General features: G+C 55.8%; 1 protein-coding gene across 6 annotated transcripts; it reads right to left on the bottom strand.

Moving 5' to 3' along the window:
- Positions 1 to 10,123: 10,123 nt before the first annotated feature.
- Positions 10,124 to 47,877, bottom strand: PDGFRB (platelet derived growth factor receptor beta). Of its 6 annotated transcripts, none has more exons than XM_025435346.3 (24): positions 47,391 to 47,877; positions 32,086 to 32,179; positions 31,330 to 31,375; positions 29,849 to 30,172; positions 29,060 to 29,326; positions 28,196 to 28,323; positions 27,906 to 28,080; positions 27,114 to 27,306; positions 26,411 to 26,526; positions 24,998 to 25,121; positions 24,436 to 24,647; positions 22,448 to 22,542; positions 21,174 to 21,306; positions 20,534 to 20,638; positions 20,079 to 20,189; positions 18,895 to 19,054; positions 17,706 to 17,866; positions 17,058 to 17,176; positions 16,760 to 16,882; positions 15,854 to 15,965; positions 15,293 to 15,392; positions 14,456 to 14,561; positions 13,379 to 13,611; positions 10,124 to 12,096 (listed from the first exon to the last, which is right to left on the bottom strand). In XM_025435346.3, the coding sequence occupies exons 3-24, from the start codon at positions 31,367 to 31,369 to the stop codon at positions 11,919 to 11,921; spliced, it is 3,315 nt and encodes a 1,104-aa protein (XP_025291131.1). In that variant the 5' UTR covers positions 31,370 to 31,375; positions 32,086 to 32,179; positions 47,391 to 47,877; the 3' UTR covers positions 10,124 to 11,918. The 6 variants fall into 6 exon arrangements, with proteins under 6 accessions (XP_025291131.1, XP_035571493.1, XP_025291130.1 ...); XM_035715600.2 differs by lacking the exon at positions 47,391 to 47,877 and adding an exon at positions 37,464 to 37,630; XM_025435345.3 differs by lacking the exon at positions 32,086 to 32,179.
- Between the last annotated feature and the right edge of the window lie 2,865 nt (positions 47,878 to 50,742).

Here is a 50,742-nt window from a genome sequence, read left to right as displayed (position 1 = left end):
TTTGTGCAACAAAGTAAACCATCAACAAAACGAAAAGGCAACCTACTGCATGGGAGAAGATCTTCGCAAATGATCCATCCGATGAGGGGTGATGGAACTATATCTTACTTGTGGTAGTGATAACATGACTATATACCTTTGTCAAAAGTAGCACCATAGGGGTGTCCTCAGGCCAAAGAGCATGCACCTCTTGAGCTCCAGGTGTTGAGTCCGAGACCTAAGCTGGGTGCAGAGATTACACAAAACAAAACAGAAGCAGCACTATAGACTACTATAAAGAACTGTAGATTAATAGGGCGAGTTTTCCTCTGTATTATTTAACTCTTAACAAAGAAAACGAGAACTAAAAGCATAGGGCTAGGAATAGCCAAGACAGTTCTAAAGAAGATGAAAGAAATGGAAGGTCTTGTTCTACTAGATATGAAGAAATACTGTGATAAAGTGTGGTTGAGTTTGCTCTTGACCCACAGGCAGACAAATGGTACAGAATAAAGATCCTAGAAACAGATCTCTACATGCAGGCATTTGATAAATGATGGACGTGGCACTGCAAGGTTGCAGGGTGGGGAAGGACATTGGACGGATCATTGGCTATCTACACGTTTTTTAAAGTGTATTTCTTCTAGATCTCCTTTGTCCATGTTTCTATTTGCTTTTGTCTTTTGCTGATTTGTTGGGACTATTTGTATTCTGCATTATGTCTATCAACCCTACCATCACATATGTTGAGGTATTTTCCACTAGTCTACCGTTTTAACTCTCTTTGTTGATGTCTTTAGGTACACAGAAGTTTTTACTCTATATGTAGTCAAATCTGTTGGGCTTTTCATTTCTGGCTTCTGGGTTTCATGTCGGTCGAAGGCAGGGCGAGCCATTTATTGTTTACCAGGCACTTTCATTTCCACGTTCTCATACAGGCCTGAGCCACAGGCACGAAGCGAAGTGCACACTATCTCCACCGTAAAGATAAGAAAACAGGAAGGTCAAAGAGGGTAAGTGACTTATCTCAGGTCAGGGCTACTTTGGGGAAAACTCAGAGCCAGTTTGGGATTCTCAGCTTAAGCCAAGGTCACCACTCCCTGCTTCTGGAGGCATTGGGCCAATACCATTCCCCTCCCTGTCCCCTGGCAGGTCACCCGCGTGCCTCCTGATGTTGGAAAGCTGTAGCCCATGCTTCCCTACCAAGGAACAGACTGCCTCTCTGGGGCACCTCTTGTCGCTTCTGCTTCTGCCTTCTGGACCCCCAAACAACTGTGTTCCTTGCCTCTCGATAAGCCTCCCGTGATGTGGAGGCAGCCCTGTGTTCCCTGAAGACACCACATCTCTGGGTTGGGCACTCTGATCCCTTAATAGTCCTCCTCCGACCTGGTCTCCAAAAGCATCTGGTCATCTTCACTTTCATCAGATCTTTAACATACGTGAGGTCATCAATGTGACATTAACTTTTTCAAGTCCAACACATTTAGAGGGAGCTCCTTCATGTGGTGACAGAGGTCCAAAGGGGTGCAGATGTCATAAGGGGAAAGAGGACCGATCATCTGGGAGGCCTTTAGAGTGGGCCGTGGAGGGGTACTCCAGGCAGAGAGGTTATTTAGTAGAAGGACTAATGTAGGGGCAGAGAGGGTGAGAAATCCAGGCCAGCCAGAGGGAGGGAGCAGAGGTGGAGGTAGGAAGCAAAGAGTCCCTGACAACCCGGCCTGGAGCTCCGACTTTACCCTGTAGGCCATGGACTTTTAATGGGAGCCTCCAAGGTAGTCTGGGGACTCCAGCCTCAGACTCATAGAAGTACCTGTTAAAATGCAAAATCTAAGGCCATCCCAGGCCTGCTGAATTAGGGGTGCACAGGAAACACGCTCCCTACGGGACTCCGATGCTCACTCATGGTGGTGGCCGCTGCTCTCAAGAGCCCACAGATAGCCTCAAGGAAACCTGAGAACCCCTAACATATCAGTAAAGTTTGCATCTGAGCCCAGGATCGGATGCCCAGCTTCCATGCCATTCTCACAAAGTCCCTGACCCAGTCTGGCAGAGACCACTCCCAGGTGGAAGTTGTTGAGGTAGAGAAGGGGCGCGGCTGGCCTGGGGGTCGGAGGCCACGGTGGGTGGCCCTGAGGGGTGGCTTAGGCCACCTCAGCAGAACCTGTCTCTGTCCCCAGATCAGAAGAAGCTGCTCCCTCTGTCATTTCTGTCCACCCAGCAAACCCCTATCGCTCCTCCCACCCCCTACCTTCAGGAGGCCTTCCTAGCCCTGACAGACTGGTAAGTGTCCTTATGCATCCCAGGCCATTCCGGTACTTTCCTCACTTAGCAGATGAGGTTTAGCAAAGGTTTATCAGGTGCTTACTATGCATCAGCAGCACACCACGTGCTCTTTGAAGTTTTCTCATTGAATCCTCAACCCTAGAGGCAGGTATTGTTATTATTCCAAAGCTCAGGGAAGTTAAGTCACTTTCCCAAGATCACACAGCTAGTGAAGGTATTTCTGCCTCCTGAGCCTATGGTGTCCGTGACCATTCTGATCCACTGACTTTAGATATTTGAAGAATGAATGAGTCCCTGGATAAAGGCTGTGTTCTGAAACTCCAAGCAGGAAAGTACTCTCCCCTCCTGTGAACATGGTCTCTGGAGGCCTAACATGCTCTGATTGTCATTTATGTGGCAGGCACCACATCAGGCTCTTTGCATATTTATCTCATTTCATCCGCTCAGCCATGAGCCTGGTTCTAGTAATTATTCCCATTTTGCAGATGAGGAAACTTAGGCTCAGGGAGGTTAGGTCACTTGCCCGAGGTCCCAGAGCCAGCAGGTGACACAGCTGGGGTTGGAACGAGGCAGCCTGGCTGCAGAGCCTGTGCCAGTGACCACCACACTCACTGCACAGAGTGCTGCTGAGTCCTCCCCAGCAGCAAGCCTGCTGACCACCAGCGGCCATGGGATGGAGGTGGCCTGCAGTCCAGTGGGGTGATGCCCAGCAGAAGCCTCAATGATGCAGCCGGGAGGCTGATGAGCAGGAATTCTGGATTGACATCACTCCTTCCTGCAGCAGAGGAACTTTAGAAAGGGTTTGCATGTCAGCCCGAGGATTAGGAAATCCCAGAGTAACTGTGTGAGCCTTGTCATGCTTCTGCACATACTAAGAGCCTGAAATTCATCTCCCTGCCTGGCTCCTGGCTCTTGGCACCTCCAGACCTCATGGCAAGGACAACTTGGCCCCCACCGTGCAGATTTCTCAACCCCAGCCCCAACCCATGCCTTCGAATCTGGTAAGTTCCCCCATCTCAGAGCGGAGGAGCCTGAGCCAGGAGCCAGGGACCAGGAGAGCTGGCTACTGGTCCTGCTTTGACCCCAGGCCAGAGAGGTCCCACTGGCCCTCCCTCCAGGCTGGAGGATCAGGTAGGCGCTAGCAGCTGGTGTAGGATACCATGGGACCCTATTTCAGCCCAGTAGTGCAGCTCACATCCCTACTCAAGCAGGGCCTCTGGGAGCCCTGTGATCTCCTCCCTGCTGGTCTCTCCTCTCTCAGTCCGCCCTCTCCCTGCACTGCATGCTGGGTTTTCAGCTGCTGATCTCACTTGGCTCCTTCTTGCTGTGGATGTGCCCTGCCTCTGTCTGGTCTGAGCTCGGCCTGTCTCACCCTCTCCCTGGCCCCTGAGTTCACAGCACCCAGCACAAGTGCTGTTCCAAGGGGGTTGCTGACTGACTCCACCCCCAAAGCAAGCTCCTTGGTGGGGCCCACGTGTCTCCTCATCATTTCCTGTTCACCCAGCGCTGGGCCCACGTCTGGCAGAAGACAGTGGAGGGAATTCTGGGCTCTCAGAAGCCACTACACTGGGTACTTCATGCATCTGGCTCTGCTCTTTGCCTGGGAAGGAGAAGGCTCAGGGCTCTTCCTGCCTGCAGGGCCCTGCTCGTCTCAGTGGGAGGTAACATGAGCACTAAGCAGCCGCAGGATCTGTGCTGCCATGTCCATCATCCAAATGGGGGCCTTTGAGACCAAGAGGGTTGCTATGCATAATTTCACCAACACAGGGGCATGAGGAGGGATCATTCTCCATCACCCTGCTTGTTGGGCACTCCCCTTGTGTCAGTCTCTGCACAGACCAGCTCATCTTATCCTCACCACCACATCTGGAGACAGCTATAATTATCCCACTTCACAGATGCGGAAAGACAGGCTCAGAGGTGGCAAGCGACCTGCCCAGGGCCATATAGCTAGTAAGTAGCAGAACTGCATTTGAATCCAAGAACTTGGCTCCAGAACCCATCTGCTTAACCATCTGCCTTCAGCAATGGCAGGGGCTCTCAGAAAGGCAAGGCTAGAGGGGAATGACCTGAGCCTTAGAGCCAGAGAGACCAGGAATGCTCCACTCCTAGCTGTGTGACCCCAGCCAGGTCCCTGGCCTCCCTAGGCCTCAGTTTCCTCACTGGTGAAGTGCGGGAGGGATCATTGACTTAGATCCGGTGAGACAATAACACAGGCTAGTGTACGCCCCAAATATTTACCTAGCATTTATTCTGTCCTGGCCCTGGGAACACAGTGGTGAACATGGCTGTCATCATCCCCTGTCCCTGCTCTGGAGCTCACAGCCTGGTGGCAGAGCCAGGAGAGGAACCAGGAACTCAGGGGGTGGTAGGACTTCCTGGGAACACTGAAGAGGGGAGTCAAAAGGAGTCTGCCTAAGCTGACCAGGAGTTGGAGGGAGGTGCAGGGGAGAGTAGGGAATATCCCAGAAAAGAGAGATAGCATGGAACAGACCAAGAGATAAAGACATTCAGAGACTGAGGCTGTCAAAGGGCTGGGAAGAAAAACCACTTCCCACTGAGTGATCAGGAAGGCTTCTTGGAGGAGATTGCTTTGATCTGGGCCCATTTGCCCTTAGCCATAGTGGGCTGGGCACCCTCAGTGGCAAGGACTACACCGATAAAAGTACACAGGTCACACTTCTGCAACAGCAGAAGAAACAGTCAACAAAATGAAAAATCAACCTACTAAATGAGAAAAAAAGATCTGCAAACCATCTACCTGATAAGAGGTTGACAACCAAAATATATTAAGGAACTCATATAACTCAACAGCAAAAAACAAAAACAACAATAAACCAAAGAATCTGAGTTAAAAATGGGTGGAAGTGGAGCACCCAGCTGGTTCAGTCAGTGGAACTCAGAGTTGGAAGTTGGGATCAGAGTTGGGATCAGAGCTGGCTCTTGATCTCAGAGTTGGGAGCTCGGGCCCCACACTGAGTATAGAGATTACTTAAAAGTGAAATCTTTAAAAAAAAAAAAAGGGTGCCTAGACATTTTCTAAAGAACACATTTAAATGGCCAACAGGTACATGAAAAGATGCTCAACGTCACTCATCATCAGGGAAATGCAAATGAAAATCACATGAGATGTCACCTCACACCTGTCAGGATGGCTAGTATTCCAAAGACAAGAGGTAGCAAGTGTGGGCAAGCCTGAGGAGAAAAGAAGGCTGTTATGCACAGTTGGAGGGTTGGAAAGCTTGTGGTCCATAGGGGGGTAGACAGTCCTTGGAGGGTCAATGACGGGGGGAGACGTTGGAACCAGGTCGAGGATGGCCTTGAAGACCACTCTAGGGTGCCTAGATTTTGTTTGTTGGGCCATGGGGAGCCATTGAAGATGTCTGAGTGAAAGAGAGTCAAGATCATGGTATGCTTCAGGATCATCAATAACAAAGAAGAGAAACTCTCAGGCATGGAAGCTTCCACCTTGTGCCTTCAGAAGGGGAACAAGCACCCTTGAGAATTCAGTGATTTTCCAGAAGCTGTTACTTCCCCTGTTTATGACTTTTCTAGTTCCTTGCAGTGATTACCATGAAACCCCAAACCAGAAAGAGACTATGGAACTGCCCCCACGCCTATGAAGAGAAGAACCCTAAGGGGGTGTAAGGAGCTATTGGAGAGGGCAAGCATGGTACCACCCAGGGCCCAGAGAGAAGGGCCAGGGGCTAAGCCAGTGAGAGGAAGTCACAGGGAGACAGTCTGGTTTCTGTGGTATCCCTATGTCACTGCTGGATCCTGAGAAGAGCCAGCCCCCTGCCCAGGCTGCGATCCTCTCATCAGGCCGTTGTGGCAGCCGTGGCAGATTTTATTCTGAGCTGTGGGAGTCTGTCGTAGCTCAGAGAAGCTCCTGGATCCCACTCCAAGAAGAAACCACCCAGGGATTCCAGGAGCCCCACTGAGCGGCAGCCAGCACCCTGATGCCAGGGCTCAGTCTGCTGCTCCCTGTGAGTCCAGGAAGTGGCCTTAGAAACTCCTTGAAGAAGGCAGTAGAAAGACACCAGACTGGCAGGAAAGAGCCTTGCTGTGTGTGACCTTGGGCCGGCATTGGATGGCTCTAAGCCTCAGCTTCGTCATCTGGGACTGAGCCCTTAGCTTGTCTCACAGGCTGACTATGAGCTTCACATGTGGCCACTGTCAGGGACACACTCTCTAAACAGCAAGGGGCCCTGGGCAGGGCCCGGGTGGCCAGGGCAAGCTGGGTTTCCCAACAAGTGGGGTTCCTCTGGATGTGGGCTGACGGCCAACCTATGGGAGCACTGAATAGAGTCGCAGGCAAGTTCCTGCCTTGGCGGGTCACTCCAGGGGGAAGATCTCCACTCACTGCACTCTGTCTTGAACTCTGTTCCACCACTTGTTTGTGGCTTTTTCCAACAAATGGAAGAGGCTCCAGACTTCTCTCAGGAGGTCAGAGCACCTAGCTAGAATTAAATAATGTTGTTTTCATCACTTGCATGCTTGATCTTCTTAGCTTCTCGGAAGCTTAATGATTTTGCATATTTTAAAGGCAACTTTTAGACTCCAGTAACCTTTTAAATGCTTATTTTGTTTACTAAGCAACTCTGTGTCTAGGAATTTAACCTATGGAAACAGATACTTACCAAAGTGTGCAAATATACATATACTTTATGGGGGCACCTGGGTTACATGTCTGACTCTTGATCTCATGGGGCTCAGGTCTTGATCTCAGGGTCATGAGTTCAAGCCCCGCATTGGGCTCCACCCTGGCTGTGGGGCCTACTTTAAAAATAATAAACAAACAGGGATCCCTGGGTGGTGCAGCGGTTTGGCGCCTGCCTTTGGCCCAGGGCGCGATCCTGGAGACGGGATCGAATCCCATGTCAGGCTCCCGGTGCATGGAGCCTGCTTCTCTCTCTGCCTCTCTGCCTATGTCTCTGCCTCTCTCTCTCTCTCTCTCTCTCTCTGTGACTATCATAAATAAATAAAACAATTAAAAAAAAAGATTATCAAACATTCTAAATTTAAAAAAAAAAAAAATAATAATAATAATAAACAAACAAACTTGATGAACAATGGTCATTCCAGCATAATTTAGAACTTGGAACCACTAAATGTCCATCATCAATAGGGGACTGGTCAAATAATGAATGGCACAGGCATGCTTTAAATTATGCATGACTCTCAAAATGAACGCATTGCTATCTACATGTACCACTGACCTGGAAACACGTGTGGCCATGACATGTTCTTAAGTGAAAAACAAAAATGTTGCAAAATGGTAGCAGTCATTTTATTTAAAATTGTAATTATATATTTACACAGATAGGTACAGAAAATACAAATATTAGCATAGATGTAACGGGGCTGGGGGAGGGAAGCCCTGGAAGGATATAACTAAACTGTTAACAGTGAGAGGCAGGATTTCCATAAGATAAATTCCTATACTCAGAGCTGCTGAGAGAAGAAAAGACGCATTTACAATGTTACTGGAGTCTAAGATGCAAAATACACAAAGGAAAGACCTTCTAGATTATTTATTTTGATGACGGATTGTTTTTAATACACGTGTATGGTACATAAATACTTTTATAAAAGCAATTTTTAATCCTTATGACATCGAACAAAGAAATCAAAGAGGCTGTTAGACTGTGTGCCCTGGTGCAGAGGGGGTTGCGAGCCGTGTGTCAGCTGAGACGCAGAGCCCCTCAAGCAATAGCTCCTTCTAGTCTTTCCCTCTTTTTTCCAGGAACAAGGCTCCTTGCTGTGAATGGGGTGGTGGAAGAATTGTACAGCCCAGGTGGCTCATCCGTCTGGGAGGAAAATTCTAGCTCACCAGTTCCCTTGGGCCCGCCTGAGAGGAGAGGCAGGAGCCAGCTGCAGAGGTGACCTATGGTCCTCCCCTCCCCCGACTCCTGCACGCCCTCTGCTGGGGGTGGGGAGCGTGGGGTCCAAGCCCTCTGCTAGCCCTCAGGTTCACTTAGTCCCTCCTTGGTCTGGGCACCAGACAGGTCCAGAGTCTGGAGACAGGGGTTGGGACTCAGGCTTCCCCTGTCTCCAGCTCTGCAACCTTGGCTGAGTGCTTTCCCTCCCTGAGCACTGACTTGGGAGTCTGCTGGGCCCATGCTCCTATCCTGTCCCTGCCGCTCTGACCGGAGGGCCTTGGGAGGTCGCCTCAAAACCTTCCTGAACTGGTTTCAAATGTAATATGGGGACAGTAGTGGTACCTGGATCCTAGGGTTGGTGTGAGGGTGAAATGAGAAAACGGGACAGGACCACCATGGCCCAGAGTAACTGTTCAGTAAGTGCTCACCAGGGTTTCATCATCCTTCCTCCCTTTGTGACATCAGTAGCTCCATTTACTGCTGGGGAAATTGAGGCCTGATGTGGTGTAATCTAGTCAAGGTCCCAAAAGGAGTAGGCCTGCGATGGAGGGAGCCCAAGTCTCCTGACCTCCAGACGGAGGCTTTTCCCATGAGCAAGGATAATCCCCGTCTGGAATGTGGGTTGTTTATTCTCTTCACAGGGCAGATCCGAGTACTGGCTTATTCATCTCTACTACCAGGAAAGAGAAGGTCATAGGCTCTGGGTGTTCTCTGAAGCCAGGACCCCCAGGAGGGTGGGCTTTGTGCAGCCAGGCCATGCAGCGGGCGGGATTTCCCCTGGCATAGCTCAGCTGCCCTTGCGTTGGCGGCCGGGCCTGTGAGTCAGAGCTGCCCCACGTCTCCCCATGGGCAGCCACAGCCCCAGACCCCTGGCGGCAGTCCAGGGAGGCGTGTGCTTCCAAAGAGAGGTGCCTGCCCCCCAGAAACAAACGGAGATGCCCCCTCCCCCACATCAGAGAGAGCAAAGGATGGCCGAGATCACACAGTGAAGTGTGACAGATCTTGGGTGACCCCTGCCAAAAGGCCCAAGTGAGGAGGTCAGGAAGCCACAGCCTGGGTCTAAGACCCTTGCACTCCGGCGCTTGCCCTGTTTGGCTCTATGGCCCTGGCCCCGCGCTGCTAGGGTCTGTCGGGCCCGGGGTGGGTGGATGTCTGTAGTCTATAGTCACGGAGCCTATAGTCAGGATGGAGTTGGCTAGCAGGCGCCCAGATGCTCGGCTCAGGCCAGCCCCGAACCACCGAGCAGCTGCGGCTGTGAGGGGCCTGGGGCCTGCTGGGTCTGCACCCCCCTGAGCAGCCTAGCCACCCTGCCCTCAGAGACACAGCTGGGCCCCCGTTCCTGCCCTGGCCTCACCCCAGGGCCTCACCCTGGCCGCACCCACCCCCTCCCCGCCCACCTTCCTCTCTCTCTTCCCCTTCTCCTCTCTCACTTGCCCTCTCTCCTTGCGTCTTGCCGCTCTCTGGCCCCCATGGGTGCTCTGTCTGCCCTGCTGCTGCTTGCACCCCAGCCGCTACTCACCGGGGCCTGGGATCTGGGCTGGAGCGGCGGCCTGTCACAAGCCACGTTAGCCTCCATCTGGCCCGCGGGCAGCATGCAGGGGAGGGCAGGGGGTGTCCCAGCTTACCAGCCAAAGCCAAAGCACGTGGTGGGGCAGGGTGGGGGCCGCAGGAGGGGCTCGGGCTCCTCAGCAGGAGCCTGCGAACAGTCCGGCCTGTCCCAGGGCCCAGCACTGCAGAGTCGCAAGGGCCTTTCCATTCCACACCTTGGAAAGCCCGAAGCCCAAGGTACAGGCCATCCAGCTGCTAAGCAGGGGGTGGAGGGAGGGCGCAAACCCCATTTTACAAATGGAACCGAGACTCGGAGCTCAAGGACCCTGTGTGGGGGCACTGTGGCCGGGGCTCAGCCCCCACCTGCCCCACTCCACCTCTGGCACCTCCCAGGCACAGGACCCTAATCCCACCAGAGACCACGAAGTCCATGAGGGAGAAGCACCAGGTTTAATATTAACATCTTTCCCTTAAAAAAAAGTACACAGGCAAATTTGATGGCATATAAAATAGCACTTCGGCTGTATAAATGTGAGTTAATGTGAGTCCTAAAAATACTTGTAAACCTAGGTGATTACATCTTTGGTACCGTAGTGAGAACCCCCTCCCTCTCCTGGACCAGCACAGGGGGCTGGTGCCCATCCCAGCTCTCCCCCTGCCAGCAGTCTTGTCCATGACCCTCACTCCCCTGGCACCTCCAATGCCCACTGAGCTGGGGTGCAGTTGGCAGAGAGAGTGCAGCGAGCAGGCCTGAGCAAGTGACCAAGCCGTACCCCGCGGGCACCAGGCAGCTGGTGGGTGAGAGGGCGCCCCCTCAAAGTACCTGCCTCTTGCATCCCTCTCAGGTTCCCTAGAAAGGCTTCTTGTCCTTTCTGGGGGCCCCCAGGAGCCATCAAAAGTCCACAATGCCTGTGGCACAGATGTGGACAGCAGGTGCTGGAGAGCAAACTGTACGAGGGAGTCTGATTTGCCCTCTCTGCCTCGTCTGCTCAGGGTGGCTCCAGAGGTCATCGCTGGGTCTGAAAGGGGTCCCATAGTCTTCCCACGGGGCAGCTGCTGGGGGCTTTCCAAGACACTGGCTGTCACTCCAAGTCAAGACCTGGGCAGCTGGCCTTCTGGAACTTGCTGGGGTTCTGGGGAAGGGGCACGGTTCCTGAATGCCCAGAGTGTGTGATGCATGGTCTGGAATCTCCCCAGACCCCAACTGACCCCTAGCTCAGAGGTTTAGAGTGTTTGGCTTTGCTTCATCTGGGCAAGTGTGCTACCCTCTGGAATATTCTAGAATGTTAGTACTGGCAGGGCACCAGAAGTCAACGAGTCCACCTTGCTCATTTTTCAACAGGGCAAACAGGCCTGGAGAGGGTGAGGGATTCCTCCAAGGTCCCGTATCAGGTCCAGTGCGCAACTTGATCCACACATGTGGACATTTCCCGTGGGCACATCCACACTCCCGTCACAGATGTGGGGCCCGCCTGGCCCTGGAGACTCTGGTGGGTGGAGTAAGACTGGCAGTGATAAGGAAAAAGACCCCGGCACTTATGGGGCCAGGAAGACATGGACACAGGCACTTGTGTGGTGAGGTGTGCCCCAAGCGCCTGGGACGGGGGCTGTGGGCCAGAGTGTCCTGTACTTGGCTCAGCCCCCAGCAAGAAGCATGGATGGCCCCAGACCAGCTCGGGCCTGGGAAAGTGGAGACTGGCATCCGGGGGAAGGGGCTTCCGGACAGACACCACTGCTGAGGCCAGGGCCCCACGCAGCCAGGAGCCAGAGATGCCAGGGTCCCTTCCCCAGCTCCTGGGGGGATGAAAGTGCGAGGAGAAAGCTACAGCTCCTTGAGGAGTAGCTGGCTGAACCGAAGAGCATGAATTCATGCCTCCTGAGCCTCAAAAATCTCTCTAGGGGTTCCAACCTCCCCGCCTGGGAGTCGGAGAAGGAAGCCCAGATTCTGTGTCACCGGGCCCTGCACTCCCATCCTATAGATGGAGAAACTAAGTGCCCTGGGAGAACCCGGGCTCCCAGTCACATGGCCTCCCCAGAGGCAGAGGGTGGTCACGGCCTCTGTAGTCCTCTTGCCTCCTAGGCCAGCCCCAGTGGCTGGGGTGTCACATGGCAGGGACAAAAGCTTTCTAGAAAGTGACAGCTGATGGGAGACCAGGCCAGGCCAGGAGGCGCTGGGTGCTGGGAGGTAGAGGGGAGCTTCAGGCAGGGCAGGGTGGGGCCAGCCCCCTACAGGAAGCTGTCCTCTGCCTCAGCCCGAGGCCCAGGGCAGCTTGAATCCAGCGGTGGCTCCGGCACCACCTGGGGCTCGGGCTGGGGCTCTGGCTCTGGTTCTGGCTCCTCTTGGGGTTCCAGGGGGCTGTCACAGGAGATGGTAGAGGAGGTGTTGACTTCATTCAGGGTGGAGCTAGGAGGAGAAGGCACACGAGTGAGTGAGGGGCTGGGAGGGAACCACAGTGAAACAATAGCAGTCATCGAGAGCTTTCTGTGTGTTCAACCTTGAACACCTTACACCCTTTAGTGCATTTAATCCCTGTAAGGACGACACCAGGCAGGCGCCATGAGGGGAGGGCCCCTCGGGGAGGTGATGTCAGTGGCCTGCGTCACAGGGAGACTTCAGGGCAGCACCCCCACTCAGCTCCGAAGCTGTTCCTCACCCATCAGCATCTCCACGCCCGGCACTCCCGAACGTGTCTGCCATCACACCGAATCCTCCAACAGCCCGCACACTGGGGGCGCCACGGTTTGCATTTCAGAGAGGATGAACCGCAGGCTCAGGGCACGGAGGCAGCTTGCATGAGGGCACAGAACAGGCCAGCGACCACACCTCAAGCTGTCCGAGCCCTGAGCTGAGCTCCTCCGCACGCTGGCTACCTGGAGCCTTGCAGCATTAGCTCCTTAGGGAGCTTAGGTGGAGAGGGCCGTCTAGTCCAAGGCCTCGTGGAGAGATGGAAGCCCGCAGAGAAGGGGCCTGGCCAGGCCTCAAGGCAGCTGGCGGCACAGCTGGAGCTGGAGCCCTGCCTGTGGCTGCTGCCGCTTCACCATAGAGTGGATCTGGTTTAGGAAGCAGGGTGTGGGGGGTGTCTGGCTTCGTGGGGGACTCTCCTCTTCCGCTCAGGGAAGATCCTGTCTGAACATGAAGTCCTGGCGACGGCTGGGCCTTCTTCCCACTTTCTTCCACCCACTGTAACTTCATCACATCCCAAAGGCAAAAGAAAAGCACGAATCTCCTTCCCAGTCTGAATTCTGGCCTGAATTCCTGTGGGCACCATGCCTCCTACAACCTCGCCAGGTTCCCGGGGGTCCTGGTGCTGGAGAACAGAGCACAGGCCAGGGCTGGTGGTGACCCCAGAGTAATACACGGGGTGCTGGGGATGCTCGTTAGATTTCCTACTTCTCCTTAGGGCCTGGATAGATGGCCTATGGGGGCCACTTTCCAGGAAACAGCTACCTTGCAAGTAAGTCCCAGCCATTCTGTCTCTTACCAGCCTGCTCTTTCCCCCTGGGGTCATTAAAGGTCAAATGAGTTCAATTCTCTCTTCTGCTCACTGGCAGGAACAAATACCCCAAGTAACTTACTTTTAGGGCAAGCCTGGAGATAGGAAGACACACAGACACACAGACACACATACACAGACACACACAGACACGATGCACACTTGTCTTGGGCCTCGGGCCAGAGTGGCTACCTGGCAAGGCTGGGAGAACTCTCCAGTGGGCCGTCATCAGCAACCTCAGGCTTGGGGTCCGGCAGGGGGATGATGTAGTCGTTGTCACCCTCGTTGGGCTGCACAGCAGTGTACAGGACAGAGCTGGTGTCCAGAGGGGATCGGAGGCCAGGGAAGCCAGGCAAGCGGGCTTGGGACCGAAGGACTGCTGGGTGGTCGCTCCTCAGAAACTCCTCATCCACCTGCTGGTACTTCTGCTCCACAGGGCAGGAGAAGCAGGGATAGTCAGACCAGAAATGCCCGTGGGGGTCACCTAACATTAGACTCTGACCTGGCCCCCCCTGCCTTGTGTGAATAAGGCTCAGAGAGGAAGGAGAATGACCCAAAGCCACACAACTGAGTGGCTCTCCTACCTGGCACCTCGTAAGAACAGGTGAGCTCAGGGCCTCCCAGAGAGGGGACAGTCAGCAGACTGGTGCCCGTGACCCTAACACTTTCCCTACATCAGAGGAGACTGGCGTGGGCTTTCACCTTGCCTCAACGTCCTTCAGTGGGGCTTCTGTTTCCCTAACTGCTGAATGGTGACAACCCAATCTATCTCCCTGGGCACTGAGCTGTGATGGAAGGTGGGTGGGAGTGTGGTTAGGAATGGGTCAGGGGAAAGAGGACGAGTGTCACCCCTCCCTGTAACTCCCTCTGGTGGACAGGCTGGGTTTTAAGGCCCTACTTGCTCCATTTGCCTAGAATGAGCCAGCAACAGGCTCAAGTGGCCAGGCCCTTAGCAGACATGTAGCCTGGGGTTGTTCAGACTTCTGAAGGAGCCCCAGGCCGTGGCGTGGGTGCAAAGGCATGGTGAGGGATGCAGGGTGAAGGCGGCTGTGGGCATCGGCTTCCACACAGGATTTCATTTCAACAAATTCTGTGCTGCTAAAATAAACTCAACTCACAGCTCCAGCCCACCCCTTACTAGTACCGGCAGGGAAACTGAGGCCCAAGAAGGTATAGGGTGGTCCCTTAAAAACCAGCATGACACACAGAGCCTTGCACCGAGTGTCTGACTTCTGAACCAGAACTCTCCATTTCGTTGCCTCAACATACCTTTTTGTACCCCTCACCCAGCAGCCTCTCGAGAAGCAGCACCAGCTGGGAGAAGGGAGGCCGGATCTCAAACTTCTCTTCCCAGCACTTCTGCATGATCTCATAACTGGGGAGAGACACAGACGGGGTCAGGGTCTCTGGCTGGGGGTCTGCTGCCTTCCAGAACCAGGTGAGCAATAAAGGAGTTGGGGAGGACAGGTGGAGAGGGATTTTTCCCTCATTCCCTTAGCAGGCCCTCCCTCCACCAGTGGTCCCACAGGATCTACCACACCTGGGTGAGCACATGGCCCCCAGGTCTGGCCGGTAGGACTTTTCATGCTCCCTGCTCAATGGCTGGCTCTGGGTGTGCATGTGACCCCTGCTGTGCCCTGACAGTCAGCTTGGGGCCTTTTGCCCAGACTATGGTGAAAGCAGCGGGCAGGTAGCCATTTGGCCTGAAAAACGAGGCCAGCACAGAAGAAAGCAGACCCGGGTAGAACAAGAGATTCCTGATGACAGCATCTGAACACCTACTTGCAGCTATACCAAGGTTTTTCTAGATCTCTGAACTGATCTATTTTTGCCTTAAGTCGGTTAAGTTGGATACCTATTGGGACACCTGGGTGGCTCAGCAGTTAAGCATCTGCCTTTGGCTCAGGGTGTGATTCTGCAATCCCAGGATCGAGTCTCATGTCGGGCTCCCTGCATGGAGCCTGCTTCTCCCTCTTGCCTGTGTCTCTACCTCTCTCTCTGTGTTTCTCATGAATAAATAAATAAAGTCATTTTTTAGAAAGTTGGATATCTATTGTTTGCACACACACACACACACACACAAATCCTCCCAAAGGATCTACTCACATCTCATCAGAGGCGTGGGCAGGCTGAGCCATGCGGTAGCCCCGCTTGATGGCATTATAGAACTGTTCGTTCATGGGCAGCTCTGGGTAAGGTGTGCCACCTGTCAGGGAGCAGAGACAAGAGATACACAGACTCAGAGGTGTTGGAAAAGTGGCAAATTATCTATGGGACAGAGAGAGACCCACCAGCCCTAGAATGGGCAAGGGTGTAATGCCCTTGGAGTGTAATGCCATTGGGAAATATGAGCTCCTTTGGAGGCTCTGGACAGAAACTGCAACCCTCCCCAAAATCAGAGAACCAGAGAACACCAGAATCAAGTAGGCTTTTTGATGTCACTTCCAAATTCCTCCATAATCAGATGGGGAGATAAAGAGACCCAGAGAAGACAAGGGACTTGCCAAGGTCACACAGCAGCGAGAAAGCAGCAGAGAGCTGTGACTTGGACCAGAGCCCTGTGCCCTGTTCTAGAGCCTGTTCCACAGCCTCAGCAGGCCAGAGGTGTGAGTGGTCAGTGGGGAGGCTGTGCTGTGCCCCTGAGAGAGGAGGAAAAAGGAAGCGTACCCAGGGTGAAGATCTCCCAGAGTAGGATCCCGAAGGACCACACGTCGCTCAGGGTGGTATAGAGGCTGTTGAAGATGCTCTCGGGAGCCATCCACTTCAGAGGCAGGAAGGTCTGTGAGAGGGCAGGATGGCATTAAGTGTGAGGAGGGCCGAGCTCCACTCTGCACCTGGCGTGGCAAGGAGGCCTGGCAGGTCCTGCGCTAGCACCTGACTCCCCAGGCCCTGAGAGCCCATCTCTGCAAGTTTACAGATCCCACACCTGCCCCAGTGCCAGCCAGGGGATCAGAAGGCCCAGTTTCTTTGCCCACAGCTGGTGACATGAAAGCCCCCATCTCTGAGGAAGAGCCCCAGGGTCTGAGGCCTCTCACAGGATGGCCCCACTTCCTGACCCCAGTAGAGGCCCCCGGCTGGGTTGGTAGAGAGCAGGGGAGCCAGAGACACGCTCTGGTACCTCTCAGCTCTGACCTGGCCACCTTAGACCTCTGGGGTCTAGAGTCCCCTCCAGCTCCGGGATTCACTGTCCCCTTACGGAGAGTGGGAACACGAGTGACAGGCAGGATGGTCACATTTTAACCAAATACACATTTGATTTCCCCCCCTCCCAGTACCCATTATAGCTGGTCCTCGCCCGTCATGACCAGTGAATTTGAGCCTCCGGGCACAACCTTAGCATCTCCACCTCCTGCTAAGCTCCACCCCCACCTGCTAAGCCCATGCATAGCAGGTGGCTTCTCTTCTTGCACCTGCACACATGGCTGGGCAGGCAAAGCCTGTCACCGCTGGATAGGGCAGGCCATGAGGAGCTCTGCCCTGATCTCCCATGTGTCACAGTCATGTGTCACAGTCTCACCGGGAGAGAACCTCTTCCCAGGGTTGGAGGCACACAGGGTTGGGCAAGGTACTCACGCTGCCTTTGGAGATATAGTTCGAGTCTCTCATGATGTCACGAGCCAGGCCAAAGTCACATATCTTGACCAGCTTGCCCTCACAGATGAGCACGTTTCTGGCTGCCAGATCTCGGTGGACACACTGGGTTGGGGGAGATGGGAGCTGAGGCCTTAGGGGTCCTTGTGGGGAAGGACCTTCCTGTAGGTCCCCCCTGCAGGACATAGCTGCCATATGGAGCTGAGTACTTGGAGGACCCTGGCTGGCTGGGTGGCCCACTTCCTCATGACCCTACTCCACCCACCATGACTGCACTTACGTTCTTGGAGGCCAGGAACTCCATGCCATTGGCCACCTGGTAGCTGAAGCCCACGAGATCCGTGTAGCTAAGCACTGGGGACTCATTGATCAGAGTTGCCCGACAGGTCCTCTCGGGAGCTAGGGGAGAAGGGATGTTCACCTACTATCTTATGTCTCCACGGGGCCCGTAGGACCCCTGCCCTTTCACTCATGGGGCTCAATGTCCAATACGGGTAGCTACTGATCCTGTTAAGTCCTCCACAAAAGGATAACAACTTTGAAATATCTAATGTAAACCTCTCCTACCTTATCAGTGCTCTCATTGGCCAAAGGCCACAAAGGCCTTTGGCATTAGCCCTGGGCCACCTTTGCTCAGTCTGACTTGCCTGCTTCTCAGGGACACTGGGTCAGCCTCGGGCTTCCTCTGTGCCATTCCCCAACCCCAACTCCTCCCCACTCTGGACCCAGAAAGAGAGGTTCACACTGGGGCTCCACCACAAGGCAGCTTTGTGCTGGTGGCTAACCTCAGTTTCTGCATCTATGAAATGGGGACAAGGCCACCTTCCTCCCAGGGCTGTTGCCAGCCTGGGCACATGAAAGGCTTCTGTAAGAATGCACGATTGCCTAGGTGTGGGGCCGTGCATAGGTGAGGACACTGCACACCCACCAGTGGGGACGTAGTTGTCATAAGGGGCCATGTAGCTGGAGGACTCAATGTCTGCATATTTGACGCCTCCTTTCATGTCCAGCATGGGCACGTAATCCACTGACTCGTCCTTGCTCATGTCCATGTAGCCCCCGTCACTCTCCCCAGGCAGAGACACGTGGCTGGAGGAGAGAGGAACATCACAGGAGGAGAGGCCCCAGGCTTTCCTCCTTCCTTGCTCGCCCTGTCGCTCATGGGTTTCCTCTCCCCAACCACCACTCATCTTCCGTCAGCCCGTCGCCACTCGAACAGCCACACAGTGAGCCCTTTCAACCAGCCTGTGGAGCCCCGAGCCGGGCACTGGGGTGCTCGGCTGACACAAGACCCATTGTGTGTCCTCAGGGAGCTCCCACATAGGCATGATCACAGCACCCCAGTGCGAGGGTCAGGAGCAGGGCAGGTAGTAAGGTGCCTTTCTGGGGCCTCCACAGCACCATCCAGCCGTGATGCCCTGCGAGGGCCCAGCCACAGCCCAGGGAGGGCTAGGAGTTGCCCCAAGGCCTCTGCCTGCAGCACCAGCTCCCTGGAGAGCTTTGGGACCACATGTGCATGTGTCCCCAGAGGTAGACCAAAGAACGGAAGGAAATCCATCATATGTTGGGGAGGAGAGGGGTGAGTTTTAAGATCTTTTGGTGATTTTCTGAAGTTATCCTTGTCTCTCAAGATGAACACATCTTGCTTTTGTTATCAACAAAAGAACTGAGATAAATTACTTTTGGAAAAGAAGAAGAAAGACGCTGCACTGCCCGTGGGTGCCGGGGGGACTGAGGGGGCACCGCAAGGTGCGCTTCAAAGGGAGTCGGGCTGGGGACAGGAGAGCTCCAGGTGCTCGCTGTGGAAGGAAAAGGGGTCAGGACACAGGAGCAGTGGGAGGGGCCGGGAGGGGGTCACATTGGCCACGTGCTCAGCACAGGGCCTGGGCCCCTGCGGACAGTCTGTGGGTGGCAGCCGATCGCACCATTAGGGTCACCACAGCGTTATGACAGGTCTGGGGTGGCCGAGCCCCAGGTCACGGACTGTGTGAAACAGCCCTGGCCCCAAACCCTCTCAGTCCGCCCTGGCCTCAAGCTTCTGTCCCACGCAGGGAGGGAGCGAGCAGGTGCCCCTCGGGGCTCCCTGGAGATTCAGGCCCCCGGAGGGTCCTTGGTACCTGGGCAGAGGGAGCCCCGCGGGCAGGGCGTTGCTGTAGAGCTCGGCGCTGGGCGGGCGGCGCTTGTCGGAGCAGAGCTGCAGGAAGGTGTGCTTGTTGCGGTGAAGGTAGTCCACCAGGTCCCCGTAGCGGCAGTACTCGGTGATGATGTAGATGGGTCCTGGGGGGTGTGGGTTAGGGTGTGGATCAGGGCGGCCGCCAGGCAGGCCACACACTTGCCATTGGGGCCCCGAGGCTAATAACGGACGGCACGTTGGAGGACAGGTGGGTAAGGTGGCCAAGAGGCTTGGGCAGCCAGCAAACCCGGGTCCATTCCCTGCCTCTGTGCCCCTGAGCTCCACTTTCCCCATCTGATAAATGAGGCTAATCATAGCCACCTCCATGAGCCACCTCCTAAGATGATGCCTTTATCAGCTCGGCTCAGGGCCGGGCACGTAGCAAGGACACCCAGAGGTTTTTCAAACTAAAGCTTATTCTGGAGCCCAGAACATAAAGTAAATAAAGGCAACTATTTCATATCAAGCTGCTGTTTCGGTCCAAATACAGTGCACTTAGTTCAAGTCAATCAGTGGGAACTTGATGATATTGATGAAAACAAAAGATTTTGAAACGGGTAATCTTGCGGACATAAATTGGCCTGAGTGTGCAACGCACTTCTGTATTTTCTTTTGGTTGCACAATACTGAGGAAAATCCCAAATCTCACAATAAGCAGCTGCAAACAATGATAATACTTCTTTTTTTTTTTTTTTTGTTATGGCCTAACTTGCCATCAGAGCCTCAAACACACACACCGGCTGGAGGGACGTTATTCTATGACCTGAACAGAAGCGGAATAAGCCAGCATGCTGGCGCTGGTTTCCAGATGTGGGGATATAACTCACCTCCCAGGGGGCTGGGGTTTGTGAGCTTGTCAAATGTCTTGTGAAAATTTAAACACATCAGAGGACCCCTGAGTTTGGAAATGGCCAGTCTAAGGAGTCCTCGGGCCTTGAAGGTGCTGTGATTCCATGAGTTTGTAAAGCCCACCCCTCCCACCTGGGTCTGTGAAATGAGGGCACTGGACAGGCTGCGTGCAGACCCTCCAGCTGGAGTGTCCTGTCATCTGTGGACAGAGGGCCAGGGGAGGGGCCGGCTTAGGCTACTGGCATTTTCCAGAATGCTCTGGGGGAGTGGTTTTAGTACCTCCTTTGGTGCAGGCCCCCAGCAAGTTGACCACATTTAGATGGGGCCCGAGGTGACTCATGATCTTCAGCTCTGACATGAGGGCCTGCTTCTCGCTGCTGCGGGCTGTGGCTGAGGGGGCAGAGATGAGGCCTCAGGCTGCCCTGTTGCCAGGGCCCCAAAAAGGCCCTTTGGCCCCACCCTGTGCTGTAGGACTCCCATGGCCTAAGGTGGCAAGGGCCCACGAGTAGGGGGAGGAGAAGGAGACAGAAGGAAGGTCAGGGAGGGAAGGAGGTACCAGGAAGGTGGGCAGGCAGCCTCTTAGCCAGAGCAGAATCTGGAGTGGGGCTGGCCTCCAGGTGGCTGCATTGCTGTGGCCAGCAAATCAGAATCAGGGAGGGCCTGAATGTGTGAGCAGGGGGCAGGGAGGAGGTGGGGGCCCAGATGTGAGGAAGCGGCAGGCTGCCAGGACTCACATTTCAGCATCTTGACTGCCACTTTCATCGTGGCCTGCGAATGGCTTAGGCCGTGAGCCGTCGCCTCCACCACCTGCCCAAAGGCCCCAGAGCCGAGCGTACGTCCTATGGTGGAGATGATCCGTCAGCACCTGGCCCACCAGGAGTCTGCATCCCTCACTCTCTCTGAGATCAATCCTCGAAGCCAACCTGGACTTAAAGTGTTCCCCTCAAGGAGTCTCCTAAGTCCACAGTGTTTTGCAGCCCTTCCCTGCAAAGTCTCAGCTGACTTAGTCTTAGCTAAGTCCTGCCTGCTTTCTGGCCCATCTGCAGTCCCTGGAAGCCTTCCTCCCACCCCGGAAGGGAACTCAGCTCCTCAGCGTGTCTCAGCCTTCCCAGCTAGACCAAGCACAGGCTTGACATGCAGCCTGTCCTCGATTAATACATCTCTTGCCACAAAGGGCTCCTATGTCACAGTCACAGGACCATAGGACCTCAATGCTGAATGGTCCCTGGGGGATCAACTCGCCCCATTGTATGGAGGGAAGGCAGGACAGGAGCCCTAGGTCTCAAAGCTAGTCATGGCAAAGCTGGGCCACACCTCAGTCTTCCCACCCGCCTCAAGTTCCCAGACTGCCACACAGGGACGCCCTGGACTGACCAAGCACGAGCTGGTCCCTCGGCAGCTCCCAGGTGGAGTCGTAGGGCAGCTGCATAGGGTCCACGTAGATGTACTCATGGCCATCGGAGCTCACGGATTCAATCACCTTCCATCGGATCTCATAACGTGGCTTCTGCGGGACCAGCACCAGGGATGGATCACCACAGGAGGTCTGGGCTTTGAGGCCCACAAGCCCATAGCCCCTTATATAACAGATGCAGCACGAGACTCTGAGGCCCAAAGAGAGGCAGAGGCATATTTGAAGTCACAGAGCAAGTTACTGATAAAGCCAGCCTCATGGGCTCAGTGAGAACAGGTGGCAAGAGGCCTCAGCATGGCCATGGCTGAGGAGCAGCTAACAGCCAAGGGCCCGGTTCATCAGAACTTCCTCATCTTGGGGCAGCCCAGGTGGCTCAGCAGTTTAGCGCCGCCTTCAGCCCAGGGCCTGATCCTGGAGACTCAGGATCGAGTCCCACGTCAGGCTCCCTGCATGGAGCCTGCTTCTCCCTCTGCCTCTTTCTCTCTCTGTGTGTCTCTCATATATAAATAAATAAAATCTTGTTTAAAAAAAAAAAAAAACTTCCTCATCAGCTTCTCCCAGAGCCCCAACTGCTTCCCAGATGGAAGTAGAGGGGTGGGCAGCCCTGAGAAGTGACACAAGCTACGGGCACTCAGCTAGGTCTGGACAGCCCTCCCATGCTGGGTCACTCGCAGTGGATATCTCAAAAAGATATAAGCTTAGGATGTTGAAATCACAGGATGTTGGAATCACAGGATTGGAATCTCAGAATGATAGAATCATGGGTGCTGCAATCCTAACTCAGGAATCTTAAAATGTTGGGATCACAGAATGGTGAAGCCTCTCTGAACAGAGCACTGAAATTACAGGTTAATAGGATTAGAATGCATTTCAGCAGAAGCCTGGGAGTCTCGGGGTGAGAGCTGGAAGAACCCTGGAGCCCATGTAGTCCACCCAGAAAGTGCCTTGCCCTGTGTCGTGGCAGGGTTGGGGACAGGGCTGATGTCCAAGCAAAACCTGGGAGGGCAGAGCAGAGGCAAGGGACCTTGGAGGGCCCGGACCAGGCCCAAGACAGCCTCTCCTGCTGGGGGTGGAGGCAGCTTGGACACCCACTGGCACTGCACGTCATTTTACACCTGCCTTCTGTGCGGGGCAGGGAGGTGGCCGGGTCCTGTGACACTCAAGGACAGTAGGGGGCTCCATGCAGAAAACCTAGAGTGTCAACCTGCACCCATTAGTGGGGATAGGAGGTTACCTTTTGCCAGAGCATGATGAGGATGATGAGGGAGATGATTGTGAGAACCACCAAGGCCAGGATGGCCGAGATCACCACCACCTTGAAGGGCAGAGCTGGAGGCAGAGACAAGAGCTGACCGTAAGGAGACAAGGAGCTTGGCAGCTGCCCCGTGCCCCTCACCCCCCACCGTTGGTACCGCAGATCCTCTCTGCCTGTCCTGCCCGGGATGGAAGCCTCCCTCCACCAGCCACAGCCTGTGATGTCAGCCCCTCCGTCTGGGCCATACCTTCAGCCTCTGCCATCAGAACCCACACCCCTCAGTAACAACTGCAGCTCAGATTCTCTGGGCTCCCATATGCCTTCAGCCTTTGCAGGGGTCAGTCTGGCCAGTCTGCCATGGCTCCAGATTGGATGCCAGCTCCTGACGACTGGACTCGCCTCGCCTCTGAATCCAGGCCCTTGCCCAGGGCTGTCACAGCCTGTGACTGAGCTCCCACAGCCTGATGGATACAGATCGTTTCCTCCTGGCTTCATCCCAAGCACCCAGGGGTGTTGGAGTTATAAGGTGCATCCCCCAGGGAACAGGGGTAGCCAAGTGGGGCTGACTCTGGGCCCCATGCCCCAAGTCTCTTCCCTAAGGCCTCAACCTCTTTGCTGCACAAGTTCCCTTTCTCTTCCCCTGCCTCTACATCCATCCCAGCCACACCCTCATCTCCCCTTCCCTGCCCCTGCATCTACCCCAGCCAGATCCTCATCCCCCCTACCCTGCCCCACTGGCCACCCATGGGGTCCCTGAGGACTTCGTTCCCTCTTCCTCTGTCCCTCCCTTGCCCCTCTAAGCACCCCTAGAGGCCCTGTCCCTCCTCCTCAGGGCCCCAGAACAACTCCTCTCCTCTCTCCCCACTCGGTCACACATCCCAGTCCTGGGAAGGAAGTCTGAAATTCTAAGGAGCCATCTGAATAAAAGGAAGAGACTTCGTGCAGCCACGGTAGTTTCCCTGTGGGCTGGTACATGCCCGCCTCCTCCTGTGACACAGAAAAGCTTTACTTCTGTCTTGCTCGGGGCTGGTCTGCAGGTGCCCACTTGCCTGAATCCCACGGCTGGGCATGGAGCCCCTCCTCCCTGTAGGTTTTCCCCCCCAAAGTACTGCCCCCTGCAGTGGGATTGCCTAATTGCTTGTCTGCTGTTGCTCTGGACTGTGGGCACTAGAAGGGCAGGCAGGGCTTGGCCTTCTCCAGTGAGAAAGAGGAAGGAGAGAGTCAACGAAGTACAAGCACAGGGGTGTATGCATGCATAGGGACTGGCAGGCAGCAAAAGCATCCAGGTGCTGGTGGACACATATGAATATATGCATGTGTACCTGCTCATAGATCTGCATCGTACAGCAGGCATCTGTGTGCAGAGACTGTGTTTGCGGGCTTTCACGGAAAGGTGTGCTGCAACTCCATGCTTACAGACATGCGCTATGCCAGTTGGCACACGTGTACAGGAATTGAACATGCACCATTTGCACTCTTGTGTGGGGATTGTTCATCTGTACATACATGCACATAAACATACCCTCGTGGATCTATATAAACATATCTGGAGATGAGGTGTGTTCATATACATGGTTTATAAACATACACTAGGTGGGTTTACACACCAAGGCAGGAATCATGCATGCCTGTGTATATGCTGACAGACATACACTCCAGCCTTAGATGCGAAATGTGGGGCTCGGGCATTCTACATAATGTTGTTTACAAGTCTACACTGGGAGGCTTTGCACCTGTGTCCGAGGATCAGTCCTGCTCATGTACATGGCCTATGACATACATATAGCATACACACTCATGTACTCATGGGCGTACACATGTGTGCCAATACTGTGTTGTTGTGTAAGTGCATAGGGGCATACTCTGGTGGGCTTCTCGATGCTCCTGAGTGCCCAGAGGCACAGTTCCAAGTATGGTTGAGATGGGGGTGGAGGGTCTTCAGGGGCCACCAAGGCTGGAGGACTCACAATGTGGCACCACGGTGACCTCCTGCATGTCGTGTCCCAGCAGGTTGTGCAGAGTGCAGCGCACCGACAGCGGCTGATCCACACGGCGCAGGCGCAGCGTGCTCACCACCTCGAACTCCTGATCCTCAGGCCAGTATGTCACGTTAGTCTCCAGCTGGCTCTCCTCCTCTGAACTGTTCCCTAGCGGCGTGGGTGGCAGCTCGCGAGGACATCTGCCAGGAGAGCCAGTCGGGTCAGCTTCCAGTCCCTGCTGCTTCCCATCGCCTGGTCCTGAGCTCATTCCTCCTGTGGGCCCTCGACTGACCGGCAGGGGGCGCTCCTACCCCAGAACTGAAAGCCCTGCATTGCAAAATTCACTCCCTCCATTGGATCCTCTGAGTCAAGGTAAGGAAACGGGACAGTTTAGGTCATGCAGAGCATCTCCGAGAAGACACATCTTCTGGGACGGGGCTCTAGCCTGGAACAGTGTGCCCAGAGGAAGGGGCTGGACTAGATGACGTCCACTGGGTCTTTCCAGGCAGCTGTGGTTACCCTCGGAGAAGGAGGCCCCAGATCTGCTCACCTTTTGAGGTCGCTGCAGGTAGACCAGGTGAGGTGTGGCTGGGGCATGCCCCGGCCACGACATCGGACTGTCTGCTCCCCGCTGGCAGGGTGGCTTTCACTCAGCTCCAGCACGCGGACAGGCACTGTGTGGAGAGGGCAGGAGGCCAGGAGATGGGGAGGTCAGGAAGGACAGTCAATGAGAAAGGCCCTCGGGAGGACTTGGCCCAGGGTCCCCCCCTGAGGGGGAGGGGAGCTTCAGGTTACAGGTGAACATCAAATACCAGGAATCACCGTGTGAAAACTGACAGGTTCCCCTTCTGGGTACTTCAAAGGGAAAGCCTCAGTAGGGTGCTAGTCTGACTCTAACACCTCTCTGAGACTTGCTAATCTTCCCTTTTAACAAAGACAGAGCAGGTCTGAGGGTCAGAGAAAGCCCTGGGAAAGCAAGAGCATGGAGCTAGAATTTAATAGCATCACTTTGTTTTCCCAGAGTTTATTTTAGTGGTGGCTTTATATTTATGACATGTGATGCTGATTTTCCATCTACAATTGAAAGGTTATATTCTCTTTCAAAATAAATTTATTTTTAGAAAGTCAATTGACAAAACAGTAAGTCATTAGTGTGTCATTCCCCTGCTCAAAGCCCTCCAGTGGCTCTGTCATTTCAGTCACAGTAAAAGCCAAAGTCCATACAAGGGCCCGAGGGGACCTACATAACCTGCCCTCCTCCCGGCCCCCACTACCAGGTCTCAGCTCTGACCTCATCTCCCACCACTCTCCCACTTCTCAGCTCCAGCCACACAGGCTTTTGGCCCTGCCTTTGTACTGCTTGGTGGGCCCTTGCCCCCAGAGAACCACTTGGCAAACGCCCTCACCTTCTTGAAGTCTTCACGCAAAAGTCGCCTCCATGAGGCCAACGTGATCAGGCTATTTAAAATTGCAACCCTCATCGCCCCCTGCCCCCTGAACCCTCGATCCTCCCTACCCAACCTTTTTTCCCCCTTTGACAGCACTTGTGACCTTCCAACCTTCTGTGTCATTTGCTGGTTCTTTGCCCTACTGGTGAATGAGTATCTGTCTTCCCCCAGTAGGATGCAAGGGGCACCAACAGACTGGTGTGTTGTTGTTCAATAAATATCTATATCATTAGTAGTATAGTATAAGAAAATGTGGGAAGGAGAAATCATAGCATTGGTACATGAATGTCTGAGGCTTCAGGAACACCAATGGCACCCAGCAGCCTCCTTGAGACCCAAAGAGGGGATATGCCGAGTTCACACGGGAGTGAAAGGGCTGGAGTTCAGCCTAGAAGTCAGCATCCTGAGGCCTCAGCTCCCCGTCCTACTCCTTCTCCTCCTACGGGCCAGTGGACAGTGTAGGAAGGGAAAAGGAAGTGGGTGGGGTTGGGGTGGCAGGGGGCAGGGCTCCTCACCGTTGACCTGCAGCTGGAAGGAGAGCTGGGCCTCGGCATCCTCATGGAAGGCCCGCATGGTGTAGTAGCCAGCCTCGGCCACCTTGACCCGCACCAACGTCAGTTCTGACACGTACCTATGGAGTGCGACAGGCCCAGCTGCCAGAGCTATAAGAACTCCCACAGCCCCTCCCCTCCACCTCCTTGTCCAGACAAGAGACACAAGACCCAGGGAGGGGCTTCCCGAGGTCACACAGGTGTCAGTAGCAGAGCTGGGACTCACACCAGTCTCTTGAATCCCCACCCATAGGCAGCTGGTTCTACTGAGCCAAGAAGGGGGTGAGGGGGGATGAAGAGGGTAAGGGAAGCACCTCTTCTCACCCCTGCAGAAAGGCCTGCTCATCTCCAGCCTCCGGGCCACCACCCATGCACAGGTGGTGGTGGCCTGAGAAGTACCCTCCTCCCTGATCATCTGGCCTTTCTCTCCTCAGCTGCTCCCTGCTGGCTCCACCCATCACAAGGACACCCAACCACTTGGGGGATCATCTGACCCGTGTCCGGCCAGGAAACTCTAGGAGGGCTGGGGCAGTCTATTCGGGTGTCTGCAGCCTCCCCAGTGCCTGGCACGGCGCCTCGCACATAGTGGGCTCTCAGGGAAGGTGGGTCTAGGTGTGTCCAGTGGCTGAAGGCTGCTCAAGAATGGAGGGGGTGGGCTGCTGCTCACCGGGTCTCAGACACGTTGCGTGTGGACAAGGCGATCTCGCCTGCGCTGGAGTCGCCTAGCGTGCGGTTGTCCTTGAACCACACGACAGTAGGCGGCGGGTAGGCCTCGAACACGACCTGCAGAGCCCGGCTGCGGTGCAGCTCCGCGAACTGTACGGCGTCCAGCTCCCCCAGCAGCCGCACGTAGCCGCTCTCTGCAAGGGGCGGCCGTCAGGGGCGGGCCCCGGGGGCGGGGCTAGGCCCGGCTACCAATAGGGCAGCGCCTCCTGGGGGCGGGGCTCCCGGGGCGGGGCATCCACTGGCTGCCCGCGGAGCCCAGCCCTCGGGGGCGGGGCTTCAGGCTTCAGGACCTGATGGTCCTCACTCCAGGGATGGAGCTCCCAGAGTTGGAGCTGAGACTAGGGGCTGAATTGGGGCTGATATGGATTTGGGGGCCGGGCTTGGGATTGGGACTGGAATCGTTCTCACTGAGCGTGTTCTGGCTCGGGATTGCGGTTGAGGTGCGTTGCAGCATGGTTGAACTTGAGGATGGAGCTGCCCGGGCCTGGGATGGCGGTTGGGTTTAGAAATCGGGTTAGGGCTGGCAGAAAGTCTACACTGGGATCAGAGTTGGATTTGGGGCGGACGCTGCATTTGGGTTTGGGTTTGGGTTTTGGGTTTCTCCTGGAAATGCGCTTTGGTTGGTACTGAAGCTAGGACTGTACTGGAATGCAGCTGACAGTACCCCCCAGGGCTTTGAGAAGGTCTAGGTCCAGCTCAGAAGGAGGGTTGGGGCTAAGCCCAAGGCACGCACCAACCACGGTGACGTTGATGGACTTTTCATCTCGATGGTCATTCACACTTTCTGATACATTGCAGATGTAGGTCCCTGAATCGCCAAGCTCAGCACTAGGGATGTGCAGAATGGAGCGTATGTGGGAGGGCACATTGAAGAGGAAGTCAGTCACTGGCTCCACCAGCCGCCCACTCTGTAGGGACAGGTGGGGCAAGCACCCCAAATCAGGCAGGGTCAAAGAAGTTAGGCTGCAAGTCAAGATACCCAACCCTCCCTGGCCCTTTCTCCAAACCCTGGCCCAGCAATACCTCCATGCGTGGGTATGTCCATTCAAAGTTAACCACCTCATTTCCGGTCACGATGCACATGATGGTGATGTTCTCACCCTGGCGGACCACAGTCTGCACTGCATTCACGGAGACGTTGATGGATGACACTAGTGGAGAGAGAGTAGCTTAGGGCTGAGGAAGTTATGACCAGCCACCAGCCCTTCCGCTGGGGGACGGGGTGGGGGTTCAGAGAGGGAAGGAATGACTGGTGCGGAAGATTCATTCATTCATTCATTCATTCATTCAACAAATATTTATTAAAAGCTTCCTATATGCCAAGTCCTATGCTAGACACTGGGACTTTAGCAATAAACACGACAAACTTCCTGCCCTCGTGGAGCTGACGTCCTAGAAGGATAACAGTCTTGAATCAATGCATTCTCTGGGCATCTAGGTAAAGGAGAAATGTATGGAGCACAACCATGTAACGGGGAGCCTCTACCTTTAATCCTCACAATAATCCCACCAGGTGGGCAGCCATTGTTTTCCTCATTTTGCAGAGGAAGAGGCAGGCTCAGAGAGATTATGTGCCTTGTGCAAAGGCACTCAGATGGGAAGTGCACAGCTGGGATTCAAACCCAACTGGCTCCAAGGCCTGTGCCTTTGCCTGCCACGATGTACAGCCCAGCCTTGCCACTAACACTCCTCATGACCTCAGGAATACTCCATCCTCCGTGTTTCGGGTTTCCATCTGTAAAGTGGGCAAACAGTACCTGCCTTCCAAGACTACAGTGAGAATCCAGTGAAAAATGGAATTGCACACTTTGTAAACTGGAAAGGGCTATACCTCTACGGAGGGTCATACTTGCCTCTGCTGAGCATCAGGCCAGAAAGGGGGCTCACCCTGGAGGCTGTAGACATAGTAGGCTTCAGAATCCACTTCCTTGTCCCCGATGGTGGTCTTGCAGACATAAGTCTTGTCCTCGAAGGTACCAGAGAAGCCACGTTGGTGGTCATAGGGGATGGGCAGTGGGATATCCACTTTCTTCTCGTGTAGTGTCACCACCAGTCTTGGATCCGTCACTCGGCATGGAATTGTGATCTCCGTTATTTCCGTGAGAAAGATGAAGAGTTCCTCAGGGTCAACCGGGAGAAAGCCCATAGTGGGATCTGCCATGTGTGGGACCAAGAATTAAGGTCAGGGGAGTTGGTTTGCTGGCTTTCCTCTGAATTTCTGTGTGAACTTGAGCAGGTGTCTTCCCTCTCTGGCCCTCAGTCTTCCCTTTACAGAATAAGGATGCTCTCAGAGGTCCCTTCCAGCTTTAACATTTGATATGGTCAGCACCAGGGTAAGAAAGAAGATAAGCCACAAGTCCAAGGGCAGCCGGTACCCGGAGATTGGAGAATGGGAAAGATGGGAGGTAGAGACCAAAAAAGAGCACACTGGGACCCTCTGAGAAGGCAGAGTTCTTGGGAGCCAGGAATGGGGTGGGCTGTCAGGGAAAGTCAGATCTCCAGACCCAGGGATGGGAGTGAACATCCTCCTGGACTAAGCCAGGCTGGGCTCCATGATTTGTCTGCATTTCTAAGCTGGCTGTGTCTCACCATGTCACTAAGCACTCCCAGCTTCCCCCAGATACCTGCAGTTGAGAAGAGAAGTCAGGGAGGGAGCACACAGGTGGGGGTGCTTACCTGGCACAAAGATATAGAGCCGTTTTCGCCCATCAGGCTCCAGCCCATGGGAGCCTTTGTAGGTGCAAAAGTACTCTCCCGTGTCTAGCCCAGTGACATTGGTCAGTGTCAGTGTGCTGGAGAAGGTGCCATCCTGGGTCCTGGCCATTTTCTGCAGGGGCTCTTGGGACAACCGTTCCCATACCACCGGAGCTGGACCCGAGCAGGTCAGAACGAAGGTGCTAGAGATATTAAGGACAAGCTCCGGCCCCGGGGGTGTGATGACCAGGCCGCTGGAGGCCTGTGGGCTCAGCATCAACAGCAGCGGCAGCCACAGTGCCTGGCCTTTGGGAGGAAAGGCATCAGATGTCAGGGCACAGAAGCATCAGCACCACTCCTCACAGCTGAGCCTGGGGGAGGCCATACCTGCACAGTCTTTGAAGAACACACCTCCCTAATCTGACATAGACTGGAACCCATGGCTCTGAAGCCTGCTTGCCCAGTGCCCAGGCCCCAAGACTCCTTCCAGCCTCCTGGCCTCCTGATCGTGCCTCTAGATGCCAGGTCTCAGAATCCTCCAGCTATGCTATGTTCAGGCTTGGGCACATTCTCCCGAAGGCATCAGGAAATCCTCGGGAAGCAATTCCCAGGCCTCCAGTTCCTGCATTACTTCCCAGGTCACTTTCTGAGCCCCTTCCCTGCAGCTGCTCCAGCTCCTAAGTTCCACCCAAGCCCAGAGACGGCCATGACTGGGGAAGGTGGGGCAGGGTAGCTCAGAGTAAGGCAGACGGGGCAGGAGAAACTCAGCAGCCACTGGGAACTGGGGTGGGGTGGGGGTGTCAAGTGACTGGTCTCACTTCCCCTGCTGATGTCCTCTGGGAAGGATTCTGTAAGCCATGTTCCCTAGACCCGCAGGTAATCAGCCAGTTGGCCGTCGGCTGATCACTAATTGCCAGTGACCAATGACTGCCTGGTCAGCCACCCAGCCCCTGGAGCACTGACAGCATGTAACAGGCAGTAGTGAGGGAAGGGTGTGCTTGCAGAAGCCCAGGCAGGACTTGGGAGCTCACAACCAGTGAGAGATCCAGGCCAGGAGGGGAGTCTCAGACCAGAAGCAGACCAGCTAGGCTGATACCAAAGAGCGCTGAGAAGGTGGGACACCGGACACCGGGGTGACTGTTAGCAAGTGGGATGGGGACAGCTGGTGAAGAGGTATAGGGTATGGAGGGTTGAGCAAAGGATTTGAACTAATAGCTCTGGACAAGCAGGAGTCCAGCCAGATTTCTGAGCTGAGTGAACAGTTGAAGAAGGCCTTCACTGAGCGCCACTGGAAAGGCAGGAAATGGAAGCTCAAGAGCATAGCAGCGCCCCTGGGCTCCCAGCCCCCCACGCTCCCGGGGTGCTAACATGTACTGCCCCTGCCAGCTCCAGAGGGACCTCCCCACCCCCACCCCTTTGACAACAGAAACTGGCATGACACTTGGAAGCCACAATGTACCTACCTTTGAGGACAGGAGCTGGCATGGTGCCTGGAACCTGCATGGTGTCCTGCAGAGTTAAACAGGGGTCAGGGCTCAGGGTGGGCAGAGTCATTGTGAAATCTGACTTAGCACCTGAGTCCTGCAGAATGAACCTCAGCCCAGACTACCCAACCTCCATGTCCGTGGCACTAAAGTCAAAAGCCACTCATGTCTCATGGTCAACAGGGCACTCATGCCCAAGAGTCCCCTCCCCCTGCACTGGGCTCGGCTTCAGGGTGTCTAGACCCTACTTTGGCTCTGCCTCTACCTCTCCAGTAGCCTTGGGTGAACCCAGGCCACTCTGGGCCTTAGTTTCTGTGTATGTACAGTGGGAGTGGGGGACTTGGGCTGGATAGTGTCCAGGGGCCCGCCAGCTCCAACAGCCAGTCCTCCGAGTGACAGTTCCAATACCAGGCTCTTATCTGCCAGGACAAATATTTGGGAAAGCGTGATGAAAGGCCTGGGGGAGCAGGAGGGGGTAAGCCAGAACCCAGAGAACTCCCACAGGCTCTAAAAGCACAACAGGAAGTGGAGGCGGCTGTGGGAAGGGAAGCGGGGGAGTCAGGACTGCGGAATGTGGGGGGGGGGGGGCAGCCCCATGCCTGGGCCCCCTTTACGGGGCCCCAAGCCACACAAGGAGGCCTAGCGGAGAAGGGCCAGGGGTCGGGCCCAGGGGAGGCCCCACCGCTGGGCAAGGCTTCAAGGGTCCTTGGGGACTACTGAATCCAAGCCCCCCACCTTCACTATCCAGACAGGGAAACCAAGGCTCTGGAGGGGAAAGAAGTCTGCGCAGGTTGACACAGCAGAGCTTGTCGAAGCCGGAGACCGAGACCTGGAATGATAGAGGCCGAGAGAGAGCCACAGAGCTGGAGAAGGAGAAAGCGCACAGTGAAGGAGGCAGCAGGAGCAGGGAGCGGGGACCAGAGAGACAGGCTGAATCGGGAGGCTCTCTGCTCCATCCCTGCGCTTGGCAGCCCCGCCGAGGACCCCACCCACCAAGAGCCAGGCCTGCAAGGGGCTGGCCGCAGCCGGACAGGAAAGAGGCCAGGAGTGGGCCGGGGTCGCCGAGCAAGAACCCTGGGGAGCGGCCACGTGACCGGGCACCCGGAGCCTCCAGGTGCGCGGTCTTTGCACTTCAGGCCCCGCCCCTCGGGCCCCGCCCAGGTCGCCCACGCCACGCCCCCTCCGGGCCCTTTACTTTCCAATCCGGGGCTGGGCTCCGGGGCTGGGCTCAGTGGCTGGGCTCCGGGGCCTGAGCCCCAGCGGCGCTGCCTACTGTGCCCTGGCTCCGTGTGCGTCCTCAGTCTCCGGTTCTCAAAATGGGATGATGGAGAGTGTCCCAGTACAGGGCCGCATTTTCACATGCGGCGGGGCCCCACGCTCAGCTCTGCCCAGCACCCCCAGAAGCTCTCTGAGCCACTCTGCTCTGCCCTTCCTCCTTCTCCCAGTCCCTTTGGACCGGCCTGCCTGAGGGTCTCCTCATTCCTCCCCTCTCCTCTCTCTCAACTGTTCCAGACACGAAACCCAGTCCCTCCCCAGCATCCCTACTCCCATCCCTCCGCCCCAGCCCCTCCAGCTGGATGCCAGTGTTCCGCCAGTAGGAGGGAGCAGGGCCACTGCTGCAGAGCCAGCGGCCTCCACAGAGGCCCATCTGCCCCTCGGTGGGTGCCCCTCTGGCTCCCCTCTTCCTGCCTGAGATCTCAGCCAAAGAAAATCATTAGCAGCCCAGGCTGGGGGAGGGGGTCATTTCAGCCTCCCTGCCCCTCCCCTCCCAGCCTCCCTGGCTGGCCACACTGTTTATTATTCTAAAGGAGGAATTTGGTCGGCTGGCCTGGAGATGGGAGGTCACTGCAACCAGGGCTGGCCTGGCTCTGGAAGGCTGGGCCTTGCGGGCTGGGCCCCCAGCTCCCCCTGACCCTGGCTCCTTTCCCGCTGGGCCTGGGGCCGGGGGGGGGGGGGGGGGGGGGGGGGGGGGGGGGGGGGGGGGGCTCAGAGTCTCAGACTGAGCAAGGAGGGGCCTTCTTGAATAGGCAGCAGACCAGAGAGGGACAGAATCATGGCCTAGCCGCACAGAGAAGAGGCATAATCAGGCTAGGGAGGATAGGCTGGGCAGAAGGGCTCAGGGCGAGTGTGGATGACCCAGGGACGTTGGGCTGACTTCTCTCTCTAGGAAATGAGCATTTGGGCTCTGGTCAACAGGGCCTCAGACTCACCGTGAGATTCAGCAAGCCTCCCGCCTTCTCTGGGACTCAGATTCCCCCCATGAATACAGGGAGAGGTTTGGATGGGGCAACTCAAAGAGCCACACCTGTTCTAAAACTTCTTTGGCCAGAGGGAAGGTTCTGGTCACTGTTATTCCTGCTGGGGTGGTTTATGGGAAGTGAGGGCCAATGAGAAGGAGGGGGCCAGGGACGCCTGGGTGGCCCAGCGGTTGAGCGTCTGCCTTCAGCTCAGGGTGTGATCCCGGGGTCCCAGGATCTAGTCCCACATCCGGCTCCTTGCATGGAAACTGCTTCTCCCTCTGCCTGTGTCTCTGCCTCTCTCTCTGTCTCTCATGAACAAATAAATAAAATCTTAAAAAAAGAAAGAAAAAAGAAGGAGGGGGCTACATCACTGAGGCTTGGGGTCATGTGAGAATCCATAGCCCATCTCATTCCACCAATTGAATTTCCCCCACCATTTGGTCACAGACATGCTGTGTGGACTTTGACGAATTGTTTCCCTCTCTGGGCCTCCTATTTCCCACCTCTACAATTAGGAGTTAGGCAATCTTTCAGGAGACTTTGAGACAAATAAACCAGTGATATGGAAACCCAAGGAAGTGGCAAGAGGAAGGGTGGCATAGACAACAGGGGGACTAGGAAGAATGAGAGTAGAGTTTGGGGGCACCCAACCTCCCGGGCTATCTTAGATGACTCCTTGATACCCTCAGTTATCTACCCAATGCTTTATGGACCTCCATGCTTCTCAGAGGCTGCTGCGGTGCCGGCCAACCCCGGAAAGGCCCAAGCCACTAATTCAGAGGCTGGGGGTTTGCCTCTGACAACTTCCCCCTTTCAGGAGGAGGGCTACACTCCAGGGAGGAGTCACCTGGGACAAGGTGGATGGCACAGTCAGGAAGCAGGCACCCTCCTACGTACCATACTCTCCTGCCTGGGGAGGTCCCTGAAGCAGAGGGAGGGAGAGGACTCTCAGGGAGAGTGCTGAGTGCCAGGAAGACCGCATGATTCCTCTTACTTTGGCCAGGTTGCAGGGACAGAGGTCCAAAGAGGGACCCACTGCTCACAGTGAATCAGAAGGACCCCCTTGGGGGAGTAGAACGTGCACCCCAAGTCCAGGGGAGCAGGCATGCTTGGGGAATCATTTGGAGCCCAGCCTTCTGTCTTTCCAGCTCATATGAGCCTCCACTGCTTTCCCACCACCTTAATCTAAATAAATCCAGTCCCTCTTGGCCACATCCGCCAGCAGCAGCTTCCCTCCCTCGGGGTCCCGAGACTCCCACGACACAGGGAGGCCAAGAAGGCGGGCCTCCACGGCTGCCAGTGCGGGAGGCTTGCACACGGTGAGCATGTGCACACACACCACAGACCCCCTGCCTACGCGCTCACTCACACGCTGCTCGGAAACACATCCGTGTGCAATAGGCCATGTGTGTGCTGAGCCCTCACGCAGGCACTGCACATGTGCATGCCCACACAAAACCCACGTGCACACAGCTCCCCCCCACTGTGCCCAGCACACATGGCAGCACACGTGCACACAGCATAGACTGCTGACTGCTTGCTCTCCCACACGCCCATGGGAGGGGTGCACACGCGCCGCAAATCACATGCGCACCCCACCCAAGCAAAGCTGTGCACATGCAGTACGCAAAGACTGCGTGCACATGGGCCCCAACACACCTGAACACACATCCACAACACCTAACAGGCCAGCGCATGTCAGTGCTCTGCTCTGAGCACTTGACGTGGAGCGACTTACTTGCTCCTCAGCCAACTCTGTGAGCTAGATACAAGGATCAGTCCTGTTTTAGATGGGGAAGCTGAGGCAGCCAGCACTTAGGGAACTTGCCTAGGAATGCAGAGCAGAGACCGAATGGGCACAGAGTCCTCTATGCCAGCCTGTGCCACCACCTTCTCAATCTGGGCTGGGGAGAGGGTGGTAGGGGCTGACACAGACAGATGGCACTGAGTTGTGTTTAGCTGAGAGGAGATGGGACTTGGTGATGGATGCTGGGGGGCCGGAGTGAGAGGTAGTTTACGTGAGCCCCCACTCCTCTGTTTCTGATGTGGAATACCAGGGGGAGGGGGGCAGGAGCGTGTGTGTGTGTGTGTGTGTGTGTGTGTGTGTTGGGACACCATGTCATTTTCTGAGATAAGGATAAGGGAAGGGGCAGGATTGAGAGCTGCCACTGAGCTACTTTAGGGTTTGGAGGGGCTGTGGGTACCTGAATGGACAGAGGGACCCTCCATCCGGAGGCAGGGAACAGGCTGGGCAGAAGTAGCCTTGAGGGGGGCTGGGAGGAAGCCCTGCTTCAAGGAGGAGGAGTGGGGCTCTCTGGCCAGGGATGCCCTGAATAAACGAGATGCCAGAGGGAGGAGGAGGCTTAGCTGTGGAGTCACGGGGTTAGAGTCCTGGAATAGCAGCGCTCCACAGCCCTTAGGGATCATCTATCCAATCCAACCTTCTTCCTGTGCCCATTGTACAGGCAGGAAAACTGAGGCCAAGAGAAAACCTGGGACAGGTGCCAATGTTCTGACCTCAGGCTGAGGTGGCCAGCGGGACACTGATGCTCACCTGACCGGGCAGCCCTGGCTCCAGTCCCAGCTCCGATGTGGGACTGGTGGCTCAAGACCCAGCGTTCGGACCACATCCACTGCCTACTCTGTTCCCACAGAACGCCCCCTGCCCTGCCATACTTAAACCTCCATATCAAAGTCACTTTCCCTGTCCTGCCCCTCCCAGACAGGGAACCGGGACTGAGACCAAGAGGAAGTGGCTCCTCTTGCAGGCAGAAGTGGGACACGGACTCAAGTGTCCTGCCGGTGGCCTCTTCCTCTCTTCTGCACACCTTTCTCTCCCCCCGACCCTTGGCGTCCCCTGGGACAAACTGGAGCAGATCCCTAGCTGGGAATTAGGGGGTGTGGGTTCCAGCCCCAGCTCTATCACCCATCTACAGTGCAGTTGTGTCCCTTTCTGAGCCTTGGTCTTCCCATCTGTACACGGGGTGCGTGGGGCTGTCCTGGATGCACTTCCAGGGCCGCCTTGCTGTGGCTCTCAGGACCCTGCTCTGGAAGGAAGACGGCTATGCAGAGTTGGAATGCTGGGGTGGGGGTGGGGGCCAGGGAGGGGCCCCTGGCCTGGATGTCATGACTCAGCTCAGAGAAGGCAGCCAGCTTTAGGCCTGGGAGTGTGTGGGGGCAAGAGGCATCTGGAGCCAGGGACTGAGTCCTCCCTCCAGCAGCTGGGAGAGCACGTGAGTGAGGGCCACTCTGACTGGACCTGGCAGAGTGTGGCCCGTGTGGCCCATGTGGCCCATGTGGCCTTACTCCAAGTGGGCTGAGATGTAGGTGCGCTCTTGCAGCATGGGGGGCGAGGGGGGACTTCATCCTGGGAGCCAGGGAGGACCGCAGGGTCCATTGGGTAGAGGGGGTGGAAGCCTGGGAAGGGGCCAAGGCTGTGGGGCTCCCGCCTGCCACCCTCAATCCGAAGCTCCACTTCTATCTGTTGGTGAAGGCTCAGCACTCCCCCTCCAGCACAGTGAATCTCCCCGCAAGCCTGAGGATCACATCAAGGCCAGAGAGAGAGCAACCTGGCCCAATCACACAGCGACGCAGCTTGGTGCTCCCGGCCTTACCATCTGCCATGCTCCTCTAGAGCCTCAGGGCCTTCATGTGTCCAGGTACCTATGAACTCCCCCAAACCAAGCAGAAGAAATCCACTAAGTTGGGGCCTGGCATGGGCTCTAGCTGTTCTGGAAGTCCAGGTGGGGAGAATAACAGTGCCAGTTCCATGGGCTGGCATTCTGATCCCCCTACCCCTGTCCCCCCCGCCCCCGGCACCAGCTTGGTGGCCTCTGGCTGTCCTACTGCACCGCCCTCCTTCTGTCTCCTCACCTCTGATGTGTCCCCTCCTGCCTCTTCTCACACGGCAGCCCGAGGAACCTTTCTGAAATACCTCTCTGATCATGTCCTTCCCTGGCCCCTCCGTGGCTCTCTCTCTGTCACCCCCAGGAAGTGGCTGGCTTCTTAGCTCAGCCTTTAAGAAACTTGGTGCCCTGGCCCTGGCGACAGCTCATCGTGACTGGGGACAGGAGGTTGCTGCCTTCCCAGCTCCCCAGGGCCCAAGCAAGGCCCCCACACTCGTCACTCACTCTGTGCTTTTCTCCCCAGGAGGCCTCCCCAGGGACACAATGGAAAGAAATGACCTATTTTCTGGAAGTTCAAAATAAAACGAAACATCTGTCTGGATCAGAGCCAGGCTGATAAAGAACGGACTGATTCCCCCCACCGCCGGAGCCCCCCCTCCTCTTGCCACACACCCCCTCACCCGCCAGAGTGTGTGCTTGGGGGTGGGGGACAATGCGGGCCCAGTTACTTGGAACAGCTCGTGGGAAAGCGCTCAGTGTGTGCCTCACGGCCACTGGGGGCCCAGGGGAGGGGGCCTGGGTCCCCACACAGGCTGGGAACCGTCCTGAGAAGGAGGTCAGGGAGGGAGGGAGGCCTGCCGAGTGCTCCTGCCGAGCAAACACTTCCTGCCTTCTCTGGCGCCTCGCTGGCCTCCCTGCTCTGTCCATCCCGTGGCTGCCCACCTCCACCCCCAGGGCACCTCCACCCCAGGGCCGAAGGCCTGGTTCTGCACAGGCCCCGTGGATCCTAGGACGAGAGTCCTCTGGATCCCATCTGGACCTCCTAGAGCCCCGGCAGAATGGAACAAGGCGCTAGCAGGCCTTGCAAACAGCAGGAATTTCAATAGCTATCTTTGATTTAGTTGGTGCCACCCGATACCTGGGCTAAGCCTTTTATGTGAATGACTTTGGGACAGTCTGTGACCCCTCTGTGTTGCTGTCCCATTTCACAGATGAGGAGAGCAAGGCACAGAGTGCTTGGATCCTTTGCCTGAGGTCAACGGAGCTTTGTCAGGGGTGAAGCCAGTGCCCAGTCCCCAGCAGACCGACCCCAGAGCACACTGGCTCCACGCCACCTGACGGCCTCCCTGCCTGGCACATAGCACAGGCTGAGCCTGTGAGCCACCCGCCCCACTCCTTCCCCTCGGCGTCCTGACCTGTCCCATCCATCCTGCTTTCCTTGTACTGGGCTGAGACTGAAGCTGAAGAACAGGATGGGCGTCACATCGTCTTTCATAGAGCCCTGTGACCGTGGGGCCAGGAGTGCGACCGTGGGGCCGGGAGGGGTCACAGCTACTCCCTGCTCACGTCTGCCCCTCCCACTCTGCCAACCAAGGAGCTGTCGGTCCACAGCAGCACACCTCCCGTGGCCAGGGTCTCACCACCTCATCCGGAACCCACTCCATTCTTGGACGGCTCAGGATCCTCAGGGCTCAGGCTATTAAAAATTTTCATTACACCAGGGATTTTGTTTTGTCCTCACAACAATCCTGTGAGGGGGTTACAATCTTGATTTCCCTTTCATGAGGAGGAAACTGAGTCTCAGAGATGTCTGGTAGCTTGTCCAAGGCGACACAGCCGGTAAGCCATGAAGCTGGGATGCAAACTCAGGTTCGTCTGACTCCAAACCTGCATTCTTTTTTTTTTTTTTTTTTTTTATTCATTGGAGACAGAGAGAGAGGCAGAGACATGGGCAGAGAGAGAAGCAGGCTCCCTGCAGGGATCCCGATCTGGGACTCAATCACAGGACCCTGGGATCACAACCTGAGCCGAAGGCAGACAGTCAACCGCTGAGCTACCCAGGAGTCCCTCCAAACGTGTATTCTTAACCGTCACGATAGACTGTATGTCTCCAGCCCAGAAACAGGTCTGTCCACAAGGAAACGGTACCAAATAAGTTTACCCTAATGGGGTCCATACAGAATCCAGGCTCTCAAGGACCGGAGGATCCTGAGGTCAGGGTCCTATCCTTCCCTTGCTGAGGTGCAGAGTGAGCAAGGGGCCTGCCCCAGCTCACCCAGTAAGGTAAAGCCAAGCTAGGGATGGAGCTCAGAACTTTCCTGCAACTTCACTGCAGAGCCAGAGGGTGAGCACACGGTTGAGGAGAGGAGTCCCTGCTGAGGACAGCCTGGGGCTGGCAGGGGCCATGCCCACACAGTGGCCCGTCCCCGAGCGCCTCGGAGATGCAGCATCCAGGCAGGCGGGCTAGGTGTGTGGCCGGCTGTGCCCGGGTTCCAGGCCCGCCCCTGGTGGGGCCCCAGCACCTCGGCAGCTGCAGAGTTCCGGGCCTCCACCATCCCTCGCTGCCCTCCCCGCACGGCCTCCCCTGCCCCCCAGAGCCTCATCTCCGGCCGGTGCCATGGCAACGGAGAGCCCAGGTCCTGGCAGCCAGAGGAGCCCCCGAGAGGGGTCCCAGGCCGAGGCTGGGGAGGGGGGTGCGGCGGGCGCAGACAAGCAAACCTTCTGTTCCCGGGGCTGCTGCCAGGCCGGGATCAGCCCTGGGCCGGGGTGGGGGCCGCAAATAGAATGGGTTCTCAGAGCCAAGTGGGCAGGGGGCAGGCAGGCCTCAGGCCGTTGGTCCTGACCCACCAGCACGTGGCCTGCCCCCACCAGCCCCGAGCCCAGGCCGCCGGCGGGCAGAGAGGGAGCTGGAGCTGGCTGACAGAGGCCCTGCCACCAACAGGAGCCAACGGGAGCATTGAGATTCCCCTCAGAGCCCTCGGGGCGAGAAAGTCCCACGTTTCACTTCCCTCTCCCTCTCTCCGCCCGCCTCTCACCCCTCTCTCTGGCCCTGCACCCTGATTCTCCCACAGACTGTCACTCGGCTCCTCTGGGCCTCGGCATGCCCATCTGGAAGTCGGGGCTCGTCCCGAGCAGTGGAGGCCACTGAATGAGTTCATACAAGTAAGACGCTTAGAACAGGGCCTGGCACACAGCCCTGTGCCAAGTCAGTGGCCTCGTTCTTCTTCCTTCACTCACGGGAGAGCGGCACTCTGGCCGGCCAGGGAGTGCGCAGCCCGGCCCCCACCCCGGCCAGGCTTGGGGGGGAGGCCCATGATAGATGAGATGCTGGGAAAGCCCCCTGCAGAGGGGCTCCTCTGGAACGGGGAGCTGCAGCCGGCTCAGCCAGAGGGGGGTGTCTCCCTGCACAGTCAGGGTTGTAAAGGCCCACCCAGGACCCGAACCCAAGTTCAGTGGGTTCTGGCAACCACGTCCTTCCTGTACCTTTGTCTTAGTCCCTTCGCTCGATTCCTGAGTGAGGAAACGCACCTAACAATTTTTTCAGATGCCTCCAAATTCCTCATATGGAATTAGGTATACAATGGATGCTTAATAGATGCTTCCACAGCCTAAAAGATCAAATGGCCTTATAGGGTCAGCCCTTCTGGTCTTCAGGCCCGGGCCCTCAGCTGTCCCCTGATACCTCAGGGTTCACTAGGCTGGGGAGCTGGCACAGGCAGGTGATGGTGACTCTTTCTTTCTAGGGTGGTGATGGGACAGGCTAGGTTAGAGGGCAAAAGGGGGCCCTTGATGGCAGCAAGTTGTGCACGATGCCACCCAGGGCACCAAAAGCACATGGGAGCTCAGCCAGGCCAGGGGCTGCAGTCACGCTGTGACTTAATCCAGGTCCAAGTTAAGTGCCAGCCCTCCTACCTTGTAGCTGCGTGACCTGTTTGACTTTAACTTCCCTGAGTCCCAGTTTCCAGAAAAATGACAGAAGGGACTTCCTTTTCCATTGCTGGGAGGGTTAGTGGTGATGATGAAAAGCACCTGTCACATAATAGGTGCTCAGTAAAGGGCAGGGGTCATGAATACGTGATTATTCCAGTGAGGAGAGGGTGGCCTCCAGCTGGGCCTCCAGGGTTTAGTGGGGTTCTTCGGTAGATGATGCCAGGCAAGGGTCACTCCTGGCTATCCCACATGGCTCTGTGTAGTAAGTGGGAGAGAGAACTCAGGGCATCTGGGAAAACAGCAGGGGGAGAACTTTTACATCAGAAATCAGGGCTCTTGGGGATCCCTGGGTGGCCCAGCAGTTTAGCGCCTGCCTTCGGCCCAGGGCATGATCCTGGAGTCCCCGGATCAAGTCCCACATCGGGCTCCCTGCATGGAGCCTACTTCTCTCTCTCTGCCTGTGTCTCTGCCTCTCTCTCTCTGTCTCTCATGAATAAATAAGATCTTAAAAAAAAAATTTTTTTTTAAAGAAATCAGAGCTCTTTAGCAAAGGGGTAGGGAAAGGCTCACATCTGACATGAGGAAGATATTGTGGAGGTCACTTTGGGAAAGGCTTAGGGTCCTGGGTGAAGATTTAGGCTTTGTCCCGGAGGCGCTAGGTAGCCAACTTTCAGGGCATTGATAGCGGGATGTGGTCGGGGGGTTGGAATTGGCTGCTGGCTGGGCAGTGGTAAGAGTCCAACTCCAAGCACTACGGGGGTGGGGAGGAGCTCCTGTCCTCAAACAGGAGTAACAAGGCAGGTTAGCATCTATGGGAGGGTGTGGGTTCGAATGGGGACAGTGGAGGCAGCGAGGCCAGTTTTGGATACAAAACCTTCTCAAACCCTGCCTAAAACTCCCTAGCGGAACCAGCCATGTAATCTGTGGGGCCAACTGCAAAGTGGACACGCAGGGTTCCTGGTTACAAAATTGTTAAGAATTTCAGGCGTGTGGGCAGCCCCGGTGGCGCAGCGGTTTAGCGCCGCCTGCAGTCCAGGGTGTGATCCTGGAGACCCGGGATCGAGTCCCAAGTCGGGCTCCCTGCATGGAGCCTGCTTCTCCCTCTGCCTGTGTCTCTGCCTCTCTCTCTCACTCTCTCTGAACAAATAAATAAATAAATCTTTACAAAAAAAAAAAAAAAAAAAAAGAATTTCAGGCGTGGAACATCATTTCTGCTCTCTGGACTAACAGTGAGGCCAAGCGTCCAGCCAGCCTGCCAGCCACCGGTCTGTTTATCCATCTCTCCATGCACTTATTTATCACTATTCACTACCCATTCAGCAGACTGACTGCAGCCCAGGAACTGAGGTAAGAGCAGAATAGTCCATAGTCCACTTTCCCTTCACAGCTATGGCTGTGACAGCTTTGACAGCTTTGAGCCCTGCCCTATGGACTAGCCCTGGAATCCCCCCATGCCCAACTGAGGCTCAGCTTCAGGCACGGAGACTCTGACCTCCAGCTGGTTCTACTTCCCAGGAGGGAACGCCACTAGGGCAGCAATGAGGATTGGAAACAGCCACAGAAACCTGGCAGGACTAAGGGCAAAGCGAGATGGAACATTTGGGGTCACTGAGCTGCCCCCTTGGCCTCCCCCAACACTTGTATAAAAGGAAATCATGGCCAAAATGGAGAAGTGATGTGGTGAGAGCTCCAAGTCCACAAACCCACCCCGGAGGGTTCCCACCCCTCATGGAAATGGCATTTCCTCTTCAGCCCAAACGTTGCCCTGAGACCTCAGCCCAGGGAGAACTGGGGCTGAGTGAACCTCGGACGGCAGAAATGGACGGTGAAGACACAGCATGTGCTCAGCTGGGTCCCCAGCTCCACACTACCACCGACCATCCGTACAACTGGAGGCGCACCCCTCCCGTTCTCTGGACCTGTTTTCCAACCATACATGAAGGAAGTTGAACCAGGTGACCCCCAGAATCCTTTTCATATCTGACCTTCAAGGACTGACTCCCTGGCCCGCTACCCCCACTTCCCAAGGGATAATCATTCCTATCACAGGGCGGAGAAGCTGGTACCTCTGGCAGATGAAAGGTTTCAGGCACCTGAGACATCAAATAGCCCTGATCTGAAGCAAGGAGAAGAGAGGATATTAATGCAGTTAAAGCAATACACTTTGATTTTCAGCCTCCTGCACTAGGCTGGGGGCACGGTACCCCAGAAAACACCTGGGAAGGATGGTTCCTTGGGGCAAGGAGTCCGGGGGTTCAAGAGGCCCTTCACCTGCAGGCTCTGGATCTGAAGTCTTGGGAGGGTCTTAAGGTGGCTCCTACACTGGAAGCAACAAGTGTGTAAATTACACACCCGCTCCCACCTGTACCCCACATCGATTCTCTCACCTCTGGACCCCATCATTCATCCGTCCACCACACAGCCAAAGCCCTTCTTCCTCTTGAAACCGGAGCATACAAGATTTGAAAAATCAGCATTGGAAGGGGCCTACAGGCAGGCTCACAGCATCCACACATACACATTCCAGCAGGCACATCTCCCGGCCCTCCCTCCTCTGTATCCCAGAAAAATGGGCCCATGGGCTCTGCAGGTACATGCCCTTGGAGCTCCCCAAGAAACTGAGTGCATAACGAATGGGTTGTCCTAACTGTAGAAAGTTCCTCCTCTTTATTGCAGGTTACAGTTTCCCATTAGTGGTCATCGATCCTGACCTCTTTCTGTAAAGGGTAGAGAAAGGGTAAGAAAAAACCCTTTCATTGTGAAGTTAAATATGCATGATGCCTGAGTACACAACAGGGCTTGTGTGGCTGCCAATCTGGGCTGGCGTGGCTTGGAATCCTGGAATTGTTTTAGGCCTGGAAGGAGCTCAGAGATCATCTTGTTCAACCTCCTGGTCTTACTGATGGGAAAACTGAAGCCCAGAGAAGGACTGACTCACCCACGGTCACACAGGATGGGTCCCGGGGTCTGATGACCACCTCTGGAACTCTGAGGGGCTGAGGCACATTCTCAGAGTTGATGCTGGATCCTCAGGGGTGGTCCGTGCCCCACCCAGCCTCGCGTCCTGAGCTCTGAAGTCACAAACACCCGGATGCAAAACCCAGCTCTACTACTTCCTAGCTGTGGGACCTTGGGCAACTGACTTAACCTCTCTGGGCATTTCCTCATCTGTAAAGCAGAGAGAGTTTATATCTACTCCTGGAGGTTGCTGTGATGATTCTATTAGTTTGGCAAATATTTATTGAGCACTTTCTGAATGCCAGGCCTGTTTGAAGCCCCAAGGAATGACAGCAGTGAACTTCACAGTAATGGATGGGAAGTACAACGAAAGTGCTCAGGGATTGCGGGTCCCTGTCATCTCACCCTGCCCACACTGCTCCCAGGCTGAGCGGCTGTGAAATCTGCCGCTGGGAGGCCCCCAGGGAGGCCTGTGGAAGACAGTGGAGGAAGATGTCCCCCCATGCCGAGGGCCCACTGCCCACAGGGTTCTGAAACATGTGCAGGGAAGTAAGATGGGCATGGCAGGCACTTCAGGGCAGTCTAGGGACCCTCTCATTCCTTCCTCCCTCCCCACCACACTCAGCAGCCCATCCTGAGCAAAAACCCCAAGTGCCCTCCTCCAGTCCAGAAGGTCTCAGAGCCAGACCATGCCTGGAAGGTGGAGGTAGGCCTTTAGACTGGTCCCTTCCAGGGGCATAGCTCTTGGTGAGGCATAGACTAACTTCACTGCCGAGTCCTGTTCAGGACGGAGGGAGGCCAGTGGGCCTCTCTCAGCCAATGGCCTTTGGGTCCAGCCCTGAGAAGTGCAAGATCTACTACGCACCTTTATCAATATTATCCTCACGGAGACTACATGCCTCCCTGCTGCCTACAGAGGAGGGGGCCGATGCCAAGAGAGACAGAGCACTGGCCCAGGGTCACACAGCCAGGCAGGAGCCAACTAGGGAATAATACACAGTCCTCTGATGCCCAGACCTGATGTTCTTTACCCCAGTGCCCAACACCTTCCAGATGTGGATACAGCCCAGAAAAAAAGGATCCGGGGACCCGAGTTGGCAACATAGCGGACTTGAGTTGAGCCAGGGCAAACGCCAGGTCTCCTGACTCTGAATCTGCGGGGCTTTCCGCTGTCCCACATCTGGGGGCAATTACAAATCTCAGCTCCTCTTCCCACAGAGGAGGGAGGGCTGTCCCATCACCACTAAAGGGAAGGTGCTGGCCAGATGGTCCTCCTTCCTCACTTAGGACCTGGCCAGACTTCGGGTAGACCCAGTGCGGGCGGAGCCTGCCGCCGAAGGTGCTGGAGCCAGGAACGGCCTCAGTGGGAGAATGGAGACTCCCTGCCTTCTGCCCTGGGGCTCCCTGGGTAGCCAGGGGGTAAGTCTTCAGTTTCAAGTAGACTTTGGCCTAAGTACCAACTCTACTAACTATGTGACACTGGGAAAATCACATAGCCTCTCTGAGCCTTGGCTTCCTGGTCTGCAACACAGGGGTAACGACAATACAGATTCCCAAGAGCTGCTGTGGGGGTGACAAGGTGTGTGGGGTCTCGGCTCTGTGCCTGGCACAGTGAAAGCACTCCATGGCGGTGACCCACACAGCAGCACTATGGATCCGGAGCTACGGATCCGGGGCTACGGATCCGGGGCCTGCTGCAAGGAGGCAGGGGAGGACCGCATGACCTCAGATATCTCCCTAGAGGCCTCCTGCATTCTGGGATGGCAGACAGGCAGGGACACTCCTCCCTGTTTGACATAGAAAAATGCAGTCTGGAGGAACAGCGTGCTGTTCTGGAAGGGCACCTGAGGGAAGGGTGGGGCTTGGTTCTGGTCTCACATTTGGGAACAGCAAGTCTTCAATGAGCCCCTCCTACCTTTTGCCAGCACATTTTCTGTTTCACTGCCTGCCTGTCTGCATATGTTGGGGACGGAAAACAAGATGGGGTCACTTGGGGCCCAAATGATCTCTGATGTGCACACAGAGCACAAACAGGAAGAGAAGGCCAAGCAACAAGGCAAAGGGCATGGCAAGCACTTGGAAGACTGGAAGGACCCCGGAAGGCTGCCTGGAGGAGGGGGAGGTAGGGCATTCCCTCCATTTTCCTTCACGGAAAATGAGGAGGGGCATTCTCACAGGCAAGATTGTGCATACTCCTCCTGGGGACCCTGGGATCTGACTGGCGGGAACACAAGGACCAAGTTTGGAGAAATGCGGCAGGGAGCTTATTATCTCCCCAAGCTCTGCCAGTTACTAGCACCGTGATACAGTTTTGTAGCTGCTGTGAACCTCACGAGTAAAACCAACATAAAATCCATCCCTGCCTCTGGAGCCGCTGGTGAGTTACGTGAGATCATGCTCATAAAGCTCTCCGCACAGTCCTGGCATGCAGTAAGTGTCAATCAGTGGCAGCTACTATTAGGAGTTGGGGCTTTCTATAGGGGAGACTCAAAGAAGGAATCGTGATCAGATTCGTGTTTTAGGATGGAGTGAAAGCAGCGTCGGAAGGAGGGAGACAGCGAGGCGGCTTGAGCAGCTGCCTGGGTCCAGAGGGAAGGGCCCAGCAACCGACTCCCCCTTCTTTCCAGAGGGGCCCCTACATCTGACGGCGGATCCCAGGCCCCCAGCCCCACAGCCCCGACTGTGAGACTGTGACTGCTAGGCTAGGCCTGCCACAGCCCCCTTGCCTTCGCACTTTCCCAGCCACTGGGGGTTTGGAAGGACATCTTAGGAATCTGGAAAATTTGCAAATCCATTTAAATCCCCAGAGGTTGCCTGGCGGCCGACTGGCCTAGAGCCAGACAGATTCTTAAGGACAAGGCTTGGGCCCAGAGACAGGGGCCATGGCTCTGAAGTCCCCTATCCCCTGCTAGATCTCCATTCCGTGCACCCTCCTTGCTGCCTCCCAATTCCCCTCTCGAGCTCCTGCCAGCTTTCCCCGGCCCTCTCAGGCGGTTCTATGTTTTGGAGGCCCTCAGTCTGCACCCAGAAACCTCTGGGGTTCATTTGGCAAAAGCAGGGGACAGCAGGGCTATGGAGACCGGCTGGGCCACCCACCCCAGAAGCAGCCTGAGCAGGAGAAGAGAAAACTGGATCCTCCAGCCCTGACGTCGCCCACAGCCTCCCAGCTTCTTCCCATCTGGTTTTGTTAAAAATATTTTCCATTTTTTGACCTACCCAAGAAGGCACAGACTGGAGCAAGGGGACAGGACAAGGGGCTGGGGATCCCCCTTCTCCCAGCACTTACCTTGCTGCTGATGCCTTCGGGGGTGGGCACAGTCCTGAGCTCTGGGCTGTCACCCCCTCCAGGAAGTCCTCCTCGCTGACCTCTCATTAACAGAAAGACTTTGCTGGACTCCCCAACGGGGCCACGGCTGGGTCGCAGAGCAGGGAAGACAGCCTAATCTCCGGGCCCTGGGAGCCTCAGGAGGATGGAGAGAGTGGGGGGCTGCAGGGGTGAGTGAGGAGTGGCCTCACTGCCAAAGCATCCTTCTGGAGGAGCAGGGCTGCCAGGAGGGGCCGCCCTGGGTCTGGCCCTCTGCGCTGCAGGGCACAGGCTGCTGCCCCCAGCTGCTGGTCTGGGGGGCCGGGTCCTCTCCGTGCCGTCCTCCTGCCCTCTGCCTCCAACTTGTTCGCAGAGGGATCCTGGATCCCAGACGGGATGGGCAGGGACTGCGGGCGCTGGCAGCCCGGGAGCTCACACCACTGTGGGCTTCCCTGCCCTCCCCCTGCTTTGGGGGAAAGGCTGCAGGGCCGCCTCTGATTGGCTCAGCCGGGAGCAGGGGGGCGAGGGGGCGGGGAAGGTGGACGCGTGTGTCTGTTTTCAATTTCAGTTTCTTCCCCCTCTTTCTTTTCCCCCAAGTTTCTTGTTTTTCTTCCTTTTTTCCCTCTGCTTGCTCTCTCCGTCGCCTGCTCTCTCAGGATGTGAGGGGATGTTTAGAAATTCCGCAGCCCACGCCAACCGCTGAGTCACTTTTATTAAAAAGTGGTCCGGCCCCACCTCTCTGATGCCCTGCCGCGCAGCACCTGGGGCCGACTCCCTTGTCTGTGCCTCAGTTTCCACATCCATAAGGGCAGCTCTGAGCACCTATATGATTGATTCAGGCAACATCCGTTTATTGAACAAGCATGTGCTAGACACCATGCGGGGTGCTGGAGGTGGTAGTGAGCAACACACAGTCCCTGACTCCAGGGCTGCCCTGGCTAGTGGAGACACAGGAGGCACAGGGAGGTACCCTGAGGAATAGCAGGGGGGCTGAGAGTGCATTTAGAGGGGCAACTAACTGAGGCTTTGGGATTATCAGTCGCTGTCACAAGAAGAAACCCAAGGCTCAGGTGTGAATTGGCACAGAGAGGGAAAGAGACCTGGCGATGTCACCCGGTGTACTTGGGATTTCCAAACACATTCCTTCCTGTCATCTCGCTGTCCCTCGAGTACCAGGAAAGGGTTATTTCCCCATTTTATAGACAATGAAACAGAAGCCCAGAGAAGAGGAATGAGCTTCCCAAGCTCCCACAAGCAATGGCAGAACTGGAGTGGAATCAGGTCTCCCGAGTTCCATGACAGAACAGACACAGGTGACCTGACCCCGGGGCAAGACTCCCATTGCAGAGCAGACTGGGCCTCCTGCCCCGCCTTCTTCCAGGGTTATCCTTTTCTCTGCATCTCATTCAGTCACCCAACACATATTTTCGAGTACCTGCTAATGTCCCCTTTCCAGACTCTTGCCCTCCCTTCCCTGCTAGGGTCTGTCAAGGCTTCTCCAAAACCTGGCTGGACCTCGTGTCCCCACCTCTTCTTCTGCCCTTATTTCCTCAGACCGGGAGATGTCTCTAATCACTTCTGGCCCTTAGATGCCCAGGGCACCATTTTATTTTATTTTATTTTATTTTATTTTATTTTATTTTATTTTATTTTATTTTATTTTATTTTATTTTATTTATTTCAAGGACATCATTTTATTTATTTTAAGATTTTGTTTATTCATTCATGAGAGACACAGAGAGAGAGAAGCAGAGGCAGAAGCAGGCTCCCTGCAGGAAGCCCAATGCAGGACTCGATCCCAGGACCCAGGGATCACGTCCAGAGCCAAAGGCAGATGCTCAAACACTGAGCCACCCACATGACCCACAAGGGCATCATTTTAAAAGGGTTTAGAGAGTTGAGGTAAGTCACCCTCTGTCCTGACACTGTATACATGGGAGAGCTGAGTCCTAGAGAAGGGGCAAAAAAGGTGTCCCAGGTCACACAGGTAGAGCCTGACTCTGCCCAGAGCCCCTTCTGTCCTACCCTCTGTACCTCTGTCCACCCCCTTCTTCTCCTGGGCCTCACCTTAAGCCCCTGTTCACAGAGCAGGAGGGTTGCCTGAGCTGGGATTTTACGCCAACCACAATCTCATAGCTTGAGGTCATTTCTTGGTCTTATCTGAGTGGGGATTGCTCAGCAGAGCATCTGGGCCAGGCCATCAGACTGGCCCTAAGCTATGGTGTGCAGGCCATGAGAGACTGGGAAGAGAGGGGGCCCAGCCCAGCTTGGGGGCAGTGGAGTCATTACAGAGGGGACTACAGGGGACCTCCAAAAACCACAGGGGCAGGCCTACATTGGGATTTCTTATGCCTGAAGACTCTATGAGTCTTTGCAATTCCTAGCATTTGCCTTGGCCATTCACCTCCAAAGCCTTGGCCCAACTGCTAGGACCAGAACAGCTGGGAGCGGTGGTGGGGAGCAAGGAGGCATTTCAAGTCCTAATTTCCCACTCCCCCCCAAAAGAAACCCAAGTCTGGAAGCGAGAAGACCCAGCTGTGGACTGGCTGTGTGGCCTTGGATAGATACCTTCTCTTCCCTGAGCCTCAGTCTCCCATCTGTACATAATAGGGTTGAACTCACTGTGCTGGAAGGACCTTGGGATGCTCTCTTTACAAGTGTCTTAGAGTTGGGCTCTGGGTAGGGAGAAGAGGCTGGTGGGCCCCAGAGCAAGGGGACAGATGGGGGCCAGAGATGCAGCATGGAGGGGAGGGGGTGGCTGGTGGTGGCTCCCCCGGGAAGCTGGCGGCGGCCGGTTTCCGGCCAGCCCAGCCGTCCGGCTGGCCCATCTGGAATCACTTAGCCCCTACCACCATTAACCCTTGGCAGGCACCAGGGCTGCTGTGCCTCCTCTCAGCTGAGATGGGGCTGGGGGACGCAGAGCCACATGGGACACCACAGGGCACTCACCAAGAGCTGGACAGATGAGGCAGGAGAGCCATGACTGACAGGGTAGATTCCAGAGCCAGAGCCAGAACCGGGTTCCAATCTCGGCTTCTGTGATTCCAGGCTGCATGATCTTGGATAAGTCACTGAAACTCCTGAGCCTTAGTTTCTTCCTCTGGCAAATGGAGCTAATTTGAGGAATGATTTGAAAGATGAGTGCAATTTGTAATGTACTTGAAGGACTCAGTAATGTCTGGAAGCAGTGTTGAAATACAGCTTTTCCCTCATTCTGGTGCAGCCCATCACTGTGTGCCCCTGAGCTGAACTATTCCTTCTCTGGGCCTGTTTCCCCCGTGCACAGTGGGCAGTACCTATGAGCAGGACCATCGAGGACTGTGTGTGGGGGGGT

Source organism: Canis lupus, chromosome 4 (assembly GCF_003254725.2).
Source record: "Canis lupus dingo isolate Sandy chromosome 4, ASM325472v2, whole genome shotgun sequence".
Classification (NCBI taxonomy): domain Eukaryota; kingdom Metazoa; phylum Chordata; class Mammalia; order Carnivora; family Canidae; genus Canis; species Canis lupus.
The sequence above is the reverse complement of the archived record's forward strand: the minus strand, read 5'-3'. Positions and strand labels throughout refer to the sequence as shown.

Coding starts and splice junctions, on each gene's coding strand:
- PDGFRB (XM_025435345.3), bottom strand. CDS start 47,477: ATGAGAGGTCAGCGAGGAGGACTTCCTGGAGGGGGTGACAGCCCAGAG. Junction 21,307..22,447: donor TCATCATGCTCTGGCAAAAG/GTAACCTCCTAT, acceptor CTGGTCCCGCAG/AAGCCACGTTATGAGATCCG. Junction 20,639..21,173: donor GAGGGACCAGCTCGTGCTTG/GTCAGTCCAGGG, acceptor TCTCCACCATAG/GACGTACGCTCGGCTCTGGG.